Below are 72,089 nucleotides of genomic sequence, written 5' to 3' on the forward strand. Positions count from 1 at the left end.
CATACACCGTCCCACGCCGTGTGCACGGACCATTTTACACCGTGTGTTGGGGAATACTTGTGGTCTGTACTGTAGATTTTATTATCAACATTATTGTATTCACCCGTAAAATTACTAACTGAACCTAACATAAACTAACTACGCAAATAACATATCAGTTTACAGGTACAGTACCTGGCCATGAGTCAAGATTGTTTATTTTTTCACTAAATATTTCATTGAAAAAATGCCTTTTTGAATAAGCTTAGTGTAGTATCACTTAAATTGTAGCTATATATATATATATATATATATATATATATATATATATATATATATATATATAGATAGATATACTAACAAAAAATACATGTTGTTTGTAGTTTCTTCACATGATTTCAAAGTGATTTTTAATATCTATAGGTTTTAAGGTGAAATCACATGTCAAATGCTAAATTGAAATTTTACGGCACAAATTTGTTAAGAAATCATTATATTTCGATGTTAAAAAGTTTGCCTTTATGATTTCAATAGCTATTCTTAATTATCATGGTATCGCAATTTGCTAAGCATCATGGAAAAGAAAATTTGAACAATTTTGCATATATTTCATAATATTTTCTAACACTAGGCCTACCTCCAATTATTTCCTCATCATACAAAATTTCCTCCTCATTCAAGTCTCAAAAGCTTACACTCTAACAGCTTCCATTCAACAAACAACAATAGCATAAATTCATTACACATCTATATTAACAAAAGCAACATCACATTGTCGGTATTTTGTCGCTTACGAAACTTGGGCCGAAACGACTAGGTATCGAAGGCCGAAACGACAATAGGCCGAAAAAACTTGAGGCCGAACGAACCTAGGACCGAATTGTAAAAAGGCCGAAACAACTTGCATCGGTTATTTACCTGGCCAAGAGATCGGTTGTTGTGTATATTTTTATGATATACACAGGAAAGTTCTCAGGTTATTACAAATTATGCTTAGTGTCTTCATTTGTGCAAAAATAAAAAATAATTAAAATTTCTACCTACATGTATACCGCATTTCTATTTCCCGTAAACCTTCAAACTTGGTCATATTTATGTATTGCAAATGACAGGTTTAGCCCATTTCTAAACCTTTGCTTTTTAAAACTTCTAATTAAATTGTTATATATCGTATATAAATAATTTCCTAAATATAATATTACCCGGCGTTTCCGGACACTTCCTGGTGTCCTGGGAGTTCGCGGTGTCGTGGGTGTAGTAGGTAAAATATCCATGTTTCGAGAGAATGAATAAATCCAAGTAGATCTGTGTACATGTACAACCAAATGAAGAATGGTCAAGATATCCCTCAATATGGGCCGTCTGTAGGGCTTCTGTAGCTGTAGTGTTTGCGTAATGGTGGTATCCCAAACAGAAGCAGACACGAAGTCTACCCCCCCCCCCCCTCCTCTCTCTCTCTTTAGGGTTTATGTGGACGTAGTGTTTGTGTAACGATGGCATCCCAAACAGAAGCTGACACGAAGTCTACACCCCCTCTTCTCTCTCTCTTTAGGGTTTCTGTGGACGTAGTGTTTGTGTAACGATGGTATCCCAAACAAAAGCTGACACATAGCTAGTCTACCCCCCCCCCTTTCTCTCTCTCCTTTTATCTCAATCATTGACTAAATGAGTAATTATTGTCATACGTATGCAACACTATTGCTATGCCATATTATTTCATCTATATTATTGCTACAGTTTTACACATTTCTCTCTCTCTCTCTCTCTCTCTCTCTCTCTCTCTCTCTCTTTATAAATATAAAACCGTGATAAATTATAAATAGCTCAATAACTCTCTCTCTCTCTTTCTCTCTCTCTTTATCTTTATAAATATAAAACCATGATAAATTATAAATAGAAATATCTCAATAACTCTCTCTCTCTCACTCTCACTCTCTCTCTCTCTCTCTCTCTCTCTCTCTCTCTCTTTCTTCCTATAAATATAAAGCGGTGATAAATTATAAATAGAAATATCTCAGTAACTCTCTCTCTCTCTCTCTCTCTCTCTCTCTCTCTCTCTCTCTCTCTCTCTAAATATAAAGTCGTGATAAATTATAAATAGAAATATCTCAATAACTTCTTTATGCTTTTTTACTATTGTTTGATTTCTGATTGTGTAATTTATAATCCATGTAGTATCTCAGACAGAAGCATTTTTTTTTAAACTACTGTAACAGTTTTACGCATGGGCAATATAACCATTATACATGTTGATGTGCTGCGTCAATAAAAATTTGTTCATGTTTTTATAAATATAAAGCCACAATAAATCATTAATAGAAAATATTTCAATAACTTATGTTTGTTTGTTTGTTTGGGGTTTTTTTTTTTTTTATTATTATTATTATTGTTTGATTTCTGATTGTTTAATCTATAATACATGTATAAAGATGGAGAGAGAAAATACGATGATAAATTGCATTGTATAGGGGACGTTAGAAATTAAAATATTCTAGGTGCGAGTCAATGCTATCAAAACTCAGGTATACTGGGGCTTTCCTCAAGATCTGAAGACTGCCCGTCATCATTAGCCATGACTGTTATCAAAACATCTTTCCCAGGTAGCTGAAGACCACAGTCTCTGCAAACGTCAATCAACCTAAGCTCTATTGTTAAAAGTTTGATTGACCAGCGGCTTATCATTGATCGCGACACAGGTAAAATTTGGGGGCGTTAACTTAAAGTTGGGTCTTGAACATTGATTTCGACTCGCGATTATCTAAAATTGGCCTGAGAAGGCGATTTTCAGTTTACATAATGGCGCCAAATCTGGCGTTTTCCTCGCACGGTAAATATCAAAATCATAAAAAGCCAAGAAAACGTCAGAGATTTCGAACTACCATACACTGTGCCGTCTTTACAATGAAAAACAGCTACACTATATACATTAATCCGAGATTCCTCTGACTCTTAACCCCGCTTTTATTTTGTGACTTCTGCGGGGGAGAGTCAGAGCGGACTCCATATTGAAAAGTGGGAATTCAGCGACACCAGCTGGTGTCGCTGCTTTACCTACCTCTTACAACTTTATTTCGCGGACCCATCTTCCAAGACGCGAGGATTCAGTTATCGGAAGATTATGCTACAAATACATTATGATTAATGCGATGCTATCGCCGTTTAAACGATGGAATTTTGTGTTTACATGTGCTGACGTCATGCGCAAAGAAATCAAATGGTGAGGCGGCGACCTAATTCAAGTGATGCTCCATTTGTCGGTGTTAGGGCCGTTTAAACGGCGATAGCATCGTATTAATCATGATCTATTTATAGATTTATCTTCCGTTAACTGAATTCTCACGTCTTGGAAGATAGATCTGCGAAATAAAGTTGTAAGAGGTAGGTAAAGCAGCGACACCAGCTGGTGTCGCTGAATTCCCACTTTTCAATATGGAGTCCGCTCTGACTCCCCCCCGCACATGTCAAATATAAAAGCGGGGTTAAGAGTCAGAGGAATCTCGGATTATATGTACATGTACTCTTTCAACTACATGTACGTAAAGATTATTAGACAATTTTCGAAAGGAAAAAAAATCTACCCCGAGGTGATTTCGTTACATTCTAGAGCTCTGCAAAATATTACCTTCTTGTGGTCCAGGTGCTCAGGTTTTAGATAGGCCCTTCTCCTCAAGTTGCTTGAAGTTACAAATGACGACGTTATGACAGAGAAAATAACGAAGGAAAGGAAAAATACACTAAAGTTACCCATCGTGTGTATCTCTATCCAAGTGATGCTTGAAGCATAAATGAGCCATTTATATTGGCATCGTCATTTCGTGGGGGCTATTTATCTTTACGATGTACCCCATCTAATATCGTGATGTGTCCTTCTTTTATTCAAACCTATACGCCAGTAGCTTTTGATTTATCTCTTTATAAAAGTCACTGATATATATCTTTGAATTTATCTGGGAGCCAGTAGCGATTGAAACATGAATTCATTAAATATGAAATGGTGAAAGGGTCAAACCAAATGTTTTCCGTGCTTTTAAAATTCTCGAAACCTTATAAAAATGAAAACGTGTGGGTAATTCATAATTTCATATCATGTTCATCATCATTATTCTGATAACAGGTAAACCCAGCTGTACTTATACTGTGGACGTAATTCAGAATAAATATGCGAACGCAAAGAATTATAGTTCAAATACAGAAGTACATGTTACAATGTGTTTTTTTAATTGCATAAAAAATATTTTTTTTAAACCACACACACTCGATTAAAGCAATTTCCATCGGAAAACAATTCATCTGAAAACACCCATATAGGACTGAGACAACATTTTTCATGGAATTTAATTTAAACAATATTTTATAATGTATAATATATAAAAGGATTGGACAACAGGCGTTGCCTATATAACCCCCCTCCATACAAATACATGGTCAATGTCATACAGATATAGTTATTATATAATGTAATGAAGCAATATAATATTTTCATGGAATTTCAATTTTCCAACAGCATTTTTCTTTTGATAGTGGTAATTTCAGGACACGAGTGAGAATCACTAATCATACCAGTGATTCTTCGATCTGTAGACGTTCTTATGTAAAAATATACATATTTTGAAAGGCGTGTATGATACTGCTATTTGGATCAAAATTGAAGTCTTGCTGTATGCACTGTGGATATATTCATGTGTCTTTTGTACATACCGCATGAAAATACTGTATATTACGATCTGTATGATAAAATACTGTATATTACGATCTGTATGATAAAATACTGTATATTACGATCTGTATGATAAAATACTGTATATTACGATCTGTATGATAAAATACTGTATATTACGATCTGTATGATAAAATACTGTATATTACGATCTGTATGATAAAATACTGTATATTACGAACTGTATGATAAAATACTGAATATTACGATCTGTATGATAAAATACTGTATATTACGATCTGTATGATAAAATACTGTATATTACGATCTGTATGATAAAATACTGTATATTACGATCTGTATGATAAAATACTGTATATTACGATTTGTATGATAAAATACTGTATATTACGAACTGTATGATAAAATACTGAATATTACGATCTGTATGATAAAATACTGAATATTACGATCTGTATGATAAAATACTGAATATTACGATCTGTATGATAAAATACTGAATATTACGATCTGTATTATAAAATACTGTATATTACGATCTGTATGATAAAATACTGAATATCACGATCTGTATGATAAGAATATTTTTGAGAAACTGGAACATGATATGGTAAACTATAGTGAGTTAGGATCACTTGTTCTTATTGGAGATTGGAATAGTCGTGTTAGTACTCATTTAGATGACATAGAATTTGATAATATAGCAAATCAGTGACATAGAATCCTGGACAATGTGTTTAGCTATGACTCAGATAATTATCTGTCAACACGTCTGACAGAAGATTATCATACTAATCAATGTGTTTAGCTATGACTCAGATAATTATCTGTCAACACGTCTGGCAGAAGATTATCATACTAATCAGTTTGGTAGACGTATGATTGAAATGTGTAAATCTTTCGGACTGAGAATATGTAATGGTAGAAAATCCTGAGATGTTAATGGTAAACTGACTTTTTATAATCATCTGGGGAGTAGTGTAATAGACTATGCAGTAGTTGATCGTGAATTGTATGGATCTGTAGCTGATTCTACAGAACTTGATTTTAATGAATGGTCTGATCACGCCCCAACATATCTTTGTTTTAATAGATGTACGGACAAATCACTGGATGAGAATTATCAGGATTCCAGCGGTGCATGTAATACTGGGTTTTCAGAGAGATGGAAAGAAGAAAATGTTTCCGAAATGAGTCAATATACAAAATGTTTTACAAGAGTTAAGTCGTATTGTATGTTCTATAGAAGATGGTGTGAATATCTCTGAGTGCATTTCTAAATTTACACATTGTTTGAATGACGGTTTTTTTGAGCCATTTTGTAAACATTGTATATATGATAAACAAAGAAGTAAAAATGTCACCAGGGATGAGCTTTGGTTTGACGAAAGATGTAGAAATCTATATAGATGTAAATTACCACTTTTCTGACCCAGTGGTGTATATTACCACTTTTCTGACCCAGTGGTTCTTGAGAAGATTGTTCAAAGTTTCCTTATATATCTAAATGTAAACTTTGATCCCCTATTGTGGCCCCACTCTAACCCCGTGGACCATGATTTGAACACGTTAGAATCTGCTCTTTCTCACATTATCACCAGTGTGAGATCGACTTTACCCATGTGAGACAGCCAAGTGAGATTTTCTGTCTCACATTATCACCAGTGTGAGATCGACTTTGCCTAAGTGAAACAGCCATGTGAGATTTTTCTTTCTCACATTATCACCAGTGTGAGATAAACTTTACCCATGTGAGACAGCCATGTGAGATTTTTCTGTCTCACACTGCTGCGACGTCATTTGATTGTGACGTCATATATTTTCTATGATTTACGTTACACGGTGAAGATTTACGTTACACAGTGAAGCAAAAATATTTTGTATTGTTATCTTTAAATTTTAATGTATATAGCTTTCCGTTGGACAACCTTGGGTTTTTTAGTTTACACTTACAGTGTAAACCATTTTCGGGTATGCTCTTTCTGCCTATCTAATTAGTTTTTGCATAGAAGTTCAAATGAGGATTTTGATAATTTAGAATTTTCTCAAAGCTCCTAAATTTATGCACTAAACTGTAGGTAAAATGTGAGAAAAATAATCCTTCATTATTTACTCGTGTGGGATAGGGAAATTCCACCTCTGGAACAAGATTCGCTGTCTTGGACTCGGCAAAGCCTCGTCCTAGACTGCGAATCTTGTCCCCTCGGTGGAATTTCCCTATCCCACACTCGTACTAATGAAGGATTCTATTAGTCTCACACTGCTGCGACGTCATTTGATTGTGACGTCATATATTTTCTATGATTTACGTTACACGGTGAAGATTTACGTTACACGGTGAAATAAAAATATTTTTACGTTGTTATCGTTAAATCTTAATGTATATAGCTTTGTGTTGGACAACCTTGGGGTTTTTAGTTTACACTTACAGTGTAAACCATTTTCGGGTATGATCTTTCTGCCTATCTAATTAGTTTTTGCATCAAAGTTCAAATGAGGATTTTGATAATTTAGACTTTTTTTAAAGCTCCTAAATTTGTGCACTAAACTGTAGATAAAATGTGAGAAAAATAATCCTTCATTATTTACTAGTGTGGGATAGGGAAAGTCCATCTCGCGAACAAGATTCAAAGCCTCGTCCTAGACTCCAAATCTTGTCCCCTCGGTGGAATTCCCCTATCCCACACTGGTTCTTGAGAGATTTTTAAATTTATTCAATTTTGTATTATCGTGATTACTTCCCCTTTAAGGGGCCTGTCCCTTCATTTGAACAAACCTGAAATCCCTTTACCCAACGATGCGTTGTGCCAAGTTTGGTTGAAATTGGTCTGGCAGTTCCGGAGAGGAAGTTCAAAATGTAAAAAGTTTACTGACAGACAGGAAGACGGAGAGACGGACGCCGGACAAAAAGTGATCAGAAAAACTCACTTGAGCTTTCAGCTCAGGTGAAATAAAAAGGGAGAAGCTCTCTAGTTCTACGTGCTTGCATTAGTAGTATAAATATATTTATATTCTCGATAAAAATCATCTGCATCTAGGCTGGCTGATTTGTTGCTCAAATAGCGAGTTAGCTCGAAAATGTTGTCAAATCTCTCCAGAACTGCTAGGCCAATTTCAACTAAACTTGGCACAAAGCATCCTTGGGTAAAGGGATTTGAAGTTTGTTCTAATGAAGGGACAGGCCCCTTAAAGGGGGAGTAATCACGATAATACAAAATTGAATGAATTTAAAAATCTCTCAAGAACCAGTTGACCAGAAAATTTAAATGTAAATGATAGCTTTCTGCCATAGTGCATATTCAAGTTTACTAAAATTATGGTATCCAATTATTTCGCACATGAAATTGTTGTGTTAAAGATAATATCGAATTTTTACCGTTAATGTTTTGTGTAGTACAACATATAAACGGTGTTGCGATGTAAGTAAAAGTGCATTCGGCCCTTCCGGCTTTATGGAATTTGATCACTTGACCAACCCGTATTTATATCCCGATAAATATTTTAAAATGATACCTTATTACTTACATATGTATATTTACATTTTTAATCGATAACATTGCTGATTCCACTGTCCAGGGGTCCGTCTTTGCCAACTCTCTATTTTGTATTCCCTATAGGAGTTATGAAATTGATCACCGTTCCTTATGTTCACCTTTCATATGGACCAAGTGAAATTCAGGACAGCGTTAATATTATCTTAATATCTACTTGGTTTAATGGGGGTTTTTGCGAGGTCACTCTTGTTTTGAACTCTATAAATCCTGGTACCAATCTACCGAACTACCTTGATTAGATCTAGATAACTATTATCAAAGCTCTGACGACATCCTACGAGCCATAGCTGTAAGACAGCAATGGGAAAGTATCCATATAAGGTGTTGCTAAAACGCGGTACGGAAAACGGGGCATTAAGAATTAGAATGTTTTATGTACATGTAGCTAAGATACACCCCTAAAAAACAAAAACCCGGGAAAATATGCTTTATTTTAATTAAAATAAAAATCGTGGGAATTGTTTACAAGTTGTTAAACAATTTTATCTTAAAATTCTGCACCATGAATTGATTAAACGAAGTTAAATGTTTTTATAAGATTGTTAAAAGCGTGTTACAAGTCTCCTTAATTTTCGACAAAGGTGTTAGAGAGCAGCAACGGAAAGAATACACAGTCTAACGCAGGGTTTAAATACTCCCATCTTTCATGGCAATACGTTTTTCTCGCACATGTATTTACACATATGTGCATGTGTATACTTACAACAGGGAGTGTGGTATGTAACAAATAACGATAATTCATCATCTTATGAAATCCACAAGTAAAGCAGCTTCTGTTTGATCTATCATTTTTTAAAACTAACGGAGACTTAGTGATCTCAGGACTCCAATCGTAAATAGGCTATACTCTTTGGCTGTTTATTTCTAATCCAAATACCTGAATGTAAGAAATTCAGACTTATAGAGGCTCGCACCTCAGTTTGTAGTATTGTCAATTTCTTGCGAAGTGTACTCACAGGGGCTTCTTATCCATTTTGTTCTCAATCTATATATAAATATCTAACAAGGTATGACACGAAAATAGGATACCGGTTGTAAACAAAGCTCAAAATCACCTTAGTTCCAAGAAACAGATCGAATCTTCTTATACAAAGGGTGTTAAACATCTCGTAATACAGGTCCAACGTAGTCCGATCCTTTTATATTTAATTTAATGAGTTTTATAAACGAAAATAATTCAAGCTGTCTGCGTTGTCGTCGATCACGCACAGGAAAAGATAACTCCTGCAATGAAACTAACTTCCAGCTTTCGGAAACTCTCGGGAGTGTTTATATTTAGACGAAAAATCTAGAATTTTTTTTAACGCAAATAACGGTATTTAAAACGGGATTTGTTTTTCTTTGTAAGGTAATATTTTATTTCAGCCTGTATACAACACTCCAGTCTATAAAACTCATTAAATCCAACATAAAAGGATTGGACTACGTTACTTTCATAAGTCGATCAGTCAGTACATAAGATAGATGCATGATGATGTCTTCTAACAATACGAATATAAAACAGTTTAATACTAGTAAATTGGAAATAAATAATGATCTTTTTGCACTTGATTTATGGAAAAATTCATGTATAGAATTTGAGAGTTTTTAAAAAGAATATATTAGGAGAAATGTCAATTTCTAAAATTGCACATAAATCATAAACTCTTTCAACAGCCTAGTTTAAAGTCAGCATTGTGAAACTTCTATGGCTGTTATGATTATCTAGTTTGCCAATATAACCGGTCATTGGGTCAAATGCTGTCTGATGTGTTTCGTACCGATTGTTAAGCCGTTCTTTGTACTGTACATATGTACATGTACACTGATTTCGACTACAGTTTACTCCGATTTACTCAGTTTACCTGATCAAGACATAGGGCTCACGGCGGATGTGACCGGTAAACAGGGGATGCTTACTCCTCCTAGGCACCTGATCCCACCTCTGGTATGTCTAGGGATCCGTGTTTGCCCAACTATCTATTTTGTGTGACCGGACGACAGGGGATGCCTACTTCTGTTAAGCACCTGATCTCACCTCTGGTATATCCAGGAATCCGTATTTGCCCTGCTCCTATTTTTGTATTTTTGAAGCAGTTATGAGATTGGTCACTGTCCATTATTTCCAACTTTTCATCGAATAGACTGAAGATTTAAAAAAAGTTTTGTACGATTTCCTAGTATGTCTGACGTGTTTCATACTAACTGATAGGCCGTTCTTGGCACACTGATTATGACTACGGTTTACTCCGTTTACCTAGCAAGACATAGGGCTCAAAGCGTGTGACCGGTTGACAGTGGATGCTCGCTCCTCCTAGACACCTGATCACAGATCTGGTATGTCCGGAGGTCCGTGTTTGCCCAACTCTTTATATTTGTGCTCTTTATCAATATTTCATGGCAATATACATTTACTCATTATATTGCAGACTCTGCCATTTCTTCATGGCGTTTAAAACAGCAATCAGAAGAAATGCCCCATTCAGCTTTTATACACGCAAACCTTGCTGATAAAATTAAAACAAAAACAAAAAAACACCAGTCTTCATATTTCATTTTATTTTCCATCCGCTAAAAAACGAACGAGAGTCATCCTAACTAATCATGTTCGTTGTACAGACTTTCTTGCTGGACATGAATGCGACATCGGTTTTAGTTACTTGTGCAATTACGGTTCCAGATAGTTCTTTGTAGTCTCCTCCGCTATCGTTGTCGCATCTTCTAGAAATTAAACTCACGCCATTTTTCTTCAACTGAAGAAACAAGGAACCGTGAAGCCCACACGATACAGCATAGGAAAATGCATATAAGCCGTCTTCCGAAGGGGAGAAAATTCCACTGTAGTGGTTGTAGCCATTTCCGAGGTTGAGTTCGACAACGTCAAATACCAATGTGTTGTTATGAATGATAGGTAGGCGAGAAAGGCAACCGAGTTCAACGTCACAGAGGATACAGTGGGTGAAAGCAGTTATTATCTGGCTGTCGCAACTTTATTATCTGGCGGCCGCCAGTTAATTTATGTGGCGGTCGCCATATAAATTAACTGACGGCCGTCATATACTATTAAATTAAGTGGCGGTCACCAGTTAGATTAAGTGGCGACCACCACAAAATTAAATGGCGGCCGCCACTTAATTGACATGGCGGCCGCCAGTTATTCAACTCTTCTCTCAAAATGATAGGGGTGCAATCCCTGTAATCTTCCTCTCTTATACTTAGTAATATGTATAACAGATTCTCACACGCGCAAATCTTTATGTGTAATTGATATTATGATATATCAACGTATCAGGCACGTAGAACCAGGGGCTGACCCTCCACCTTTTTGACAACGTTCATTTTCTGTTATTTTCATATGCAAACTAAGTTATTTTCAATGTGAAATAAGATTAATTGGCGGATTGGCCCCCATCCCACTCTTTTGGTGGTAGTAATGAATGGTAAACATGTAATAATGAATGAACTGATAAATTGAAGGACGAACGCAGCCCCTTCCCTCCAATTTAGGAGTATGGAGTTTGGGTAAAAGAGAGATTTTAAAGTTCCTTTTCTGCTTGTCAACAAGAGAATTTCTCCTCCAACTATCCCTACACTTTGAAAAACGATGCTTCGTGTTTGCGTACTATTCTAAATCTTTCCAAAATAATCACTCAGCAATATGAATTATCAATTATTTACAACATGTATATCGCAAAATTTCTTAATATATATAAATGTGTACATATATTGCGCTATATATCTAAATTGTGTTTCGCGGCAAATAATTGAAATTCTTTTCTTCTTTTGCGATCGCATGATCGCAGTAACAATGAATAAACTAATATAGCCTACATGTAATAGTATGATTTCATTTTTGAATCCCATTAAGGTTAAATTTCTAATTTCATATACATGTAGTTTAACCATGTCTTAATATTCTAACCAGAAATACAACTAAAGTTGTTTCTATTTTACAATATATTTATGTTTATCTAACACACACACACACACACACACACACACACACGTAGAAATGCTCACTTTCCCAAGCCAAATAACCCCTCGAAAACATGAACGCGGTTTAAAACTATAATTAATTGTAACTTGTATTGCAGATTCACTTGAAACGTCAGCTACTTTTTCTAATTTTCGACCAACTTCACATTCTTGTTCTTTATACATTTAGAGTCTTGAGCCCTTTCAGCAGTGTTTGAAATTCATAAAGTAAGATGTATGAGTGACATGCAAATGATGGTGAAAAGTAGAAATAGATGAGAAACAACTATACCAATGTAGAAAAGCTGTGAACTGTTCAAGTTGGTTCACAACGTACTCTTATCCTCGCTTGACAGGGACTTGAAATTGCTTCTGAAAATGCAATCGTCAAAAGTTTTATTTAATTATAGTAGTGGTAACGGTATGTCATTGTATCCTATCCACTAACCTCATCTACGCATGAAAATAGGGGGTTTTATTATAAAAATTACAAAAAGTAGACAGAAAGCGGTCGTTCTGTACATGTCAGTCATTTGTGAAGGTGATGACTAGTGATACTGCTCTGTTTTATCCAAAAAGATTGGGATGATCGAACTTTGGCTTTACAGCAGACATTTTAGTTTACGTACAAACTGCACATAATATATACGGCATCGTATTGAAATGTTTCTGATGAATTTCGATTCAATATTTCATAGACTTTTTATTCCATTATGACTTTTGTACCCGCGATACAGACCCCCCCCCCCCGCCCCTTTCTTTTTATAAATTTTTGCTATGTATTATGAAACTACGGAGGCTCATAAAACCAGGGAGAAACAGAAAAATCAAATTTCTAAGTAAAATCTAAATAATCAAATAGAAACGAAATTCTTATTCAATAAAAAGCCCAAAACGGAAAGGACTTGTACTTTATCGTGCCAACGTCTACAAGGACACAGGACCTCGGTTTCAAAGGACTTATTGGAAAGACCAGTGACTTTCATAAGGTACTGGGTATGAGGAATATCTTCCATTTTATTAAATAAAAGTATAAACGCGTACTCAACAAGACAATGAACAGATTTCACCCATATTTTTAAGGATGAATGACAAATACTATTAAAGTCATTACATAACCGGCTGGTCCCATCAGGTTTCGGTACGAGAATGCAAATTGAGCTCTAGTTACTTTCATTTAGTTCGATAAAATCATTGTCCAGCATGTGTTGCTCTTCTGTTCTTAAAGGCATAGAGTCTAAGATATTGGTGAAATTTTGCATGTTCCAAAAAGGTGGCGAAATTTAAGATCATAACTAGAAAATCACAAAAAGTTCTTCAGAATGTTTACAAACACATTGGATACGATAGTAATTACAAAATAATTCCCTGTTCTTACTTGCCTAAACTGGTACCCTGTTGACTTCCCATCTCTTGTGTTTGTGTGTAGTCACCAATCAGCGGGGTACCAGTTTAATATATTGTCCTCCAGACAAATATTTTACAAAGGGCTAAAACGTCAAAACGACTTCAATTTCAAAGCGCTACAGCTATAGATAACTCATAATTAATACTACAAATTTGGGTTGTTTTTTTTTTTTTAGTTCTTCTTGCAAAATATTGTGATGTCATTTTTGAGATAAAAGATAGACCCTATGCCTTTAAGTACTGTAATTTTAATGGATTTGTCAAATGCTGTCTGACGCCTAACGTGTTTCATACCGATTGTTAGGTCGTTCTTGGCACACTGATTTTGACTACGGATAACTGTGATTAGTTGATCAAGATAAAAGCCTTACGACTGATGTGACCGGACGACAGGAGAAGTTTACTCTCAGGCACCTGATCCCACATGGCATATCCAGGGGTCCGTGTGTGCCCAATTCTCTATCTTGAATTGCTTATAGGAGTTATGCGATTGATCACTGTTCGTTATCGTCACCTTTTATTTAAATGATAGAAATGCTGTGTGATGGGCAAAGCGTCACAAACTATAACATCATGACAAGCAGCATTGGTCTTTGTCGAACATCGGAGATGATTGAAGGGCAATTAGCCATAATACGTTTAACTTGTTCTTTCTGGTGAATATTCAAATGTTTGAATTTGGTATCCAAACTAGCAAGAATTTCCCCGGTCTTTACACGGACACTGATTGAAGTCTTTTGCACACTTGTCCAGACTAAACTCATTTCCAGTACAATTTTGTAATGTCTTAACATTGGCTAAAGTGGAAATTGATTTTACAGAAATTCGGTCACATCTATCAAAATATTTTTTCAACATATCAATGTAACAAACTCATTCTTCTTTACGACGGCCATGTGTTTGAACTACATAGTTCACATCACTAAGCTTGGTTTCAATTTCATAAGGACCATAATACCTGGTCTACAAAGGATGCTCAGGAACAGGCAAACAATACAGGAACCGTATCACCTGGTTTAAAACTCTGTTCCTAGCATCTTTGTCACACCAAACTTTCATTTTGACTTGAGCACTCTTGAGATTTTCTTGTACCAATATACAAGCATCGTAAAGTTTCTCTTTGCAATTAGATATATAGTCTAAAAGGATAAAGAGCTCTAGTTTCAGTTAGTCACTTTTCCGTCAGCAATTTCAAAGGACCTCTAACTATGTGGCCAAATACTAATTCAACGGGACTGAATCCTAGGCTTCTCTTGCAGCAAATAAAACAAGGTGAACCTCTTTATCCCAGTCTTTATCATACTGATAACAATATGTCTTTAACGTAGTTTTAAGACTCGGGATAATCAGCAGTAGACTTATCCTGTCTAACAATTAACTCATGCATGATCTGTTGAAGCAACCCTGGCATAAATTTGAACATTGATCTGACTAAATACCCTTAGGCACTCCTACAAAACTGAAAAACTTGGTAAAGGCTTTGTCTTTGTCTTAATACTCCTTAGAGGTATGACTTCGTGGAATCGAGTGGACATACCCATGATAGTAAGCAAATGTTGGTTCCCTGACCTAGTTTTAGGCAAAGGTCCTACACAATCTACCAACACTCGATTAACAGGTTCTTCAAACGCTGGATTGGGTTGGAGAGGGGGAGAGGAAATTTTCCGGTTAGGTTTATCTACCATCTGGCAAACATGAAAAGATTTGCAAAATTCAGAAACATCCTTTCTCTACTTAGGCCAATAAAAATGACTTAAATTCCTGTTACAATTCTCATTTACTCCTACATGACTTACCATAGGTGCATCAATCGTGAACTAAACTCATGATGTCCCTACGATATATCACTGGGGCCACTGGTGAACGACCCACCATACTTCATCAGGTGGTCGCCATTTTCGCATAAGGATCCCATCGTTGGTATAGAGAAGTATTCTGTAACTTTGGCGGCCTCTTCTGGCGGAAGTGTCTTCTTGCTCAGTTGGACAATATCAGTCTTTAATTTGCGCTGACAGTAGCTTCTCTCTACTATGGGTGTTTGTGCCCTGGTCTAACTATCTAACTGCATTGAGATCATCATCGTTTTCAGTGGAGGATCACTGTTACATGAATGTTTGTTTTCATGTGAACTGTCATCAAGGTCAACAGGACAATGTCACTGAAGTCAATTTAATTAGATTGACCAGCCGTGTTAAAGGGTTGAAGATGGTCAGCTTCGACTTCTTTTTCTTCTGGTCATCGATCTAATAATAGCACAGACTGGATATAAGTCGTCGTCTTCATCCTCGGACGCCAAATTGGAAGTGATTTTACACACAAACTATATGATATGGTACAACTCTGCCACCAGCTAAATTGTTGTCTAGCAAAAATGAAACGCTTTAAATGGGAAGAGTAGGTCGAACATCTAAAATAACTGGTCTAATAATTAAATCTGATTTCAGATAACTTCTATTTAATGAATCATCAACGACGCCTAGTTCAACACTCTGTAATGAAAAGAACCCGTCAGTAAAATTCTACTCAGACAAAGGCAAAGCATTCTCTAACAATAAAGTTTTTGCAGTACCAATATCTATCAAAATCTGAACACGTTTAAATTCACTGGAGCTATTGAGTGAAACAAATTCAAGAGACCAAAAGGGTTTATTATTCTCCATAGAATTAACAGACTTGGATTTTGAACCCTAAACATCAAAATGAAACAAGAACACCGCTAAGAGGAGCATCCCATCGCGACAGGAAAAGTTTTGAACAAATGCATTATTTAGGCATAACTAAATAGGCATAACTTTCTCTCTCTCTCAGTTGCGTGAAGGTATAACAAAGCCTTTCCTATCGTCTCTAAGTAAACAAGTATGTTGTTGTGGTTTGTCAAGGTTATTTTTACTCTTAAGATCAAAGCATTCACTAATCAGTAACGTTTTCTCTTACAATAAGTACAAGTAGGAATATTTCTAACTACTAATCAACACCAAAATTGTCACACAGTGTTTGGATCGTCGTGTTTATTCTTTATGAACATGAATTCAAAAGAAAGCCTGGTACATGATTACGAACGCCCGGGTGCTTTCTTAGAAGGGATACGTCGCTCCATGACCGATCGTCTGCAACAAATGAGTACACAAAGATTTTTTTTTTTCAATAACTCATGTCTGTTCGAAGTGTCGTATCTTTTGGGTCATGTTATTTATGTTTACCCACTTTGGGAGCTTTACACGATTACATTTGTACACAATATCGTATGGTGAACAAGCGATTTTCAACATTTTTTGCAATAAAAGTATTATAACATACCTCTGGTGGATCAGCAGATGTTGCCCGTAAAGTAGACGTATCATGAACGGCGGTGCCCTAAGAAAAATTAGTAAAAAGTATCCATGTTTAGGTCAGGTATTTACAGTATACAGGTAGTTACAGTATACAGGTAGTTACAGTATGCATGTTTAGGTCAGGTAGCTACAGTATACAGGTAGCTACAGTATACAGGTAGTTACAGTATACAGGTAGTTACAGTATACAGGTAGGTACAGTATACAGGTAGTTACAGTATACAGGTAGTTACAATATACAGGTAGTTACAGTATACAGGTAGTTACAGGTAGTTACAGTATACAGGTAGGTACAGTATACAGGTAGTTACAGTATACAGGTAGGTACAGTATACAGGTAGTTACAGTATACAGGTAGGTACAGTATACAGGTAGTTACAGGTAGGTACAGTATACAGGTAGTTACAGTATACAGGTAGGTACAGTATACAGGTAGGTACAGTATATAGGTAGTTACAGTATACAGGCAGTTACAGTATACAGGTAGGTACAGTATATATGTGCTCTAGGAATCCGTGTTCCATGCTGTTTTGCGTCTTAATAGAGATTATTTTTACTAATGTAGAGGTGACCAACTTTATATGGAATGCTTTGAATTTTGATCGATGTATGGCGCCTGATGCCAGGCAGGGTTCTTTATCATGACAACAAATACGTGACATGTGCTATCCGTTTTGATGTGTTCTTATCCAAAAGACCGCAACTTTCTGCTGCGATGGAACTGTATCTACCTATGTTTACATCAAAGAGGGGATATTTCCGTGACGAAGTATAGGGGCCTCCGTGGCCGAGTGGTTTGAGCATCGCGCTCAAAATCACACGGCCTCTCACCTCTGTCGGCGCGGGTTCGAATCCTGCTCGCGCCGTTAAGTGAGAAAGTTTCCCAGTTTACTTTCGGAAGGTCGGTGTTCTCTTCCCAGGTACATTGTATCTGGGTTCTCTCTTCCACCAATAAAAACTGGGCGCCACCATATAACTGAAAAATTGTTGAGTGTGGCGAAAAACATCAAACAATCAATCCGTGACGAAGTTTGCTAGCTTTATCCTCTAGGCTATCTCGACCGGTCAAGTGCATATGGGGTTGCTTAAAGAAGCAATATCATGATTTAAAAATAGAAACAGAAATTCTGAATTCGAGGGGGTGACCTATGGATGTTCGAAAAGTAACTGCAATGGAGGACTCCTAAAGACAAAACAATTAGATGAAGTCAGAAACTCCTGTAAAATATATATACTCTGACATTAATATCTATTTTCAATAAAATATATAAGTATGAAGAAAAAGTGGACAACCTTTGTGTCTTTTAATCAAGTACGATATCTAACCTATGTAAACAGAAACCCGACACGAGCCTTGTTTACATAACAAAGAATTGTGAGCTCTGTATCTCTCTTGTAACTCTACAACTGACATTCACATTTTTGCTGACCACTAGAAATACGCTTGTTAACCATTGTAAACATTAGAAATGGGAAATTAAAATTTGAAAAGTTTCAGCTCAAAGCCCCTTTAAAGTGGTTTCACATTACATAGGAATGTGGACTATATCTGTTTATGTAGTTGAGATGGTATACTTTGATCCTGGAACGCTTCTTCGCCGTCTTTGCCTACTAATAACAAAAACATGCACATATGCTTCTAAAATCATACGATTCTAATTACCGAGACATATCCAGTTTGTGATTTTCACAATTTCGGCAGAGGCTTTCATGATCTAGACAACTATGCATGTACGCACATTTTTGCCAGATTCCCGAGTATGAGAGATATGTTCGAATATCTAATACATTTCACTATATGATACACATAGACCCGCTTAGAGACTGAGCCACTGATTTCACAATTTTGTTTTATTTTCCGATGCATCTAGTTTGTTTTTTCAGATTTCAGAGAAGCGCGACAAAATTCAAATACATGTATTTGACGATGCATTTTCACAAAAAAAATCATTCTCGCTTCGCCAATGGATCTAAACCATTTGCATAACTCAGAAACTCTGAATATTTACAATGTTTTGAGCGTCTTACAGCACTTGGGAACCCTAAATTGTCAAATTTTCTCAATGTTCTAAGCATCGCACAGCACCCAGGAACCCTGAATTTTTACATTGCTGGCACTGTCATACCCGCATGTAGTATGAATATGCACATGGGTGCAAATGATCAAATTATTTACAGCTTGAACAATTACTATAGGTTCAGCACGTGGTCTACGACCCTAACAGCTTGAGCACAGACTTTAAAAAATACTAGTTTTGTTCCCCTATGCTATAAAAAGAACATGCAATTTCTATGAAAAGTGGACACGCAGCTACTGAGAAGTGAAAAGTGTTCAAAGGTTCATGACAGATTTGCAAGAAAAAGTAGTAATACTGACTCACGTGACTTGAAAACCTAAACATATTGCAAATGTCTAGATTGATCGGACTGTACTTACCGTGGATACTTGCATGTACTCTTGCACGGTGGCAAATCGGCTGACACAATCAGAATCTGTTAAATTCCCGGACTTCACTCTGACTCTACCACGAGGACATATATTGCTGGGACATGGAGATATTTCATCAGTTTCGTATTCCAACTCGTGAATCATTTTAAAAAAGATAACTCTGCAAGCAAGATACAGTAATGAATATTAATCTCATTTACCAACACATGTGCAATTAGTGGATATACGGAGTACTTCAAAGAGAGACTTGAAATAACGACGCCATGCGGAAAATATCAGGTTTGCATTTTATTCTTATTTCTTGGAAGTTAGAAATGTTTACATACAATTCATTGTTAATTTAATGATAATATTGAAACCATCATGAAATGAGTCGTCACTTTCTTGAAGACGTGTTAGTGTTGTCGTACTAGTGAGTACAAACCCCCCCCCCCCCCCCCTGAGCAGCAGATGACTTATAAATACCAATTAGTATCACCATCATTGGACTACCATCTGTTTGACTGACCTCTCTTTAGATACAGCGATGGAATTCATAATTAGCTCCATCCTAATAGTATCACAATAGTTAGTAACACCTAATAGTATCACGATAGTTAGTGACACTATGTGTAAAGCAATGGAATTCATAATTAGCTCCATCCTAATAGTATCACAATAGCTAGTAACACCTAATAGTATCACAATAGTTAGTAACACTATGTGTAAAGCAATGAAATTCATAGTTAGCTCCATCCTAATAGTATCACAATAGTTAGTAACACCTAATAGTATCACAATAGTTAGTAACACCTAATAGTATCACAATAGTTAGTAACACCTAATAGTATCACAATAGTTAATAACACCTAATAGTATCACAATAGTTAGTAACACCTAATAGTATCACAATAGTTAATAACACCTAATAGTATCACAATAGTTAGTAACACCTAATAGTATCACAATAGTTAATAACACCTAATAGTATCACAATAGTTAATAACACCTAATAGTATCACAATAGTTAATAACACCTAATAGTATCACGATAGTTAGTAACACCTAATAGTATCACAATAGTTAGTAACACCTAATAGTATCACAATAGTTAGTAACACTATGTGTAAAGCAATGGAATTCATAATTAGCTCCATCCTAATAGTATCACAATAGCTAGTAACACCTAATAGTATCACAATAGCTAGTAACACCTAATAGTATCACAATAGTTAGTAACACCTAATAGTATCACAATAGTTAATAACACCTAATAGTATCACAATAGTTAATAACACCTAATAGTATCACGATAATTAGTAACACTATGTGTAAAGCAATGGAATTCATAATTAGCTCTATCCTAATAGTATCACAATAGTTAGTAACACCTATGTGTAAAGCAATGGAATTCATAATTAGCTCCATCTTAATAGTATCACAATAGTTAGTAACACCTAATAGTATCACAATAGTTAGTAACACTATGTGTAAAGCAATGGAATTCATAATTAGCTCTATCCTAATAGTATCACAATAGTTAGTAACACCTATGTGTAAAGCAATGGAATTCATAATTAGCTCCATCCTAATAGTATCACAATAGTTAATAACACCTAATAGTATCACGATAGTTAGTAACATCTATGTGTAAAGCAATGGAATTCATAATTAGCTCCATCCTAATAGTATCACAATAGTTAGTAACACCTAATAGTATCACAATAGTTAATAACACCTAATAGTATCACAATAGTTAGTAACACCTAATAGTATCACAATAGTTAGTAACACCTAATAGTATCACAATAGTTAATAACACCTAATAGTATCACAATAGTTAGTAACACCTAATAGTATCACAATAGTTAGTAACACTATGTGTAAAGCAATGGAATTCATAATTAGCTCCATCCTAATAGTATCACAATAGTTAGTAACACCTAATAGTATCACAATAGTTAATAACACCTAATAGTATCACAATAGTTAATAACACCTAATAGTATCACAATAGTTAGTAACACCTAATAGTATCACAATAGTTAATAACACCTAATAGTATCACAATAGTTAGTAACACCTAATAGTATCACAATAGTTAGTAACACCTATGTGTAAAGCAATGGAATTCATAATTAGCTCCATCCTAATAGTATCACAATAGTTAGTAACACCTAATAGTATCACAATAGTTAGTAACACCTATGTGTAAAGCAATGGAATTCATAATTAGCTCCATCCTAATAGTATCACAATAGTTAGTAACACCTAATAGTATCACAATAGTTAGTAACACCTATGTGTAAAGCAATGGAATTCATAATTAGCTCCATCCTAATAGTATCACAATAGTTAGTAACACCTAATAGTATCACAATAGTTAGTAACACCTAATAGTATCACAATAGTTAGTAACACCTAATAGTATCACAATAGTTAGTAACACCTAATAGTATCACAATAGTTAGTAACACCTAATAGTATCACAATAGTTAATAACACCTAATAGTATCACAATAGTTAGTAACACCTAATAGTATCACAATAGTTAATAACACCTAATAGTATCACAATAGTTAATAACACCTAATAGTATCACAATAGTTAATAACACCTAATAGTATCACAATAGTTAGTAACACTATGTGTAAAGCAATGGAATTCATAATTAGCTCCATCCTAATAGTATCACAATAGTTAATAACACCTAATAGTATCACAATAGTTAATAACACCTAATAGTATCACAATAGTTAATAACACCTAATAGTATCACAATAGTTAATAACACCTAATAGTATCACAATAGTTAGTAACACCTAATAGTATCACAATAGTTAATAACACCTAATAGTATCACGATAGTTAGTAACACCTATGTGTAAAGCAATGGAATTCATAATTAGCTCCATCCTAATAGTATCACAATAGTTAATAACACCTAATAGTATCACAATAGTTAATAACACCTAATAGTATCACAATAGTTAATAACACCTAATAGTATCACAATAGTTAATAACACCTAATAGTATCACAATAGTTAGTAACACTATGTGTAAAGCAATGGAATTCATAATTAGCTCCATCCTAATAGTATCACAATAGTTAGTAACACCTAATAGTATCACAATAGTTAGTACCACCTAATAGTATCACGATAGTTAGTAACACCTATGTGTAAAGCAGCATACTTACCCAGTCACTTTGTCATAATAATAGGTACCAACTGTGTAATCGTCCACCACTTCCTGTCGGGAGTTTACCGCACGCACTTTACGTTTGATCTGATCCTTCATTCGATACTCGAATTCAATATCAGCCTCTCTCGGAACGCAAAGTGCAATAAGAGCGTACTTACTCCTAAATTGATTAAAAAGACAGAGCATCATTGAGATGTGTACAACCAGATTGTTAAATCATTGAGATGTGTACAACCAGATTGTTAAATTTGTAAATTTTGTTTTCATTTCAATCTTTTCATTTTGATTTATTTTGATGAGAGAAACTCACTTGGTAATTGTTTCAGCGTCAAATGTAACCACAGAGGGTACAGCACCATGGATTTTAACGAGGTAATTATGGGATCCGCCCAGTATCGGGAGAAACTGTTTCTCTTCGTCCATGTGTACAGACGGTAGGTTAGGATACACCCCGTCCGTTCGGTACACATTCATATCTATGTTAAAGCGGTCTTCGTACGATACGAAGATCTAGGAAGAAAAGAAGCAAAATGACATTTCAAGGGGAAAAGACAAGAATCGGTGTGTTTGTGAAACACTGATTTCTCCGTATGTCAGCAAACTATGGTACCTAAAGGTCTTGTCACAAATAATACCAATGTGAAATATGAGAGCCCTATAAATACCTATTCAAATGTTTTGAAAAGTAGCTCAAACGCCCATGTCAAGGTCATGAGGTCATCTATTTTCGTACTAAAAGAAGGTCTCCTCATAAGGGATACAGATAGGTATTGTCAAAAGGGATACTTATTTGTAATATGAAATCCCTAAACATTTAAAAGTTATGGCCTAGCTTAAAGTTTATCAAAAATAAGTCAGACTTCAAGGTCATGGGGTCAAAATTGTGGGTATCAACACAGGTCTTGTCAAAAGAAATACACATGTGCAATACAAAAACTCACTCACCATCCATTCAAAAGGTGTAGCCATGGTTAAAGATTTGTTGACAAACAGATGCAAATACCGAAAACTATATGCTCTCGAATTTCCGATTACATGGGCATAAAAAGTACGAATTACTTAGTTGTGTTGTACATTAGAATTACGTTTCAGTCCACTCACAAAATTCCTACACGATGCATGTAATTCTGTTATTATTTGTGTTCCAAGACACTTCCTATCCTAAAAATCATTACTAATCATCTTTGTTACAGACGGGCAGTCAGAAGTTATGTCCATTGTCGGTTTAAAAGAACCACTGTCAAACAGTGTAAACGTTTCAGAGAAATGTACCTTTCCATACACATGTGGACAATATGCTGCATTCCAACCAGACCTGATTTTGCACTTTCCTGTAAGCAGGAAAGGTTTATTGGTAACAATTGTGACGTCATCATCCGTCATGGCTTTTTTGTTGTCTCGTAAGGCGAATATGGAATCCATATCCGGAGATCTTGAGGTACAGTTTTGAAACATAAATCGTTTGCCTGGTCCCTTAACGAAAATGAAAGACGTTAGAAATCATATACCAATGGGAGAGGTCTATTTGCTGGTATACAACATCGATGAGCCGTTCCAATTTCTAGATTTAAATTCGTTCAATGTATCCTTCTTAAATTATAATGTAAGATTTGGTTAGAAAAGCTCATCTTTAAATAAATGCACATATTTACAAAATATTCTGATAAGACCTCACCATTTCGACAATTTCAAAGATAATATCAAACAATAAACGTGAATTAAATGTTTTAATTTCTGGTCTCTAATATTGTATAGTTATCGTAAGGCAAATGGTTTGTCCGTATTTTAAAAATAACATTGGATACGCAAGATGTAACTTGTACATTATGTACATGTAGATCTTAACGTACATCATCAAAGTCGAACATGACATTATCCAAGGAGTTTCTTGGGTCGTTATGATTCATACATTGCTGATTGCCAATGGCTGTACTTATTCGTTCTGATGATGATTCAAAACTACCAAACCACGTGTTCTTAAGCACTATAGGTCCTTTAGAGAAACGGAACCCAATGGTATCCTTATTCCTAACAAAGAGGAAAAAATAAATGTATCATAATTGTAATTTACATTTTCAATAATTTCGTCTTTGATATCTTAATTAGTTCCTCGTGAATGCACTGCGGTTGTGAACAATGTGCGTATGAATACAGATCAATATAGTAAGCCCCTTTTAAAGGCAGGTGATTATAAGTAGAATGTAGATATTAAAAACACACTTTAATTTTGAAAACACGAGATGGTGTGAACTGTAACGTTTCACTTTGCATCTCATGAAGCGCTAATGCTTCTTAAATAAATGCACACTGAATCAATATATATCTTTCAAAATCATCATGAGTGACCATTCATGAATTATACTGTCAGCGTATTCCACAACCAAATAAGTCCCAATACAATTATTCCCGCAATGTGGTAATAAGCATTCGGGTTATATATAACATGCAACATGAATCGAATGAAAGGTATATCTATCGTCCTTTTATAGCCTTTAATGGCAAACTAAGAATCATTAGATTAGTTCAGATACAGTATATAATGATGAGAAAGCTACAACACATGCTTTAAGTAGATGAAATACGGTTAAATTTCCCAGAACACAACTATCGTAATCAAAACTGAGGTAAATAGCTCTCAACTTTACCTGAAAATGAGATTTTCACCAACGTTATCCGAAAGTCCGATTATAACACTGTCTTCAAAGATTTGCCATACTGCAACTTCTCTGTATTGTGAGAATGCAATGGAAATTTCATGAATTATTAGGTTCAGTCATGGTAACAATGTTTTAAGAATATTCAGAATACAGAATTTGTTCATTGCTTAACATATACTGCTTATATACACGAAATTACAATATTTCTCAATGGAAACCGTCAGGGAAACCAAAAACAATCATAAAGTTAGTTTTAACGACATCAGACGCAAAACAATCAAACAAACATATTCTATAGTATTGCATTTTAAAAACGGATCTACACGGTGTCAGACAAAACTTTCACTTATACCAACCTCAGTAAGAATGCCCCGAATGGACTGTCTGAAAGACTGGAAAGAAATTATAAACTAGCTTTAGTTTGATTTGAAAAAAAAAATTCCATTATTTTCAGTTACTAGTATACGACATGACTTCTTAATCTACTCACGATGCTCTTTTAACGATAACGGGTGACGACCGGATCCACAGGTTCTGTCGAGTACATTTACTGGCTGAAATAGGAACACATTTCCAAGATCTGATGTCAGTTTCATAAACAATTGTGATTAAAATACATTGCATGAAAAGTGGAGATAAAGAACAGTGATCCATCTCAAGACTGCATTAAGGAATACGAAATATAGAGTTGAGGAAACACCGCCCCTGGACATACCAGAGGTGAGATCAGGTGTCTAGGAAGCATAAGCACCACCTGCCGATGGGTCACACCCGCCATGAGCCTTATATCTGCATGCTTGTATTTACTTACTACTGTACTGCAGCATTCCTTTTAAAGGGATTATGAATTTTAACTTTTTATCAGGTGCTGCGTATATGTACGTATGTACCTGTGAGACCCTCAAATACCGCAGGGACACGTGGTGATGTAGGATCCAAAGGATTCATTCTTGGGTGGTAGCGGTTGTACCCTCCAACAGTAAAGTTTTCGTCCATTTCATTATCAATAAAGAAACACTGATAAGGAAATAATAACATATATCTTTATTTCTTAATATAAGAATATAGCACTATATGATAATTATCACGATCGAAATTCAAAATCTTATTTTGCTTGCTACATTTTATTTAATTCATGGCGTGACAATGATTTTACCGTCTCATAAGAATGACAGGAATTGTTCAGGAACATGGTTATCTTGGTGTTCCTCGCCTCTCCTGGTTGCATGAAGTTTTTATCTGCAGAGGGTCCAACTGGTGCAACAGGGTACACGTACCAAAACCCTATGCCCTGCAAATGTGATTCTGGTCTTTTTAATCTGCTATAAACTACACTAGAAGTAGCTCTTCATAGATTACAATCAGTAGGAAGTTAAAATATTTATTATGGTATGTTAGTTGTATAGTAATTAAAGCCCCGCTCGAGAAATTTTCATTCATATCGAAACGTCACCATTGCCGGTGACGGACTGCAAAATGTCGGCCTGTGCTCGGTGCTTGGGGCCTTTGAACAGGATGCTGCGGATCTTTATCATGACACACCTACTTTGACTTGGTGCCTCGGTTTTTGCGGTCTCATCTCATTTAGTCGCCTCAAACGACACGTAAAGGATATTGAGGACCTAGTCAATACGCCGGTTTCGAAATACGTTCGAGTTATTTCCCTTTGAAGAACTCCCGTGCTTAATAAGGCGCGAAACAACTTGTTTACATGCGGGAGTGGGGCAGATATTCATCACTGCATAAGTGAATGTGCTCAGTAAGTTTCTCATACGGTGTTTCATCACCCGAATTCAACTGATACACAAACTAAGTAAATGTTAAGTATTCAGGGAATAATCAAATACGTGGAATTCTTATTATATCCGTAATTTCGTTGGTCGTAGGTATCATATCCAGGATATTACTTTCAAATATTATATTGTTTTTATGTTTCTACTTTAGTCAAACATTTCTTTCGATAGTATTTTCCTACATTTACATATTTAAAGAGAAGCTGCTTTTAATACATTTTATCGTCTTCCTCACTGACTGTAGGTTCACTTTGTCCTACTTAGGCGCTCAAAGTTCTACTAAATGTACCTCCTACACAGGAGAGGTCTTATCTCGAAACTAGCGTATTAATTAACGTTCTTCTTTGTTCTTGAAATACTTTGCATACGAGATAAAACTTCATCTTCAGGAACTTACAAATGACTGTACTATATTGTCGGTTATATGTTAGTGAGCTTTCGATTGCGCCTTTACAGTTGATTTTTAAGAGTAATTTACTTCAGATTAGTCGATAAAAATATAATCAATTCCTAACATAAGAATATCGAGAAAGTTAAGTCTGCCGTTTAAGGACAGAATAACTGGTTGGACTATCTAAACGAAATGCAGATAGAGAGTTAAAACGGAGCAATTAAACATGGTAACCACCCCTACACATTCACAAGAAATAGACACGTCCTTTGATTAAAACCTAATGAAAATGTCTTCGAGTGGATAAAGTCACATTTTTTTTATTGTTGTTTCTCGTTAATTATCGCGATTTTCGATGACAGATTTAAATGAAAGTACGTCCCATGCTGATTTAACTTACAACTTTAAAAGTGGGCGGCTTTCGGTTTGTTGGGTTTTGTGAACCCTGTCATTAATTTGGAAAGGAAGAATTTTCGGTTTGCAGGTTTTCATACACTACTACATCGATTTGATAGGAAACTAACTCCTTAATCATGTATTCGTCACTTATCCATTGATATGGACTAAGTCGCCCAGTGTCAACTTAGGAGTTAATAATATGGACTTTTACAATTTTAAGTTTGTAGTTGTATTTACAAACTGTGGGTACGAACAAACTACAATCAAATCAATCCCTAAATGTAAGGGGAAATAAGCATGTTTGAATCGTGTACCTGACCGCCGGCAGCTACGTTGTTTACCATGGTTGTCAATGGGTTGGTGATCCAGTAAGTAGCAGGGCCTTTATCTCTGTAAAACATTAAAAAGACTTTAACTAATGAAGGGTTTAACCATGTTCTTTTTCAATCAAGTTTTGTTCATTAAAATCTTTATTCTAACATATGTATGCATTTCACCTGTTTTAACCAGATTTCTTTGATTTTAAATCGGTGTTTACAAACAACTGTCACTCGGCCATTTCTAATGCATGAATCAAGTGATTGTCACGTGTCCAGATAAGACTTTCAGAGGTAAGATCATCGTAAAGTTGTGCACTACAGTACAATGCCATCAGTTCATCGTAAAGCTGTGTACTACAGTACAATGCCATCAGTACAATGCCATCAGTACAATGCTATCAATACAATGCCATCAGTACAATGCTATCAGTACAGTACAATGCCATCAGTACAATGCTATCAGTACAATGCCATCAGTACAATGCCATCAGTACAATGCTATCAGTACAATGCTATCAGTACAATGCCATCAGTACAATGCTATCAGTACAATGCCATCAGTACAATGCTATCAGTACAATGCCATCAGTACAATGCTATCAGTACAATGCCATCAGTACAATGCTATCAGTACAATGCTATCAGTACAATGCTATCAGTACAGTACAATGCTATCAGTACAATGCTATCAGTACAATGCCATCAGTACAATGCCATCAGTACAATGCTATCAGTACAATGCCATCAGTACAATGCTATCAGTACAATGCCATCAGTACAATGCTATCAGTACAATGCTATCAGTACAATGCTATCAGTACAGTACAATGCTATCAGTACAATGCTATCAGTACAATGCCATCAGTACAATGCCATCAGTACAATGCTATCAGTACAGTACAATGCCATCAGTACAATGCTATCAGTACAATGCCATCAGTACAATGCTATCAGTACAATGCTATCAGTACAATGCTATCAGTACAATGCCATCAGTACAATGCTATCAGTACAGTACAATGCTATCAGTACAATGCCATCAGTACAATGCCATCAGTACAATGCCATCAGTTCAAGAGAAATAAAAATATCAAATACCTCTTAGTAATTCGCCGTATACGCTCTTTCGGAACTAAATTAAAAATTTAATTTATGTATTGGGATTTCCCTGATGCGTATGGAGCTATTTATACACGCCTAACAGAGCTAACGAGCGGCAAATGTCTGTATGCGTACCGGTGTTTTTACCTTATAAACTATCTTCTCACTGGGTTTTTTTCTTTTTTTTTTTTTTTACATGCAAATGTTTTCAATGATGTGATTAAGGAAAAGTAATAACTTTAAAAACTAGATCATCTACAAAAACTGATAAATGAGCTTTGGGCCATACAGCTTCAAGGAGTTAATCAATCTATTCGTTACTTGTCTGATGGGATGGCACCAGTAACCCCTATAATAGGGGCTCCCTCAAAATGTCTCTGTCCCAAACCAAGATTTCTGTAAAATGTAAGATTTCTCTCCCCTCCATCCTCCACAAAGAACCCATGTCCGACACAATCATAACAAACGTTGTCTGCGATCTAAAGAAACCAAAGTCACGTGTTAAACACTGTACTTATATTGCCTTCAAGAAACATTAAAGTATGAAACATTTGGGAAATATTTGAATTCTTGAAACTCACAACTGCCGATTGTGTTCCATGGATGGTTATACAGCGAAACTGAGTATGATGTATAGAGTTTCGCCTTATATAAGATGGAGTCGGGTACAAGGTGCGATTGGCTAGGTCAAAACACATATGGTAATGGAGAGGATATCGACCTGAAAGGTTTCATGTCGCATAATGCAAATTTAAAACATTCAATCTGTGTAACAAAAAACAATCAGACTGATCAAACCATACTTCATTTCAGTAAAGTTTTAATAATTTTTAAAAGTTATTTTATCTTTTTCTTCGACATTTCAGAGAGCATTAAGGATGATTTTTCAAATTTTCATTTCATATACATGCTAAATAAAATCAAATGTCTTTAAAATATATAATGCCTCACCTAACTTCAGTGGGTCCCCCAGGTTAGTTAACTCTGTCCCCTCCACAGCTACGCGCTTAAATCCCTTTAAAAACTTCAAGCATATTTTTAAATCTAAATTATGTAATTGAAGCAGGAAGAGTAATGACACATTCTAATCTAAAGAAATATAAATAGCTCTAGCAAGTTTATCGTTATTTCGGATTTCAAACATTTCGGTTGAGCATCACTGAAGATATATTATTTGTCGAAATGCGCATCTGGTGCATCATAATTGGTACCGTTTAAGTTTTACATATACAACTTGTTCATCATATTAATTAAAACGAGCGTAATTTTCATTCCCTTCCACTGCCTACTTGAACTTGTTTTGTACAGGAGGTTGTGAACAACTCACCTTCACATGTCCCCCATTGCTTTTTCCTTCGGAAACCTCAGAAGTTATATGAATGTACCGAGTCTTTAATCCTACTTCTGCTCGCATATCCACTCTTTTAAAGATTTCCCCGTAATGAGAAAATCTCAGATGGTCTATTCAACCGTACAAAAAACATGTATACCACAGTATGCAACGTACACCAAGAAAAAACTAGTAATTGATACAAATGGTCTGTTACATAAATATCATGACATGGATTGATGTTTGAAATGGTTTATGAAATCGCATATTTTGTAAATGTAGCCTCGAGCTTTACATCTTTAGAATGTTAGATATCACAATTCATATAATTTGATTTTAGAAGAAGTACCATTCACTGATGCATTGGTTGTGTTTATTATCTTCATTGTGATATGGAACAATGGTACTTCATATAGGCAATAGTCAATGTTGCTACTGAGATTGTATTGTATTTCATAAAATGTTTACAGAGGCAAGTGTTGCCAATCCTGACTTATCAACCACAGATGTACTTACGATCAAGCCTGATGGACTTAGGGGGACATGTTGGACAATCTATAATGGTGAAATCTTCCACTTGGTCCCATTTGTAATCAGTGGATGTAATGAATATTTTATCGCCTACAACATGCATTGAAGTCACTTTCACATTTAGAACATTTAGGTACATGTGTATCAATTATTCGTGCAAGGACATGTTATATATTTCAGAATGAGGCATGCTATTACACTGTAAATCATTTTGTGATGAAAACGAATTTCCAAACTACACTGATCTTACCCACACTCCAGTCATTCATGACGTCATCGAATACCGATATCACTGGTCGTGTGAGATATGTGTTAATGATGTTGAATTCTGTGTGACTTTGGTACTCTTTCACGTGGTGGTTGTAAGATATCACGACTATTTCTCGTTCAATATCCGGTATAGCATATGTAATGGAAGCTTCGTTATAATCTACGCCTCCAGAAGAATCTCCCCCCAATCTTTCCAGAACGGACGATTTGTTGCCTAAAAACATGTCCATATGTTGATATACAAGTGAATTTTGTGTAATAAAAACCAGTGAACAGTAACGTCAGCAGACAAATACATCTTATAAAATCTGTGTCATTGAAAAATTATTGAATGGGACCTTAAACAGCAAAGCAAACAAACAAAACACATGTCTATAAAAAGCAAGGGAAACACACGTCTGTATAAAGAAGTTTCAAAGGGGTCATTTCGTGTCTGATTCATTGTTCGCCCCGTTTGTTTGTACGTCAAAAATGTGAAATGTGGACAATTCAGTAACGGTTTCAGGGACAGATCATGGGAATTGAAACCTTGTACCTCTTTTTTTTAGAAAAGATAATCCCCCTTGACCAGTTTCTGAAATTTATCATAGGTGTCCTCGTAATTTTACTAAGTGGGGTCGATTATTTTCTATTACAGGAAATGATATTTATCAGTGGGAAGATTACCTTTAATGCCGATGGCTACGTATGCGTCATTATTTGTTGCCGATCTAAAGGTGGTGGCGCCCAAATCGTCCAGAGCATTATACAGCGCGCTCACATTCTTAGATCCTCGAAAGTTTTTTAGTGTAGCAATGGCAAATATATCTCCAGTGGGTATCCCTACATTCAGCAAATGCTTAACATGGTTCTTTGAATATTCAATTCATTTGTGGAACTACACATAGCAACATTTATTCGACATTGTTCATTTAACAGTGGATTTCCATTCGTTATTAATGACATACATGTATGAAGATTAAAATTGATGCGACTCACCATCTATAAATGTGATGAGTTCATTCACAGCCGCATCTACATCATCCTGAGAGGGATACCTGATTTTCCTATGAATCTTTCCTTTCACAAACACCGCTTTGTCGTTTATCACGTCATAATTCTCTGGTACAGAAGTATTAAAATGGTACAAGTAGACCCCTCTCATCTTTATCGGAGAGTTATCCTAAATGGAAAGTGTGAGTTTAGAATGGATACAACATTCATTTATTAAGTGTCAATCTATGCATTACCTTTCTCCTGTCTTTTTATCCCTTTGTCATTCCCAACGTTGTATAAAATATCTTCATTCGTATTATTTTGTTTTTACTTAAAACTAATTATTTTGCAGAATGATCGTTCGTAAAGATTTCACCAAAACTTCCAATCTCTCACATTATTCATGAAAGGTGAAGATATCGAACACTGATCAATTTCATAACTCCCTCAAGCGATACAAAATAAAGCGTTGGGCAAACATAGACCCCTGAATATGATAGAGATTGGATAAGGTGTGCAGGAAGAGTGAGCATCCCCTGTGTCGGTCACACCAGCCGTGAGCCCGATATCTTGATCTGGTAAACGGAGATATCCGTAGTCAAAATCAGTGTGTCAAGAACAGCCTAACAATCGATATGAGACACCTCAGACAAAATTTGACCCAATGATAGGTTGCATTAGCAAACTAAATTGTTTTAACGACGATATAATTTGCGAAATGTTGACTTTAAACAAGACTGTTGACACCACTGCACCATCAACTTGTTTGTCGGTAGTCTGCCACGATTTAAAAACTGATCATAAGCAGAACAAGTTCGTGTGCATCGAATCAGGTGAGATATATAAAGATCATATGCAGGTGATAATGGAATATTGCTACAGAAATATGGGGAGTTAACTATGTAACATACATCGTCGCTTTTTACCGGCATAAATAATTTAAATGTTAATTGATATATGTGACAAGGAATTGTTAACACAGAGTTCGAAACCCCATTTCAAAGGTTTGAAATATACCAAATATTGATAGAAAAACCGTTCCTCCTCAATGAATTTAGATTATAGAAATTCAAATTCATTACAATGTATGACATTAACAAATTTTTATGCGAAATAATTTAAGGTGAAATCGAGGAAGGTGGTTTATATATGATGCAAGGGACGTCTTTGCAGGTGAAATGTTTGACATACTTTGTGCTTGTAGATTTCTCCATGGGTGGAGTTATATTTGGGTGCTGTCTTAGTCAGTTTGGTCCATGACCTCTTGTCCTTGCCGTGAAGTTCTAGTGTTCCACCTGCCAGTACCCCTATAAACTTCTCACCCAGTTTGGGAATATCCCTCTCATCTGGTTCACCTGCAAACACCAAAGATGTTTGCATGCATCGACTTCTATTTCACTCGCAATCTATCATGTGATGCGAAGCATAGCAGTCATACTTGATTCGCTTCACATGATAGGTTGCTAGTCAAATTGAAGTCAATTCAGTCAAAATGCAATTGACATTTCATTTAAAAGCTATTAATACAACCATTATCATTTTTCTAAAAATGTTTCTCTTTTAAAAAAAATGAAAGAACTGTATATGTATCCTTTAAAAAGTCAATTATAAAACCATGGCAACATCCGCAGCTAATTTTGGGATATTTTTCTTCAGATAGTACATAATAACCACCATCAAATTCGCAATGTCTTCGTTGGGATTACCTGGTCTAATCCGCTTGATACATAAGCACATGCCCGAAATAAACATTGCATCTTTTGCAAGCGTCTCCCTTACTTCAGACGGCATCGTCACAGGCAATTTATCGATAGATTCATTAGAATACAGAGTAGAATTTTATACCATTTGGTTTCTTGCTTTTACATCGGCTAAATTGGGTTCCCCATATTTAGAGTTCTATACCTTTACTCTTTAACAGTAAAATCGAACCCAAGCGATACATTTGCCTGTAGGTGTCGTTGAATAAGCTAAACGAGTCAATCTATGTGTAGCCTGCCCAAACTCTGACAAGGTATCAGACGTTCTCTGTCGTCTTTCCTTTAACTGCGCACGATAAAGTTTCGTCTGATTTGGTGACGTAAAACGTCCCTCTAGAGTTTTATCAGCTGGTCATATTGTTGTCATTTCCCTAGAAACATTTCTAGGTATACCTTGAGCTTAATACAAGCCTTTCTTTAAAATGTCTTTCTCCGATTTATCATTAATAACGGTACGTGCATCAATGTCAGTTCTGCAGTCCTACCAGAAATGACTTCCATCGAATGTTGCAGTTTTTCATATTGCCGATCCGTCATAGAGTCGGCAGTTGACTAATTTCCGATTGTAGATCATGGAAGGCGAAGATGACAAACAGTGATCAGTCTCATAACTCCTATAAGCAATACAAAATAGGTAGTTGGGCAAACACGGACCCCTAGACACACCAGGGGTGGGATCAGGTGCCTAGGAAGAATAAGCATCCCTTGTCGACCGGACACACCCGCCGTGAGCCCTATATCCTGATCAGGTAAACGCGGAGTTATCCGTAATTAAAATGAGTGTGTCAAGAACGGCCTAACAATCGGTATGAAACACGTCAGACAGCATTTGACCCAATGATAGGTTGTATTGACGAACTAGATTGTTATAACAACCATAGAATTTGCGAAATGCTGACTTCAATCGAGACTGCTGAAACCCCTGCACCATCAACTTGTTTGTCAGTAGCTTGTCTGGATTCAAAAACTGACCATACGCAGAACAAGCTCTTGCGTATCGAATCAGTTGAGAGACATAAACACCATATGCAGGTGATAATGGAATATTGCTACATAAATATGGGAATTTGATGGTGGAGAAGCTGAAATCATCCCGTTTGTCATACAGCTGAGCTGCCAGTCTACCGTTAATGTTTACTTTCAATATGCAGTGGTGCGTTATTGCTAACATTTCTCATCATCCCATACACTGTACGTATGTTCTCAATATCCTATGGGTGCAAACATCAGTATTGCATTTGAAAATGTTTACGCTCTTCATGGTAACGTCGCACTAACCCTTAATGGATACTTACTTATTAAACTATAACCATGTAGTATATTCATATTGACACCTGTATTTTGCGTCATCACAGGGCGCACAGTAACATGCCCTGGATGTATGTCCATGTATTATCTGTTCATCTTTCCACTTCTTTCGCCCGACAGCAACACAGCTGATTTCTCATGATCACAATCCCTACATTCAGTAAATTCAAACATTGCAGCTCGATTGTCTATTGGTGTGAAATATCTTTATACAATGTACATCATTGTGCAATTCATCGCAACTCTTTTTCCAATCTGATTAAAATCAGATCCTAGAATACGCTTACAATCGCTACAATAGTGTAGCGATCTAAGTGAGCGGATCTCAGGATCTGGTTTTAATCAGATTGCTCTTTTCCAGAAATGGTATTTCCTCGTCTAACAGGTTTGAACCTACCCAAGCAGTATCTTCGTCTACTCTTGTCAACTACGAATTGTGATCTTTCAGTTGATATAACCTTAATCACGTGATCCTAGAGGATTGAAGGGGATCTATAAACAGGAAAGGGATCTAGAAACAGGAAAATGATCTAGAAACAGGAAAGGGATCTAGAAACAGGAAAGGGGTCTAGAAACAGGAAAGGGATCTAGAAACAGGAAAGGATCTGGAAACCGGAAAGAGCCCCAGCAACAGAATGAGATATCCGACTTTTGTTTCAATAAAACACTTGAAAATTCAGTACGATTGAAGATATACCTGAATTCCGCTAATGTTTATATTGCACATTATTTCTGTCATTATTAATGATTAAAAGTTTGTCTTTCTCATGAAATAAATATCGTTTGTTAAGGTACATGATGTTATGAAATAAAGTAAGTAGGAATAGAGAGAGAAAATTCTTTAAACAAAAATACAGACATTGACAACTTAAATGACACCCGATGTAAGTGATAAAAAAGATCACTTGAAATTTCCTTCTTTAATTTGTTTTGTAGTTTATTTTTATTTTATTTTATTTTTCACTTTGAGAAACTTTATTCCCCTATTTTTCAATATCTCTGTGCCCTGATTTTGTTTCTTTTTTTCATTAGGGGAAATTCAGTTATTGTTTACTAGATTGCTGGTTGTGCCTATCCCTCGGACCCCCATTTTAGTGTTGAATATTACATCTGTAATCCAGAAAAAATACTGGGTCTTCATTATCAAACGTCTTTTTAAACTAAAATTCTGCTTTCACATACGGGTATGTTCCATATTTTCTCACCTCTGTATATTTCATCAAAGAATCCATTTTTAAGTGATCGAAATAATGTTATTTGTTCAAAGATTTTCTGTATTTTTCTTTAAGAAAAACGTTAGGATTTTGACTATATTTGAATGAAATTAAAAACTCGTAACATGTTTGAAGTCCTGTGCTTTAAATGTACATGTATTTCAATAGTAGAAACAAATGATTTGAAGCTGTATCATGAATATGTTTGTGCAAAACAAATCATCGAGTCTTTCTTTAATTTTTCAGTTTGTTTAGCTATTTTCTAGGGGCCGAAATAGTTCAACTGGGAGATCTACTAAACATTCTATACGAATACATGAATACAGCTAATACTAAGTGTCGATGAAGAAAACCATCGCAATTTCGTATCCTCACGATTTGAATCAGAATGGATGGATAAACGGACGAACGGATGGACGGACGGATCGACGGATTGATGAATGGATGGATTGATCTTCCACTCCTAAAGTAAGCTCTCTGCAGACTATGTCACCACGGCAATGACCTATGACAATACTGCAAACTACAAAGAATTTGCAATACTTGCCTAATAACGTGATCTTTGCCTTTCTTTCGAACTGACATTCCTCACTTCCTATGTGCATTTCTCCCCCACTCTTGATCAGAATATGACGTAATCTCAAACTGTAGTCACCGTTACTGCTCCACACGAGGCGGCCACCGTCTTGTATCTCAATAGCAAACAACTCGGGAGGAATCGTGTCTAACAGGACGGAGAAATTAAGAAATATTTCCTCATTCTCCTGGGGCACCTGTTGGAGCAGGTAGATAAAGGAAAAGCGTGTATATAACATGCAGAAAACGAATGCTTCTGATAGATTTGTATGACGAATGAATATTTCTTCTCGAAGACTCCTTTTGGAGAAAATCTCATGATATTTTCAAAAGTTTGATTACAGATGGTATTCTTTACAAGGTTAACTTGATGAAAAAGTTATGCTTTATAAACTTTGCATTTTGACCCAATCATATCGTTTGGTATAGACTATTTCGAAATGGCTGAAAGTTATCCAAAACGGCGTAAAAAGCACAATCAATCAATTTTTCGAAATCATTTTCTCGCTGCCTCCAGTGTTTTTGGGAATTTCTTTTTCGAACTTTGATACATAGGTTATTACCATATAATTTTCATAAAATTCATAGGATTCTTAATACTCGCTCTCCCCTGCAATTGGTATATCTTTTTAAACTGCAGTCATACACGTAGAGAATTAATCCTTATTCGTATACTCACCTTTCCGCTAGGCCAGGAGGCTGCTTTTGACCACGGCTTTAATGTCCCATCCTCATCAGGACACGCCGACAGAACCACAGAAATGTACAATGAAATGGACAGGAAAGGAGGCCAGGTCATTGTCATCTTAAAGTGTGTCAAAATGAAAACTGGGCAAGAAGCTTATTTCAAATTCAATTACAAGTTGACTATTGATAATTGATATTTAATAAGAACAACAATGTATAAAAATAACTCAAATTCAAAATATTGCATTCAAAATATATGATATATTCAAAGTTCGATATCAAATATATGTGATAAAGAAATTTTCGATAATTTCTTTATATATATCGATCTAAATATTCATATTTGTAGAGCATTTAACTTTTCCTAACGGATTATTTTCTCGCTAGTTTCTTTATCTATTCTAATATTTTTATACATATCTCGTAATTATTTTTATTCAAATGAGAAATTTTCAATAAGATTCTGAATATTACGCAGATATAGTTACACTTAACCCATACATTACCAAAATATGCTGTTTTCTTGTTAAAATTGAAATTGTGATTCATCCTTTTATATAATACATGGAATATATTGATTTACATAGTGATGCTGCATTACTGCACCAATGGTGGGATCACTTAAATTTACGACCTTTTTAAACATTACCACGAAAATTGTATATCATATAGTCAATCAGATAGTATGGAAATATCCAGGACTATCTCCTACAATCTCTCCTTTTTCATGTCTTTTATGTAAAGTAAATCATAAATTGTTTGAGGTAACACATGTAGAAGAACAGCACTTATTACTAAGATTATAGAAGGAATATTAAAATTAGCGATGACACATGCTTGGTTTTTGTTGTTGTTTTATTTCATGCCATGATTCATGAATATTTCACCATTTCAGCAAATTATGCTGCATTTTATATCTATTTCGTTTTCATCTTTTCGATGCCATAAATATCACACGTGTCAGCTTGCAATCTCTTGAATGCAGTATTTTGTCTAACAGTTTAGCTTTATGCAATAATTATGTGTTTCTTTAAACTGCTTTTATTTGATATGAAAATATATCATTTACTAAGGCACATAGGATCGTTTTTCAAAGGACCCCTGGACGTACCAGAGGTGGGATTAGGAGGAGTAAGCATCCCGCCGTAAACCCCTGACCTTGCTCAAGAGTGATCCGTAGTCAAGGAAAGATCTGTTTGCCCTATTCTCCATTTTGTAATCTTTATGATTTGTAAGATTGATCACTGTTCGTAATCTTCACCTTGTTCATATGCAAAGGTGAAAGTGGGAATTTCGATAATTCAGGCACACAGGCACTAGTTTCAGTAAATAACTTACGACCTATGTATGCTAATAGTATACAGAGGTCGTAAGTTATTTACAGAAACAAGTGCCTGTGTTCAGGCATTACCTTGAAAAGGCAGACTATGTTAAGAAAATAGCATTTAAAACGAAAACCTGAAATAGATTAGGAAAATAACTGCCATTTGGAATTTCCAATTTTGTAACGAATCTTGAAGTTTCCTATAGGATATCAGCAAAATGAATTGGAAATTGAATCCACTGTAGAAAAAAAGACTAATTTTAAGATTCAACTGAAATGGTAATCAATTTTGAATATTTGTCAAAGGCCTTTTTGTTACATTGCGCCTTCGGTTATGTCGACACAATAAATCGCTAAGACTGTTGGCAGTGTCTGTCATGGATTTATATATAAATCAAATGACTGACTGAACAATGATATGAACAATTAGGGTAAGCAAGTGTTTAAACAATGAAAAGGATGTAACATTAGTCATAGAACTGGTTAGTCACACGATGAGAACTTTCCACAATGACAATGATATACAATGACAGTGATCTACACCAATTTTCTCAATAGTGTATGGCGTTGCAAGTTCAATGAAAATGACAAAAGCCCAATTATTTGCCCCGGCCCCTGGAAAACAACAGGAATCTAGAGCGGACTTCAAAGATCAAAATTCGGCCATATGTCGACGAGTACCTGCTTTGGAGCAAGGTGTCCGGAGACATCCACCACATGTGGCAAATTTTGGCCAATACCATGACAAACTTCCCATTAACTAATCAACTGGCATTAGTCAACTGTTCGCTGTGGGAACTGTTGTGCACCTTCCCTGAGAATAGTGTAAAGACCCCTTGAATGGCATTCAATAATATAATCTGACCAATATCGGTTAGATGAACCCCGTCTCGATACAAAACAGGGGAACAAGATTTAAGATCTGAGTATAAAATATATCCCCCTCCCCCTTTGAATTATGAATGCACTCATCGCAATATATATTCTCTTGCAGGACTTTTCTGCAGAAGTTAAAGAGAACATGTGACGATAATAAGTGCGACGCAAAATTTCAGACCAAATAAATCTGCAATTAAGTAACAATTGATATAGGTTGTAAATGGTTATTTTAACAAATATTTGCAACTGTCTTAGAGACATTGTACCAATGCTGTTGCAACCACAATGCAACATTATAACATACGGAGGGCCCAACAGATCAACCAATCCTTGAATTTTAGGTGTCATATGTTCGCATGTCATGCCCCTCTGGACAAACCATCTGATGGAAATGTTCCTGGATAGAAGGTTCAGGTGATGATTACCAAAATAGATGTTAGTGTGGCTAAATGCATGATATATCAAGGATGATCCAATTATCCAGACAGTTTTATGGGAACCTGCAAACTTAGCATATAGTTAATAACCAGTATAATGTGACTGTCGCAAGCATTTGGAAATTATGAAAAATCATGCCCGAATGCAAGGTGAAGATAACGAACAGTGATCAATCTCATAACTCCTATAAACAATACAAATAGATAGATGGGCAAACACGGACCCCTGGACACACCAGAGGTGGGATCGGGTGCCTAGGAGATTTAATTGCACTAGACTTCCACCCACCCTTGATTTTGATATCTTCCTCTGAAACCCCTATGAGGTGCATATGCCCCCCCCCCCATTCAAAATGAATGTGTCTTAAATGTAGATATGTCAACTTGAATAAACTGCAAGGTTTTGTGCAATATTGAAGTAAACTGATATGAAGTGAGAGGCTTGCCATTTACGTGAAGCAATAATGGGCCAGGTGATCTTGGTCTACTATGTAGATATTCCTGCAATGTTTGAAATAAGGTAGTGGTGTCACTACTAAGCCCGATATGAACAATCAAACCTTTAGCATACTGGTCTGTCTAGGATAATTTAATTTGATTTTGAAGGAACTAAAGATCCTGGATGGAAATTACAAGTGAAGAGTTGTGAGAAACTGTTAGCTCACTGATTCTAAGCAATGCAAACAATGCCAAAATGAAAGGCCAAAGTAAACAATGTGGCCTCATAATAAGTTTTGCAAACTGAAGGGAGTGATTTAAGAGGGCGAGAGAAAGAGGAGCCCGTATGTCCTTTGAAGGATTTAAATGATGCATGCCTTCTAGCATTTTCTTAACTATGAATACTTTAGTTGTGTCTTGTTTTCCTTGGACTTGAAGCTGATAACTGAGACCACTAATGTAACATTTTGTTGATGAATGTGATATGTTATTTGCAGATATAAAAAAAAAAAGCTAAATAATATACAATTTGTTCAACGGAAGGTGGTCATAGTGCAGGAAGCATGTACTGAATTCGAAATTTAGTAAAGAAGTCGAGTGCTCTGTGATAAGTTGCTGCTGTGTTTTTGGCAACTGCTGCTGTAAATAGTGACTCTACATGACCTTCAAGATTTCCCATAATGCCGGGGGTAACTGGGTAGGATACATGTCCGCCTGAGGAGCCAGTGATTTTGAACGATCCCACTGAAAGCGAGAAATAGCATTTGAATTCCTACATCCGGGAATATGGACTGCTTTTATTTGTATATTGTGTTTTAAGCAAAGCAGAACTAAAGGTCGCACTAGCTGCATAACCCTTTCTGATTTGCTAGTCTGGAAATTTAAGATATGCACTAACGCAAGATTGTCATTATTGAGTAACAGTTTCTTAGCAGTAAAACAATCTGACCATACCCATATTGCACACAAAATTGGTAGCAATCCTAAGAAGGTAATGTCCCTGAGTATCTGTGAGTCCCATATAATGGGCCACCTAATAACCAGCCATATGTTATTGAAAAATGTTTCACCTCCCGAAGAAGCACAACTATCTGTAAATACGTTTAAGGAGGTATTAGATGACCAAGTTAATGCCGGAAATGACATTTGGCTATTGTAGTTCTCAAGGAAGTCCAACCAAACCTGAACATCCAATTTCATACCCTGAGTAACTCGCACACGAAAGTTAGATTTGCGTACACCTATGGTAGAGTTATAAAATCTACGAGTAAATGCTCTACTACCTGGGATTGCCTTCGAGAAAAAAATTTAAAAGCCGCGCAAGAACTGCATTTCTTTAAGGTTAACGTTGTTTGACGCGGTCAAAAATAACAACATTTGCTAAAGCTCGATAGACTTTTCTTTTGGGATAATTTTTTTTTACTAATTGTGTCGATGCCTAAACCTAAAAATGTTAGTTTAGTGGTTGGACCCTCGGATTTTTTATCCTTTGTGGGAACACCGATTGCTTGGCATGTTTGTCTAAAGACTTGAGCGATGGTATAGCAATCTGAGACCTTTGCTTACCAGCAAACAAAAAGTCATCAAGGTAATGGATGATATTGCTATTGTTTGCCTCTTTTGCTACTATCCAATGAAGTAAAGAAGAAAACTTCTCAAATGTCGAACAAGCAATGGAGCATCCAAATGGCATGCATTTGTCAATGTAGAATTGGTCATCTATACACATGCCTAATAAGGAAAAATCTGTAGGATGTACAGGTAACAATCTAAAAGCGCGTGATAAATCCATCTTGCACAATAAAGCCCCCTTCCCTTAAGTATGGATCATTTGAATAACCTGGTCAAATGAGGCATATAAAACGGAACACAATTGTGGGTCAATAAACTGTCGTCTGCAGCATCTACAGATTCCAAAAGAAAGCACCCGTAGTGCGCATGCTCTGGTGATTAGGTAAAACTAGGTACCGAATATCGCGCATCCCCCGCGAGTTATCGTTCGTTGTACATGTAAAAGTAACAGTGAATTGCTGGTCTCCATAACGGGAGTTAACTCGTAAGGCGTTAACTCTAAATATTGATGTTTTTATGAAATGAAACATAGTGTACCCACTTTTGCTGAAATCTTGCAGAAAATAGAAAAAACAAATTAACAGAAAATTAAATCTCTTAGAATTTTGTTTACTATGACTCGTACTCTTAACAAGCACGGTTTGTATAAATAGGTTTTTCCTCACAATGGGTAATTTCAATTATCTACTTTTGGTTCAGATTTAGATTTATTTCTGATGTGAAGGTATCTATAAGCAGGTCATATCAAGTTTTAAATTAATCTTCTCTGTATCGTTCCAATTTTAATATATGTACTGCCAAAAAGCAAGTATTAGCATGGCCCCTGCGGAAGGATGACACGCGAATTCGTGAAGCGTTCCATATTTTTAAAAAAGAAAAAGAAAAAAAAAGTTTTAAATTAATTATATTATAATTGATGTGTATGATCAAGAATTCGTCCAATTATATTTTTGCAGTCGTATTGTACTACATCACTAAATAGGAATATTTATTAATATAAGGTTCAAAACTAAAGGTTTAGGCGTAGCTGGTTTATTTTTGTTTTTGTTTTTTGGTTGTTGTTTTTTTTCAAGAAGACTTGTCAACTGAAATCTACCATTGCCTCACTGTGTAAGTACAAACTATATTGTAATGACAGAAGGTTCGCCCTATCAGCTACTGTTTAAGTCCTCACTAATACCTACACAAACTATATTGTAATGACAGAAGGTTCGCCCTATCAGCTACTGTTTAAGTCCTCACTAATACCTACACATCTCCTGATATCATGTTGTAAGTATATCATATCCTGTATGTCAGATATCTGATGGTCCCTCCAAAACATATATCTTCTGTGCCATATTTTCATCTCTGTCTGAATTGAACTTCCAAATATTAAGAAATAATTGATGTACAAAGTTTTATTGTGGAAATTTGAATAATTGATTGACCATTGTTGTGTCAGGTTGATACTCAACCAATTAAAAGTCCATGATCTCTGGAGAAGAAAGGTAACAGATTATCACAGTACAATACGAAATGTTCTATAAATAGAAAGGACAATAACAAGCAATGAACTTCCTCTACTTCTGTGTTCTTGGACAGACAATACAACATTTCACTTCTCCTAATGGAGAATCTTTCACTAATGTAGAAACGTCAGTAACAGCTTTACGTGAAGTACCACAAATGTATACCTATGAATGGCGTTTAGGGGATGTGGTAATGAGGTTTCTTTATCGTGCCAACGCATAGGCGGCATCACTCTATCTATGTGGAGGTTATCGTCGAATCATGGCTAAAAGACAATAATTCCAGGAATTTTGCTTGTATTATGGGACTTTCCTTAAGAGGTGGGCTCCAGTATGGTGAGTAAAAACATCAAAGAAGGAATTAAATACATGTAGGTTGTTTGTTTTTGTTTTTTATTTTTGTTGTAGATGTAAGTCAGGTCAAAGAACATATAGGCAAAATGAATAGAGTGGTGCAACCTGCGCCTTGGCACACGACTTCCGTTTTTAAGGTAATACCCGAAAAACCCGAGACTGATCACTTCAGATGCCAAAATTTTTGAAAAACAGCCATTACCTATGTTAAATTCCTTACGTTTGATGCAGTCTCATAATCGAGAATTGAACTCCTGTTTCCCAGTTACTTAGACAGCATGTCATAACAGCGACAGACTCAGAAGCCACAAAGTGGCAAGGTGACCTGACACGTGATATGAGGGCAATAATATGTCGCTGATTAATTCATTAGAATGTTTAAAGAAAGCGGAATTACACATTTTCTTTTTCGCAGATGAAATAGAACGTTGTATGACAGGGTTCATCGGACCAATGCCCTTGATAGTCATGCCGTAGAGCCACACAGTCGGAGATGTTTTGGCTGTTCGGATTAGTCGGGTGGAAGTCATGGATTACGACTGGATGCTGAGTAGATGTGTAAATCCATTTCCCCTCTTTCACTATATCAGAAATTCCGATCCAAAAGTTACCACCTATATGTGTTAAATCCAATAAATACAAATGTTATTCAGATGACTACGTGTATGTTGTTAACAAAGCAGAGTAAGTGGAGAATTCATTTTTTCTAACTTATTGTTACTTGTTTGGTCATTTCTGTAAGAAAACTTCGATATCGCTTAAAGGCACTGAACCACGGTATCAACAAGGGGTTGGGGCAATTATGTTTGATGTAAAACATTAAAAATACATAACTCTTTTAATGTCTGGACTGTCTTAATTCGCAAGAAAAAAGAACGATATTACAGTATTAACTTTGCGGTTAGTTAACAAGACTCGGGCCTTGTTTTATGTTTACAAACAAACTCGTAAATTTTCAATTTTGTAATTCAAAGCATCCTAATTTTGCACAGAAACAATTTTAACTGTGTAATGGCACACTTGACTTCATTAAGAATAATTGAAATATATTTGAACCCACTGAATAGTATATTTTTTATTGCATGTTTTGTATAAATTTATATTTTTTTTTATACTATTATAGGTATAATTTCAGTTAATTTTGAAATGTATGAGTGGAGTATGAATGGTTGGTATGAGTGATTATATATCCATTGTACATCTTACCTATAAAAGTATATAATATGATGCACTTAATTTCTATTTGTACAATGGACAATGCTAATTTAAAAAAAAAAGGAATTAAAAAAAAAAAAGAATAATTGAAATGTGATGTATATCAAATTCTCAATTCATAAACGTAGATCAATAACCATGCAGTTTCAAAATTGTGCAAACAGTAACATACCTCAATCTTTATTTACACAACAAATAATAAACTCTCCATAACAAGCGTCTGTCATAATGTATATGAAACCTTAATTTTTTGTGAAACCTTTTCAACACATTAGACAGTAGATTTTGATCATTAAAAGTGCAAAAACAAAGGGGGAAATTCGTGCATCAGTCCCCTTCGTAGTAAGAGTCAGCTAGATATAACTTTAAAAATAGTATGGAATGGCCATCTACCAGGTTATGTAAACTCATAAGGAAAACACGTCTTCAAACGTACCTAGATTGTCTGTATGGTTCATTAGACAGTGTGATTCGCTTTTAGTCTTCGGCTCGGCAAGATGAGAACGGAAAGCGCCACAGATAATCTATAACAAACGATTATTGTATTTAATGAGAGTCAAATACATTTTATGTCAGTTTTAATCTTTATCTGGGGTTTTATGACAATCAATGTAATGTGTTATGTCAAATGAATGAGTTAAACTGAGGCTACCCCAATACATACCTGTGCCGTGCCCCACGAAGCCTGTGTATTAGTGAACAGGTAACATTTATCTTTGAATTGCAGCCACCCAATGCCACAACCTTGAATAAATAGATATTGTATTTCAAAAGAATCATTTACAATGTATATCACTTATAATTTCATCACTGTATACATTTATCTCGATTTTAAGAAATACCTAATCTTCCATTTTGTTGTGAGTAATTTTCATTGTTTCTGGAAAAGATCCGTATTATATTCGCAATTCAAGAGCAAACACATTTTTATAACTTAATAAAAAGTTATTAGAGTTACACAGATTCTAATCTTTGTGCATGAAGATGTTTCTATTTTTCATCCAGTTGAAATTTCCCGCAATTTCCAATCCCTTCTTCGCTAAAGGTTGAAGGCTGTGTGAAAAAGGTCCAAATTCTTTCTTTATTATTCCCTCCGTGTGCAGCACACTCACTGATGTTATTATGTGGCATAATCAGACGTTTGTTTGTTTTACGTTCGGTCGAGAATATTTCACTTATACTGAGACGTCACCAGCTGTACATATAGGTTCAATTCAAGTCAATTTATTGGATCTCATCACCATTGTGCAATGGTATACAGAGATATTAAGATAAGAAGTTATTATATATACATTTAGTAAATAATACATGTATGTAATATATTATTTATCAAGTTAGAAAAAACCGTGTTATTATTAATGTGAAGTATGGGCATTCTAGGTATCATAGGTGAAGTACCACAAATCTAGACCTGCATTGTATGCTTAGCCCTCAGGGCCGTAGCAGTGGGGGTTCTTTAACGTGCCAACACCTGTCACGACACTGGACCTCCGTTTTTAAAGATCATATCCGAAAGACCCGTGTGTCTCAATTCTAAATGCCGAGCGAAGGAGCAATCACCCCCTATGTTTACGTCTTAGATTTGACGCGGCCATGGCACGAGCGACTCGAACTCATGACCTCCCGGTTTCGAAGCGAACGCTCAACCAATGAGTTGTAGCGTGCCTGAAATCAGACGTTATAATCAAGTCTTTGAAAATATATACCTCACTCACCATCTGTTGTAGAGCAGACTAATACCAAACAAGTGGCCAAAATTTTAGTTTTCATTATGCTCATGGTCATTATCTGTCAAACGAACTCCTTATCGAAGATAAATGTATGGTGTCCGGATAGGGCCATTTGCAAAAGCGTGACTGCGCGTTAGTCACAACACGCCGTCACGCCAACAAACAATGCGTCTTCGCGCTCTCACGACAACAAGCAACGCGCCTTCGCGCTCTCACTCCGTGTTGCTTGTTGGCGTGAAGGCGCGATGGCGCGTTGCTTGTCTGCCCAAAGGCGCGTTGCTTGTTGGCGTGAGAGCGCGAAGGCGCGTTGCTTGTCTGCGCGAAAGTGCGTTGCTTGTTGGCGTGACGGCGTGTTGTGACTAACGCGCAGTCACGCTTTTGCAAATGGCCCTATCCGGACACCATATAAATGGGCTAGCAAGGGACTAGGGGTAAGCATAATCAGAATGTGATATTCAGCTCACCTGAATCAGGATTTAGATAAGCTTTGTGTTCCACCCCAGTACACAAATATACTATCATAAGATAATTTTACGATAGTAAATTCTTCTATACTTAATTTGCTATTTGACAACGTTGACACATCGTTGTGTTGTAGTGCGAATCTTGGTCCATTGATTTACTATAGATTAATTATAATACAGTGTTAATGTGATGTAGGTAGTGCAAACTTTACTGCATAAATGCACTGCATTGCAAACTTTGAACTATAGTCAGTTAGTAAATATTTTGATTCTGATTTATTGTGAAAAAAACTTTGATATTTTTATTTACAGATATAGATATTTTAATATTATGAGTTCATTCATTTACAATATAATTCATTCATAATATTTATATTCATATGTATAATAATTAAACAAAGTAGTCAATACAAATTTCGATTTGTTATAGTAAGACTATAACATTTGGCTTACTGTAATAAAACTTGCATACCATTATGAGGTATGATTTGATATAGTTTTGTTAACTCTCTCTCTCTCTCTCTCTCTCTCTCTCTCTCTCTCCTGACGTGTTCTTTATTAGATTTTATCAACAACCTATCTCCAGTTTACATAAAGGATATCCTTACAGTTTACAATCCCACACGATCACTAAGATCCGAATCTCTGCATTTTCTCCAGGTACCTCGGACACGTACGAAAACATATGGGGATCGATGTTTGGACAAGGCTGCATCGAGTCTCTGGAATTCTCTGCCTTTTAAACTCAGACAATGTACTTCATTGTCTAATTTTAAAGTGGACCTCAAAACGCATCTCTTTAGATTAGCTTTTAATTTGTGATTATTTTTATATACTTAGTGCTCTTACATACAGCTTCTGCAGTGCTGTTAACAAAAACAAAAAACCAACAACAAAAAACCAAAAAAAACCCTGCTGTTTGTTATTATGCCTATGTCCTTTTTATGTATTTAATTATTCCTAAGGGTTGTTTTAAATTGTTTCATATGTTATTAGGGTAATCATATCATATCGCTATATATTAATAATAATATTTATGCATTTTAATTCTGACACTATGAATATTTTATTCACATGTATGTGCACATCGATTTTATATTATCTTTTCTTTCACATTTGTAAAGCGCTTTAGAGAACTAATGTTGATAGGGCGCTATATAAATCTTTTAATTACAATTACAATTAGCATCGCGCTCAAAATTACACGGCCTCTCACCTCTGTCGAAGCGAGTTCGAATCCCGCTCGCGCCGGTAAGTGAGAAAGTTTCCCACTTTACTTTCGGAAGGTCGGTGGTCTCTTCCCAGGTACATTGTATCTGGGTTTTCTCTTCCACGAATAAAAAACTGGGCGCCACCAGATAACTGAAAAAAATTGTTTAGTGTGGCGGAAAAACATCAATCAATCAATAATGTCCTAATTCTGAAGCACTATTTTCGCTTCCATGAATAATTTCACTTCATGTCAGGAGTCGTGCATGTTGGGTTCTTTTAACTGGGATTAATCATTTCATTATCCAATATACCGGTATTTGAAAACACGATGCTTTTCAGATCAAACTTTGGATCCATAGCTTCCTTTATATCCTGCATATTAGCTATTAAGAAAATCAAAGTATTCACAGTACTTTAATTTCATTAACGCCCTTAACATGGACATGTTCATATGGCCCAGTATCATAGAGTGAGTGAATATAAAACACCTGATGCACAAGATAACTTACCTGATCCTCTTCAATTAGTGAACAAAAGAAACAGATTCCTGCTGGTTATATTGTCAGGCTAATTAAGTATTTAGAAAGAGTTTTATTATGTAGTAATTGTCCTCCACATGGCACTAATGTCACCCATCTGATTCAATACGTGATACCATATTCTGCGTATCATTAATTTCTAAACTGAAACTGACAACAAAAATATGTTATAGGGATTAGAGTCACCCTTCCTCAAATTCTATAGCTATTATAATATTCTTATTTACAAATACAGGCTGTCGTTAGGTTGAGTGATGTCGGACATGTTTCATAGATCTGTCCTTGACTACGGCTCACTCTTGTAAAGTGCGGTGGGATGCTTACTCCTCCTAATCCCACCTCTGGTACGTCCAGGGGTCCGTGTTTGCCCTATTCTCCATTATGTAATCTTTATAATTTGCCTAGCTCTCTGTTTTGTATTGCTTGTGGGAGTTATGATTGATTGATTGTATATTGTTTAACGTCCCTATCGAGAATTTTTCACTCATATGGAGACGTCACCATTGCCGCAAAATCTAGGTCTATGCTCTACGCCTACGGCCATCGAGAAGGGAGGGCTCTTTATCATGCCACACCTGCAGTGACACGGGACCTCGGTTTCTGCGGTCTCATTCGAAGGACCGCCCCATTTAGTCGCCTCTTACGACAAGCACGGGGTACTGAGGACTTATTCTAACTCGGATCCCCACGGGATGTGGGAGTTATGACATTGATCACTGTTCATTGTCTTCGCCTTTCATTGATCACTGTTCGTAATCTTCACACTTTTTATATGCCAAAATGAAAGTGAGATTTTCGATAGTTCAGACATTGCCTAGGAAAGGTAGACATGGTACATTAAGAAGGAAAAAAATATTAAAACAAAAACCTGAAATGTGTTTTAACAAATACATACTACAATTGTATAAAGGTGTTCCAATTTTCTACAGAATCTTTAAATTTCCTATCGGATATCAGCAAAATACACTGGAAATTGAAAAACTGAATCTACTGTAGGAAAAATAGAATTACCATAGGATTCAACTGAAATGGCAATCAATTTTGATTATTTGTCATGGGCCTTTTTGCTACATAAATTTGCGCGTTCACACATTGATTTTTTTTTAATAAAATAAAACATAATGTACCCAATTTTGCTGAAAGCTTGTAGGAAATAGAAGAAAAATTAGCAGGAAATTAAATCCCTTAAAGTTTTGTTTAAATGCCTAATACTCTTAACGAGTGCGATTTGTATAAATATTTTGGGTTTTTTGGAAGGGGGGGGTTGGGGGGTTCTCACTATTGGAAATTTCAATTAACTACTTTTGGTTCAGATTTTAATTCATTTTCTGTTATGAAAGTATGTATAAGCAGGCCATACCAAGTTTTAAACTTTTAAACTATGGCCTTCAATGCCACATTTAGATATATCGACGACGTATCATTTATTGACAATAATAATTTTCATTCATGTCTTTTCGATATATCCCAGTGAACTCGAAATAAAGGACACCACAGAGTCGTCCACTTCTGCTTCATATTTAGATATTTTATTGAAAGTAGACGTTAACGGCAAACTGACAACTCAACTCTATGACAAACGGGATGATTTCAGCTTCTCCATCGTCAACTTCCCATATTTATGTAGCAATATTCCATTATCACCTGCATATGCTGTTTATATCTCTCAACTGATTCGATATGCAAGAGCTTGTTCTGCGTATAGTCAGTTTTTAAATCGATTCGATCTACTGACAAACAAGTTGCTGGTACAGGGGTTTCAACAGTCTCGATTGAAGTCAGCATTTCGCAAATTCTATGGTCGTTATAACGGTCTAGTTCGTCAATACAACCTATCATTGGGTCAAATGCTGTCTGATGTGTTTCATACCGATTGTTAGGCGGTTCTCGGCACACTGATTTTGACTACGGATAACTCCGTTTACCTGAACAGGATATAGGGCACACGGCGGGTGTGGCCGGTCGACAGGGGATGCTTACTCCTCGAAGGCACCTGATCCCATCCCTGGTGTGTCCAAGGGTCCGTGTTTGCCCAACTATCTAATTTGTATTGCTTATAGGAGTTATGAGATTGATCACTGTTCGTTATCATCGCCTTTCATTAAACTATGATTTATGTGTATGATCAAGACTTCGTCGAATGACATACTTGCAGTCATATTGTACCACATCATAAAATAGGAATATCTATAAAAATTAAACACTTTATAGAATATAAGGTTCACAACTAAAGGATTACGCGTTATATGTGTTTCGTTCCAGTACGACTGGTCAGTTGTTTTGAAGAAATCTACCATTGCCTATCTGTGCACGTATTGTAATGACAGAGGACTCGCTCTATTAGCTGTTATTTAAGTCCTCGCTAATACCTACACACCTTTCTTGGTGTCATGCTTTAGCAAGTATCTTATATCCTGTGGTGTAACATGCAGTCATATGGTACCACATCACGTAATAAGGATATCTATTGACTTTATACACTCTAAAGAATATAAGGTCCAAAGCTAAAGATTTAGACGCTATGTGTTTCCCGTTCAAAGAAGACTGGTCAGCTGTTTTGAAGAAACCATTGCCTTACTGTGCAGATATTGTAATGACAGAAGACTCACCCTATTGGCTACTATTCAAGTCCTCGCTAATACCTACACACCTTTCTTTGTATCATGCAAGCATCTTGTGGTGTCTTATCTGATAACCCCTCCAAAATCTAACTTCTGTGCCATATTTTTTTTATATTTACCTGAATTGAGCTTCCAAACATTAAGAATGATTGATGAACAAAGTTTTATTATGAAGTTTTGAATATTTGATTGCACGGAGTAGTGTTACGTTCAAACTCAACCAAGCACAGGCCCATGATCTCTGTAAAAGAAAGATAACAGATTCTCACAATGCAATGCGAAATGTTCAATACAGCAAAAACGAGAAAGAATGATAGCAGTCTTATTGCCAATGATCTTTCTTTGCTTCTATATTCTTGGACAGACAATACAAGATTTTACTTCTCCCATTCGAGAATCTTTCACTAATCTAGAAAAGTCAGTAACAGCTTTAGGTGAAGTGCAAAAAGCTTATAACTATGTACAGCGTTCATGGGCTGTAGTAGCGATAGTTCTTTATCGTGTCAACCCCTACCGTGACTCGTGACTTCCGTTTTAAGGTCATACCCAAAAGATCCGAGACTCCTCACTTCAGATGCCGGAATTTTGAAAAACAAACAGCCACTACCTATGTTGAATGTCTTAGCTTTGACGCAGTCTCATACTCGAGAAAAGAACTCGTATCGCTCAGTTCCAAAATGAATACTTATACAGTAAGTTGTAACGCCGTCATATCCAGTGGCAATATGACATGACACGTGATATGAAGACGATATAATGTCGCTGATTAATTCAGAATGTTTAAAGAAAGAGGAATTACTCATTTTCGTTTTCGCAGATGAAATAGTACGTTGCATGGCAGGGTTCATCGGACCAATGTCCTTGGTAGTCATGCCATAAAGCCACACAGTTGGAACCCTTTTGGCCGTTCGGATTATTCGGGTTGAAGTCATGGATTACGACTGGATGCTGAGTTGAGGTGTAAATCCATCTACCCTCTTCCGCTATATCAGAAATTCCGATCCAAAAGTTACCACCTATGTGCGATTAAAACACTCAAATGAAAATAAATGATATTCAAATGACAATGTTGTTGTTTTTTTATTTTCTAGAGAAGGAATTCTCGCTTCTTGAAACGAAACATTTGCTAGCACTTAAAGGGACTGGGTCACGGGCTTTTTGTTTGTTCTTTGTTTGGGGGGGAGTTCCTGAAAAAAATATGGTTATGGTCAACATTAGAAATATATAACTCCTTTAACGTTAGCAATAAAAAAAAAGATTGATGTCTTAAGCTTAACTCTGTGGTACATGTATCTAAACAAGATTCGAGTCTTGGGTTGTTGTTCTTTTTTACAAACAAACTGGTGAAACTTTAATTTAGTAATTTAAAGTCATCCTGATTTCGCACAGATAAAACTTCCACTGTTAAATCATACATTTTACGTAAGAATACGTGAAATGTGATACATGATATAAACTTAGATCGAAAACCTAACATTATTAAAACTTAGTAAACAGTAGCATATCCCAGTCATTGTTTACATGAAAAATAACTAGCTTTCTATCATCATGTATAACATAATTTTGTGAAACCCTTTAAACACATAAGACAGTAGATTTTGATCATTAAAAGTAAAAATTCAGAGGGCAAAATCGTTAATCAGTTCCTTTTAAACCAAGAGTCAGTTAGATATTTCTTTAAAATATTATGGACCGGACATCTTCTTAGTTATGAGAACCATTAAGAAAAAAGTTTTCAAACGTACCTAAATTGTATGCATGGTTCATAAGATAGACTGATTCGCTTTTAGTCTTCGGTTCGGCGAGATGGGAACGGAAAGCACCACAGATACTCTTAACAAATCGATTATTGTGTTTAATGAGAGTCGAGTACATGTACATTAATTGTCAATTACAAACTTTTTCTGAATTTTTATGACAATGTAATTTTTTTTTACGTTAGATGAATTTTTTGCACTGAGGCTAAGTCGATACATACCTGAGCCTCGCCCCCACGAAGCCAGTGTATGGGTGAACAGGTAACATTTATTTTCAAATTGCAGCCATCCATTATCACAACCTTGAATTTCAAGGTAATAAATAAACATTATATTTTAAAAGGATAATTTACAATGCCTATCAGTTACAATTACAGAGTATTATCTTGATTTTAAGGAATACCGAATCTTCAAATTGTTGTAAGTAATTTTTCTTGTTTCTGGAAAAGATCCGTATCATATTCATTTTTAGATCGAGGCAGGCTACTGAGAAACAAGTTGATAATCAGAGGTTTCAACAGTTTCGTTTAAAGTCAGCATTTTGCAAATTCTCTGTTAGCTATAACGATCTAGTTAGTGAGTACAACCTATCATTGGGTAAAATCCTGTCTGATGTGTCGTAATTTACCTGAACAAGATATAGGGTTCCTGGCGCATGTCACTGGTTGACATGGGGTGATTACTCCTCCTAGCACCTGATTCCACCTCTGGTATGTCCAGGGATCCGTGTTTGTCCAAATCTCTATTTTTTATTATTAGAGTTGTGATATTGATCACTGTTCGTTATCTTTCCTTTTCATTCAAATTTCAAGAGAAACACAATGTCATAGATTAATAAAAAGTTATAAAGGTTCTGTATTGATTAGGAATATGAGAGAAAAATACTCTCCTATAAGTAGTCATGGAATATTAAGGAAATTTAATTCTATCATCGGGATTGCAAAACAACAACCCTCGGGTGAAATCATCTAATATTTCATGGCTACTCATGGGCACGAATTGTGACTCTTTGTTAGCTGACATGTTTTATATTATTATGAAGCAGAATTCATTCAACAACTTCTACATGAGACAAAAAAAGTTCTTTCTGTGTGACCTTCAATGCGACAATTTGATATATCGACAACGTTTTTTCATTAACAATAATAATTTTCATTCATAAAAGGTAAAGATAACGAACAGTGGTCAATCTCATAACTCCTAGAAGCAATACAGAATAGAGTTGGGCAAACACCGACCCCTGGATAAACCAGAGGTGTGGCCACGTGCCTAGGAGAAATAAACATTCCCTGTCGACCGGTCAAACCCACCGTGAGCCCTATATCTTGATCAGGTAAACAGAGTCATCCGTAGTCAAAATTAGTGTGCCAAGAACGGTCTAACAATCTGGTAGCGCCCAGTTTTTATTGGTGGAAGAGAGAACCCAAATACAATGTACCTGGGAAGAAACCACCGACCTTCCGAAAGTAAACTGGGAAACTTTCTCACTTACCTGCGCGAGCGGGATTCGAACCCGCGCCGACAGAGGTACAATCGGTATGAAACAATGTGACCCAATGATAGGTTGTATTGGCAAACTAGATTGTTATAACGACCATAGAATTTGTGAAGTGCTAACTTTAAACGAGACTGCTGAAACCCCTGCACCATCAACTTGTTTGCCAGTAGCATGCCTCGATTTAAAAACTGATCATACGCAGAACAAACTCTTGCGTATGTCGATTCCATATATCCCTGTAAACTCGAAATAAAAGATGCTGTAGAGTATTCCACTTTTGCTTCATACTTAGATACTGTATTGGAAATAGATATTAACGGCAAACTAACAACTCAACTTTATGATAAGTGGGATTATTTCAGCTTTTTTATTTTCAATTTCCCATATTTATGTAGTAATATTTCATTATCAAGTGCATATTGTCTTGCTGATAGAAGTTATGAGATTGATCACTGTTTTGTTATCTTCATTTTGCATGAGAGAGCCTCTTAATCTTTCATTTTGTTGTGAGTAACGTTCTTGTTTCTAGACAAGATCGGTATCATTCACGTTTCAAGAGCAAACACGTTGTTATAAGTTAATAAAAAGTTATTAGAGTTACACAGGTTCTAATCTTTGTGCATGAACATCCTTCTATTTTCCAGAAATATCCCGCAATTTTCTAACCCATTTTTATAAAGGTTGAAGGTTGTATGAAAAGAAGTCCACAATATTTCTTTATTAATCCCTCCGTATGCAGCACACCCACTGGTGCTATTATGTGGCACAATCAGACGTTTGTTTGTTTTACGTCCTATCAAGAATGTTTCACTCATATTGAGAAGTCACCACTACCTATGTTTACGTCTTGGATTTCACACGGCCATGGCACGAGCAGGACGCAAACTCACGACTCCCGGTTACGTAGCGATCGCTCTACCACTGATCTACCGTGACCGAAATCAAATGTGCTGATCGAGTCTTTGAAAATGTATATTTTACTCACCATCTGTTGTGGAGCACACTAATACCAAACAAATGGCCAAAATTCTAGTTTTCATTATGCTCATAGTCATAATCTGTCAAAGCAGTGCAAACGAATTCCTAGTTGAAGATTTGTGGCCTAGAAAAAGAATAGAGATAAACATAATCTGAATCAAGATTTCGATAAGCTTTTCGTATCAACATATTTGTAGTAACATTATTTTTAAAAAAAAATGTGACTTTGATGTTGGTGACTTGCCGGGTGGTAAAATAAAATTGGAAGAACTCGTATCAATTATAAATGTTTAAAGTTACGGGAAGCATCTGATCATGATTCACTAACAAGTGAACATACCATTCATGATGGTAAAATTCTTACTTTTGCCTTCTGAAAATGTCCAATACAGGCATAGCTTCCGGTACTTATTGAAAGCCATATGTGACAGTTATAGATCTACATGTATATCCCTTTCGCCCTGCTGTTTCAAAATATTTGAAAAAATAAACGATATCGTATCTCAGATTCAATTCTGGCAGCAAAAAATTTCCCAAGGTTGTCAAAAATACATAGGTTGTTTAACTGCATCATTAAATTTCCATACGATTGAACAGGCCGGGAACAATGTTTTTGTCAGTTGTTTAATAGCAATAAGGTTATTGATACTGTTTGGAAGGATAGCCTCATGTGTTAAAGTTATAGAAGCTTAGAATAAAAGGTGAAGCCTGGTCACTGATCAATAATTGTCATCAAGAAACATTTAGTTCTATCATTGTAGATCAAACTCAATCTAGATGGTTCTCTGTTGGTCAAGGTGTAAGACAAGGTGGTGTTTTTGTCTACATTTGTATATCTTTTTTATCTTATTGATGAAATAGAGCTACGTTATGAGCAGCAGTCCAGCATTGACATCAGATTATCACCAATTGCCCTCCAAATTTTTTTTAGACATTGCATACGTATATTTGAATAAGTGGTGATATTCCTTTAATGCGTCAAAATCGTATATAATGAAAATTCTGGGTAAGAGAAAAAAACGTGGGCTAACAACTGTTTGGCATCTGGCACGAGCTTTTATTCCATGTGAAGAACTTTCTAACCACCTAGGTATTGTGATTTACCAGAAATTCAAACTTTCTTAGAGAATAGGCAGAGCCTGTGAAAATGACAGAAAATCCTTTTTGCACTATCTGACTAAGAATTCCAATTCCTTAACCCAATGACTCTATCGCACTTATATAAAAGAATCGTTATGCCTACCGTACTTTATGTCCTGTTCATACCGCCAAAAACTTTGTACTTTTCAACATTTTGTGTGTAAAAATCTCTAAATTTACCAAAATTATAGAGTTCCGATATATTTGAATTACTTTTTGATATTGCCCATCAGCTTGTAAACAGATACTGTATGACAAAATTACTGTTTCTAGGAAGGCTCTGAGGAATGGATAGACATTCCACCAGTGAAAATATTCTTGACCAGATTGATTTCTTACTATCAAAACTTTTCAGAGGTCCGATGGGGTTTTATTCCAGACGTTCTTAAAACCTACAAACATTCATTCTTGTCAATTATATAAGTACATGGCTTGACAACGGATTCTTCCCAGATAAGCTATCCTGAAAAAGAACCAACGAAAAGTATCATTATATCCCCAACTAAGGATGAACAGTTCGGACTTCCATTTATCTATGTAGTAATATCCCATTATTTTTTCTTCTTCCCTTTATGTCGTGTATTCATATTTAGATACTAAATTTAGATGTTAATTCTTTGTGTATGAAAGGTGAAGATAACGAACAGTGATCAATCTCATAACTCCTGTAAGCAATACATTATAGATAGTTGGGCAAACACGGACTCCTGGACACTCCAGAGGTGGGATCAGGTGCTTTCGTCAATACAACCTATCATTGGGTCAAATGCTGTCTGACGCGTTTCATACCGATTGTTAGGCCGTTCATAGCACACTGATTTTAATGACGAATAACTCCGTTTACCTGATCAAGATATAGGGCTCTTAGCGGGTGTGACCGGTCAACAAGGGATGCTTACTCCTCCTAGGCACCTGATCCCACCTCTGGTGTGTCCAGCGGTCCGTGTTTGCCCAACTATCTATTTTGTATTGCTTGTAGGAGTTATGAGATTGATCACTGTTCGTTATCTTCACCTTTCATGTTATTGATTTGGGAACAGTTTGCGATTTCAAGTTTACTAAAAGTTCTTTAGAATTTTTTTGAATCCACATTTATTAACACCACTTCTCGCATATATAGTCGCACAGTAAGTTTGAAGTTTCTACTTCACAGCTGTTAATATTTTCGTGAGGAGCAAAGATGGGGGCTTGGTAGAGCACTTACTGGACTCAGCAATGTATCTTTGTTTGTAAGAGTTTTTGTGTAGTTTAGGAACAGTTTAGGTACGGTAGCTCATAGTCATTCGACCCATTGACTTGGATATTAAATGTGTCTAAAACTGAAGCATGGTTTTGAAGAATTTCATCTCTTGAAAGGGCAGTTGTATAAGCACGATTACCAAAAGTGGAATTAATGCCAAGTTCGTTTCAAATACAGTTGTAATAATGAGCCTTACAAACAAAGACAATGTTGTTACAAGCTTTGTCAGCTGGAACCAAAACATATTCCTCATATAACCTATCTAATTCTTTTATCAAAGTTATTACACACTAGCTGTCTATAGTATGAAAGCTTATCATGCAGTAAATCAATGCAGTTACGTTTGTACTGTTTATTTATTGTAAATCTATAGTAAATCAATGGTCATCAATATTTGCATTGCAGCACTATTGATGTGTCAAATGTACTATTGCAACTTAAAGTATAATTGAATTTACAATCGTGAAATACACTTTATGTTAGTATGTATGTGTTAGGGTGCGGTACACATTTTGTTCAGAAACGTTTATCTATATCCTGACTGAGGTAAGCTAAATATATCGTTCAGATTACTTTTGCTAGCCCTAGGAGTTCGTTTGCACCGATTTGACAGATTATGACCATAAACATAACGCAAACTAGAATTTTGGCCATTTCTTTAGCATTGGTCTGCTCCACAACAAATGGTGAGTGAGATATAAATTTTCAAAGACTTGGTCATAATAACGTTCAGTGATGGAGCAGTGAAAGATGCCGTGAGTTTGATCCCTGCTTGGGTCATGGCTGCATCAAGATAGGTAGTTATTGCATCTTCGCCAATCGCTCGGCATTTAGATTTAACAATGACGGGTCTTTCGGATATGACTGTGTCGCGCCAGGCGTTTGCATTTTAAAGAACCTTCACTAGTACGGTCCTAAGTGCTACGAATAGAGGGAGATTTGTAGTATTTCACCTATAACCGATGATGTCTCCAAATAAGTGCAAAATTATTGACGAGATTTAAAACAAACTAATAACATCAGTGAGCATGGTGCACACAGAGGAATTAATAATAATAATATATATATATATATATATATATATATATATAGTTTGAACCTTTTCACATGGCCTTCAACCTTCAGCAAAGAATGACATTTGGAAATTGCGGGATATTTCAAATGTCTGGAAATAAAAAGATCTCCATACACAAAACAGAGATTTGTGTGACTCTATCAACATTTTTTAACTTATGACAATGTGTTTGCTTTTAGTTGCACCGTCTGAAAATATAATACCGATCTTTTCCAGAAACAAAGAAATTGACTCACAACAAAATGGAAGAATAAAATTTGAATAAATAGATGAATCGATATACATTGTAAATTATTCCTTTTAAATATGATATGTATTTATTACATTTAAACTGAAGGTTGTGATATTGGATGGCTGCAATTTGAAGATAAATGTTACCTGTTCACTCATACACTGGCTTCATGGGGCGAGGCACAGGTGCGTATTGGGATAGTTTTAATCTAACTCATTCATTTGACATATCACATTTACATTAATTCTCATATAAATCCAGAAGAAGATTAGAATTGACATTAATTACTCTTGATTTTCATTATATACAATAATTGTTTCGTTTAGAGTATTTGCGGAGCCTTCCGTTCCCATCTTGCCAAAAACGACTAAAAACGAATCACACTATCTAATGAACCATGCATACTACTTAGGTAAGTTTAAAGAACTGAAGTATATTTAATGTGGGTTTAGTTGACTGAACCCAGTAGATAGCAAGTTCATAATTGTTTTCTCAATTACTTCTAAGCGGCTCTTAGTTTAAAAGAGACTGCTTGATGATTTCCCCCTAAATTGTGTCGTTCATTTTTAGTGATCAAAATTTACTGCCGAATGTGTTTAAAAAGTTTCTCAAAACAATTTAGGTTATACAGGATGACAAAAAGCTCATTATGGAGAGTTTATTATTTGTTGTGTAAACAAAGGTTAAGCCATATTATTGTTTGCAAAGTTTTAATATTGAAAGGTTATCGATCTACGTTTTCATCATATATCACATTCGTGTATTCTTAAGTAAAATGTGTCACTTAACAATTAAAGTTGTGACTCTGCAAAATTAGGAGTGTAATGTCCTTATTGAAGTAACAATAAACAGCACATGTTAGACACATTTACAAAACGCATCTACAGTGACGCAACGTATACATGAAGGAACTAATACGTATCTAAATACAAAACCGAAAGTAAAACGGTGATAAATTTCCGGATATTACATCACATTTCCTTTTTTCTTTCAAATAATGAAATACTAGAATTTAGGTGATTTACATGCAAGGTGAAGATAACGAACAGTGATCAATCTCATAACTCCTACAAGCAATACAAAATAGATAGTTGGGCAAACACGGACCCCTGGACACACCAGAGCTGGGATCAGGTGCCTAGGAGGAGTAAGCATCCCCTATTGACCGGTCACACCCGCCGTGATAATTACAGTGGTTTATATGATATTCACAACACATAGCAAATGACTAGAATATTCACGACTAAAAATAAGCATATTTTGCTAAACTAAATAAAGTCACATATAGCCAATCACTTCGCGCATGCACATACACATCCAATGAGTCCAAGAAAGCGATGACCTATTATGAAGAGTGGGGACGAAATATGACGGATTTTTGTGAACAGTCGGGATTTGGATTTCTGGCGTCTCCTTCCGACAGATATTTGGAATTTCGATTTCTTCAAGCTCCTCCTCTTGCTCGTCTGAATCCCTCAGAACATCCTGATCAACTTAGACTTTCTTGGAGTGCGACGAATTTTGTGTTATCATGCGACCTTCTTCCTCTACAGAGATTTCAGTTCCGTGTTTCTGCTTTACAACATAAGGTGTGGTGTTGAATGGAATTGAAAGTTTGTTTCCTTTGCAATCTTTACCAATACCATGTCACCTTCTTTCAACAAGGATTTTTTTTTTTTTTTTTTTTGCTCTTTGAGTCTGAGTACGATTTAATTTTCTCCTTGGCTTGTCTGTCGTTCTTGTTCATCGTTCTTCTCCAGTACTTGTTCATCGTTCTTCTGCAATACTTGAGTTAATTTTGTCCTCATTTTCGACCTAGGAGTCCTTCTGCTGCAGACTGACTGCTATGGGACGATAATTTCTAAAAACAAAAACGTGAGCATTTCCTGTTTCCAGTTTTTTTTTATGTTGGCTGTTTTGATTACTTTACCTAGTGTTCGCATGAACCGTTCAGCTTCGCCAATAGCCCTCGGCCATAATGGGGTTACCCTTGCTCGAATCCATAATATTGGGAGAATATACTGAACTCATCGCTTTATTTTGGAACGGTGGATCGTTGTCTGTATTCAGCTCTTCTGATATTGCAAATAGCGAGAAGAGTATATATATATCACTGGTATTACAGACTTTGCTGAAGTAGATCTGAGTCTCCACCACTGGATATCTGGAATGGTTATCAATCATGACTAATACATACTTTCCTGTAGATAACGGACCACAAAAATCAGCAGATATCCGTGATCATGATGTTTGTTGTATTTCAGTCATTTGAAGTGGTATAAGCTAAACAGGGTAAGCATTGCTTGTAGACATCTTAAGATTGTAGGCTAATTCCAGGAAACCAGACTTCGTCGCATAGCAGCTGCTTGGTTTTAACCATGCCCTGATGTCCTTCATGTGTTAGTTCTGCTACATCTTTTTGAAGTACAAGTGGTGTGATCTGTTTTCAAATAGTAGTATGCTGCCATACTCTGTTGGTATAATAATCAATTTATCAAGAATGCAAAAGGGTCACTTTCCATTCTCCTTTCAGCATTCTTCATATTACTTCTTGAATGATTGTGTCTTTGTTGGAAGTATCAGTAATATGTTTATATGATAGGACTCTCGGCTTTGATGTTGACAGAACAAAGTTTGAGTATTCCTCTGATATCTTGGAATGCCGGGATGTCATAGGGCTGTAATTGCAACCTTCATCTCCTGGCAGGTGGTTTGTTTCTGGGACTATTGAAGATTATCTCCAACGGTTTTTGGTCAGTACTAGTAGGTATGAATTAGGCACCAAATAAGGAGAGGTGAACATGTTCGATTCCCTATACTATCGCTAGTGCTTCCTTTTCTTGTTTCTACATTATAGAGAGCCTTGCATATGTAGGATAATTCCCTTGCCTCTTGAGTGAGTACTACCCCAATTCCCACTGGACTCGCGTCAACAAGTAGTTTTGTCTCCTTTGCAGGATCAGAATAAGCCATGACATCCGTGCTTAGTTTGTCTTTCAGTTCATTAAATGCCAATTGTTCTTTTCTTCCCCAATGTCAGGTAGTGTTATGGTGAGTGAGAGCACATAATGGAACCACAATCGTTGCAAAGTATGGTATAAAACGGGAAACGTAGTTGGATATTCCTAGACTACGAAGTTCACCTGCATTTTAAGGATGTGCAACTGATTTATCATTATACCTCAGCATGAAAATTCTATGCAACGCATAATCTAATTGGTCTAGACAGTCCGTGCCAGGGATGATAAAACTTCATATCTCCCTCTCAAACATTATATCTACCCATCATATTTCACCCCTTGGGCAGCCTCGTGCATTTTCCATAAATTTAACGTCAAGGTGAACGAAGTTTATTTTGACGTCACAATAAGTTCGAGTTATTATACTTTTAAGGAGAATGGAAATACCAAAATTGGTTATCATATCACTGTATTTCGTTGTCTAATACGTTGACGGCGCTGTGTAACCATTAGAGCGTTAGGGCGATCTCAGCTATATACAATGTATAGATGAGCGGATTTTAATTTCAAATGCATTTCCGTAGTCTTGCTTTGTTTCGGTATAATAAGCAATCCATTGCATGAATTTTGGGAGATATGAAGATTGCCCTCGGGAAATATGATTTTTCTTGCGTGAATAAATCTTCATATCTCCCTCACTATCATGCAATAAATGTATAATGTCATATATCTTCTTTGAGTATACTGACATCCCCTCTGCACTGAAGTGGTATCCAAAGAATTCGTCAGAGTTAAACTCACATTTTGACTTGTTCAGAGTAATGTTTGTCACGTAATCTCTGTAGTACTCTCTTTAATCTTTGATCATGCTATCCTTGTGTTTTTGCAAACACAGTTGTTTCGAGTGCCTTCTAGACCTTTCAAACAGTCTTTGATAATGGTTTGAAATTTTTCTGCAGCAAAGCTGATTCCGAATTTCAAACGTTTGAACCTCCGGAGACCGGCATGCGTTGTAAAGTTTGTAATGTTTCGTGACTCTGGTGATAGTTCGACTTGATGGTATTCAGAGTTGATATCCAACTTTAAGAATACACGAGATCCATTTAGGTCAAGTATGATACCACCAATATTGGGAGTGATATGCCGTTCTCTTGATTGCAGTGTTTACCTGCCTCATGTCATTACAGATTCTAATTCCCTCAGGTTTCTTTGGTTTACGAGCTATGACTATAGGGGAGACTCAGGGAGTCGGTCCATCAATTGTCTCTATAATTTCGAGTTGTTCTAGTCTATCTAACTTGACCTCAACCTTTTCCCTCGTATGGAATGATATCCTTCGGTGTGGCTATGCAACGGGTGCTTTGCTATCATCAATGTGTATCTGTACCTGGAGATCCTTTATTTTCCCAATGCTCTTAAATTTGTCTGAGAATTCACCAATGATCTGTGCAGTATTTGACGGTGTGACTAAACAAATAACAGGAATGACGTCTAAGATAACTGCTGTCTGGTACAATGTAGTTGAGAAGTGATCCATAAACTCCCATCTCTATTTATATCTCTGTAGTTGTAGTCGTAGTTGTTGTTTCGTGATTGATAGATGAAATTTCAATTCTTAAACTACCGACCAAATGTATTGGCTTTTTGGATCCATATGCATAAACTCTGGTGCCAGTATGATCAATGTTTTGGCATTCCTGAAGTTTGGAGAGACTTGTTTCATCTATTATGTTTACTGTAGTTCTGGTATCAACTATCATTTCAATGTCTATGCCGAGTATTCTTATTCTGGTTTTTGGTTGATTATTGTTTCCCTTGACTTTGTCGATACGAAATAAATATTCGACTTCTAAGCTTGACACATCAACTGATATTCTTTGGAGTTGTTTCACTGTCTTCGACTTCCACATGATTAAGTTTACCACACAATCTGCATTTTGGCCTCTCGCAGTACACTGTCCAGTATGTGGGTATGGTCCTCCACAATTATGACACGTTTTCTAACGTTTTGTCTCTGATGCCCCCCCCCCCCCCGCCATTTTAGTCCCTTTGTTGTTTGAACACTGCATTTGCTTTTTAAATGAGATGTGGGCTTTGTCACTCAGTTTACAAGTACTGTTCCTTCATTTTCCATTCCTGAAGCATGAGCATCACTGCTTTCAAACTATCTTGCAAACAGTTGCAATTGTTTTAGGTCAATTTCACTTTCACGGAGTGCTCTCCTCCAAAGTCTTGAAGAATTACATCATTGCATGATTTGAGAAGGTAAAGATAACGAACAGTGATCAATCTCATAACTCCTATAAGCAATACAAAATAGATAGTTAGGCAAACACGGACCCCTGGACACACCAGAGGGATCAGGTGTCTAGGAGGAGTAAGCATTCCCTATCGACCGGTCACACCCGCTGTGAGCCCTATATCTTGATCAGGTAAACGAAGTTATCCGTAGTCAAAATCAGAGTGCCAAGAAAGGTCTAACAATCGGTATGAAACGCGTCAGACAGCATTTGGCCCAATGATAGGTTGTAATGGCAAACTAGATCGTTATAACAACCATATACTAGTAATTTGCAAAATGCTGGCTTTAAACGAGACTGTTGAAGCCCCTGTACCATCAACTAGTTGGTCAGTAACTTGCCTCGATTTAAAAACTGACCATACGCAGAACAAGCTCTTGCGTATCGAATCAGTTGAGAGATATAAACACTATATTCAGATGATAATGGAGAATTGCTACATAAATATGGAAAGTTGACGATGTAGAAGCTGAATGGGACTAATTTCATTTTTAATGTTTGCGAATTTACAAGTTTTTTCCAGTTTTCTAAGGCGAGTGTGAAACGTGTCAATGAACTCACCTGTCTGTTGTTGTGCTTGTCGGAACTTGTAAATGTCATATTTCGTGTTGCTTTAGGGATGAAATACGTGTTTAAAGTATCTGCAGCTTGCTTATAAACATTTTCCTTTTATTCTGCAAGGGGCAATGTAGTGAAAACATTGTGCACCTCATCCCCTGCGTAATGCAAAAATAAAGTTTTTGCCGCTTTTTATCAGTGACATTCATTGCCACGATTACATTTTCCATTCGTTGTTTCCATTTTCTCCATATTGTTGTCGTACTTCCTTCAGCGTGAACAACAAACGGGGAAACTGAGAGAGTACCACCATTTTCAATATGTTTCATCTACATATGTACATACGTGGTGAGACATTTTCCAAACAAACTGGTTTGTTGTATTGACACTGGCCTTTGTTCAACCGGAATGGCGTTTTAAGCAATCCTCAGGTGCGCCGCTCAAGTCTCCGTCCTCGTGGCCAATGCAAGATCCTTATGATTGACATAGTAACACACAGCTTATCATAGACAAATTTATCTACTGCAATGCAACGTATAGGAATTGATACATATCTAACTACAAAATAGAAAGTTAACACATGATACATTTCCGGATATTACAAGGATGACTTTAGATTACAAAATTAAAATGTCACCAATTTGTTTGTAAACATAAACAATGCTCGAATCTTGTTTACATAACACAGAGTTAAGACTAAAATATTGTTCTTTTCCTTTCATATTAAGTTTGCATTTGCTTTTTAACGTACATAGGTGGTCATTTTGGATCGGAATTTCTGATATAGCAGAAGAGGACAGGTGGATTTACACCTCTATTCAGCATCCAGTCGTAATCCATGACTTCAGCCCGACTAATCCGAACGGCCAAAAGAGTTCCAACTGTGTGGCTTTATGGCATGACTATCAAGGGCATTGGTCCGATGAACCCTGTCATGCAACGTTCTATTTCATCTGCGAAAAAGAACATGCGTATGTCCTCCTTCTTTAAAAGTTGTAATGAATTAATCAGCGACATATTATTGCCTTCATATCACGTGTCAGGTCACCTTGCCACTATCTGGCCTCTGAGTATTTGGTGTTACATCTTACTATCTAAGTATTCGTTTCGCAACTGGGAGACATGAGTTCCATTCTTTAAGTTTGACAGAACTTCAAACCGAAGTCATTTAACCTAGGTAGTAGCTGTTTCTTTTGTTTCAAAATCCCGGTATTTGAAGGGATGGTCTCGGGTCTTTCGGGTATGACCTTAAAAACGGAAGTCGCGTGCCAAGGTAGGCGTAGGCACGATAAAGGACCCTCACTACTACGATAAGTGTCATACATATATAGGTATAAGTTTGTGGTACCAAAAGCTGTTACAAACGTTTCTACATTAGTGCAAGATTCTCCATTGGGAGAGGTAAATGTTGTAGTATCTGTCCAAGAATATAAAAGCAAAGAAAAGCCCTTGTCTATAAGACTGCTATTATCCTTTCTCTTTTTGTTGTTTTATAGAACATCTCGTATTGCATTGTGAGTATCTATTATCTTTCTTTTCCAGAGATCATGAACTTGTACTTGGCTGAGTGTCAACAGGACATAACTATGTTCAATTAATCATTCAAAGTTCCTTGATAAAACTTCGTACATCAATCATGTTTGGAAGCTCAATTCAGGCAAATTTGAAAATATAGCACAAAAGTTAGATTTCGGAGGAACAATCGGATAAGATACCACAAGATGCTTGCTACAGCATGGTATCAAGAAAGGTGTGTAGGTATTAGCGAGGACTTCAATAGTAGCCAATAGGGTGAGTCTTCCGTCATTACAATATCTACACAGTAAGGCAATGGCAGATTTCTTCAAAACAGCTGACCAGTCTTCTTTGAACGGGAAACACATAGCGTCTAATCCTTTAGTTTTCAACCTTATATTCTTTAGAGTGTATAAAGTCAATAGATATCCTTATTACGTGATGTGGTACCATATGACTGCAAGTTACACGGCGCATCAATTTGCCACAAACGGTATATCACTAGCGAGTTTAATCTTTGGGTTTCCTCATTAGCTGCAATTCCCATAGCCTTAGCTGTAGAACTGTGGGTACCTGTAAAGTGCGAAACGAAATCGAAACGAAACGAAACGAAATCTACCAAAACGAAACAGATTGTTTAAGTGAACCCTTCAAATTATAATAATATGATAATCAAAAATGACATACCAGACCCCGGTGAAAGTTACCACACATAAACAAATTCGCCTCCCCTTTGATGTAGGCTTTCGGGTTGACTGATACAAAGTTTTAAAAGTTGGAAAGGGGGTGGGTAAGCACAAAGTACATATCCGAAGTTGATTAAATTATAAACACCATGTGCAACTAGTTTCGGATCCAGAAATTCCAGAACGGAGGGTTACAGTCTCACAGGTCGGAGGTCTGGGGAAACACAGTTAAACGCATGCTTCAGTATTTTTTGCTCTAAAGACAAATCTATGTATACATGTGGATATTATGTATGTCTTTCCGTTCTCTTTATAATCTCTGCTTCTCTTGTTCATAAGCCATTTGATTTTACAAAATGTTGACCCTCTTCTGATATTATTGCATAAAATATTTCCGTTTTCCGTTCCATCTTCAATTTTCCCGTTTTGGCAACACCCCAGATATATAGAGTTATATTTAGACTTACTGCATATCAATAATAATTTTTAATAATAAATGTACATACATCTTACTGAATTGCATTCATATACATGTAATATTGTAGACCATTTCATTTTTTTTTTTTTTTTCATTATTGAAAGTACTCGCACTTCAGCAGTTAGAGATAAAATAAGAGGTTAAATGTCTTCCTTTCAACTTACTCAGACACCTGCTTCTTCAAACAATGTTTGATGCTAACCGATAGATCGCTCGGAAATGTATCAGTCAACCAGAAAGACCACATCAACGGGGGAAGAGAATTTCATTTACATGTGGTAACTTTCACAGGGGTCTGAGATACCATTTTTATCATGATTACATATTTCGGTTCTACAATCTCTTTCATTTCGGTAAATTTCGTTTAGTTTCGCATTTTACAGGTACCCGTAGAACTGTAGCTCTCTGGAAAAAAATATCGGGACAGATCTGTCCCAATATTTTATTCAGAGAACTACAGTTCTGCGGCTAGCCGGAGTAGCCGCGCCCCAACTTTTACAGATCTGTAAACATATGGGCAATAGTAAGTACAGTTAAATCATTTTGGCTAGGTTTGTAAATTATCAACAACTTTTTAATTTTGTATGGCGGTAATTGTACCCTATATCGATGATACTTTAAGGAAAAGAATAGAAAATATTTTATCAGAGCCTCTCCATTATGGAAACCTATCTACAATAGCTCGCTCTATACAAAAGACGATATCACGAGATTCAGATGTTTAGGAACATAAATCAACCTGAGTAGATGCCATACGTTTAATTTTTTATTTGAAGTCGCACATCAAATGTTTCATTCTCAGTGGATAGTATACGTTCTCATGATTATGACGCATTCCTTAGCTCTTCTATTTCAAAGATATTCTTTTACCCAACAATCAATATTGATTGAAACAGAAACACCCAACACACATCACAAATTTGAATAGCTTTATTCTAGTACAATTCCGTACAGTTAGATACAGAGCATTTATAAGCAATGTCAGTAAATACACCTTGTCTTTACACACGACGATTCGTGGCCACAGTCATTAATGATTAATCTGTGAAGTCTTCTCTTCTTTGAATTCACGCGCTGTCCAATGCAGGCGAATTAACGTCACGACACCTTTGCGCAACTTGCGCACATCTCAACGGGCCCAGTTACCGCCACACATTGGGTCCAGAATTAGTGGGCACAGAAATGGCCAGCACAATGCACGCACATTACAAGTTCTGTGTATAAATACGATTTGGAAATTAATCTGCAAAGAAAATAGCAAACAATACTTAAAATATAACATTCTAAATTTGTTTAGAATATTGGAATCAAAATTAAAGTAAAGGGCCCATATTATGAGAAGCACTGAATCACAAACTTACTTTTCATAACCAAGAAGAGAATTCTTATCATCCGGGTAACTCGATGACGTGAGAATGTGACACCCCATGCAGGAGCATCTTCTTGAAAAAGTCGTCAATCATCTTCCATTCCTTCTCTGCAGCAACTGAATCAGAAGCATCCGACTGTGGAAACTGTGGGAAGAAATACAAAGTTTTGTCTGTTTGTTCCAAGAAATACACTCTACCAACTGCTTTCTTTTTATCGTTTCTAATTAATCAATTAATTGTGAATTGATGAAGTTTATGGCAGAGTTAAGGCTTCAGTGTTAGACTGGGGGTCCGTTTAAGCGTGTTATTCAATGTCCCTAAGAGTTTGGTGAGTACTTACAAGAACGAGGACACAGGAGAAGTCCGAATTCAGAGAGTGGTTAGTGGGTTCTGTGTGGTCAAGTACCAACATTTCCAACTTCTTGGCGCAGTCCACCTGCAAGTAGTGCATTTGACTTTATTACAATTCCTTTAAAACTTTTTTTTTTCATTCTTTTACGATAATGACAATGTCGGGAGTATGTCGGAAACGTTTTGTATGACGGTCTCCGTTACCTTCATGACTCTTATTCCATTTTCCCAGCAGTGTGCTTTTATAAGAGTTTGTTCGATGTTGATTGTGACATCAGCGCCCTCTGGTGGCTGTGGTAGAATGCACAGCATCACTGCATCTGGATCCCTGTCAATATTACAAATACGTATATATTCTACTATCTAAAACACAATAAAAAACAAGGTTGTTCAACACTGAATTCCCCCACTTTTATTTCAAAAGTTAAATCTTTACAAAATCCATGTCTTCAGCGGGAGCGCACTTGATGAAAAAAAACCCACATTACCTTTCCAGAATGGCGGCACACTTATGGACTCCATTAAGAACCCTTTCTTGCTGGGCCGCGTTCCTCAGGATTTTTAGCACGCCTGGGCAGGCCTTTACACAGCTTCTACAAAATCAAGACACATTTGTATCAAATCATCTCATCGGTTCATTTTGATTCAAATCATTTACAAATTCCGTGAAAATATGCATACTGTATGTTTAATAGCATATAATATGTAACACCGTTTTGTCGCTCCGTCACATATTTTACTAATGCAGATTATTCAGTAATCAGTCAATCTTATTGGAAAATTAGCATGATCTTTGTTTGTTAGCTACCAATCAAAATGAGTTTATTAAAAAGGAAGTTAAATTAATATTTGTAAACACCTCTTACACTGAGTAAAATGGTGTTAAATCAGGTCAAGTTCAGAAACGGATTTTTCTAAACAACTCCATACCATCCTGTTTACAATCGACTTGGTCTCATTGCACGTACATGTAATATGTACTTTAATTAAAGAATTTAAGCATTCAAAATGGACCTTTTGCTTGGTGTTTAACCATCTGCTCTATATGTCATTCAGTAACCGTGATCTTACAATGTATACATATTAATCAGGGACCTAAATGTTATAGTTTACATTCCAAAGATGTTCAACAACTCGACTCCATAAAAGGAGATATCTACATATGTACTGGCAGATCACAAAGTTTGGCTATCATTTCTAAAATTAGTAACGTCATGACAAGATTAGCGATCGTGAACACGCAAATCGATCTCCGTAGGGAAGACTGGCAGCGGGCCCACGTCATACACACAATGAAATTTCTATTACCATTCAACATAAACACCGTTTAGTTTAGCAACGCTATATTTAGAATACGCATTCCTAGAAAACAAAAAGCGTAGTTCCGTGTTGTAAAACTCCAGTGCCCTTCGCTGTATAGTATCAAAATATTTCATGTCAAATCATTTTCCTGTATCTATTCGGCAGCTTATATTAGTTAATAACCCATTGTCATTGATGATGCAACACAAGTTACTGTTGCGATACACAACGGACTGGTCTTCAGAAATGTGGATATTGCAAAATTACATCATGCACATAGTTGTCATTACTAAGATCCTTTACAACAGAACAAAAACTTGCATATGCTACTGTGTCTTGATTGCACTGATGTCATTAAAGTAATATCAATTAAACAATTACGCAATTAATTCAATTAGATCTACTTACTCCTCGCTGCATTGCTCTATTAAATCTTTCTGATCTGTTAGTGTCATATCGTCTTCTGTTGCAAATTTCCACTGAATTAAAATTATATTCTCCAA

At 36.1% G+C, this 72,089-nt stretch overlaps 3 protein-coding genes and 1 pseudogene across 6 annotated transcripts in view; 1 reads left to right on the top strand and 3 right to left on the bottom strand.

The window, feature by feature from the left end:
* Window positions 1-16,595: 16,595 nt before the first annotated feature.
* LOC125669176 (cell migration-inducing and hyaluronan-binding protein-like) lies at window positions 16,596-37,968 on the bottom strand. Its single transcript, XM_048903622.2, has 24 exons — window positions 37,843-37,968; window positions 37,135-37,360; window positions 33,497-33,660; window positions 32,309-32,492; window positions 31,997-32,152; window positions 31,311-31,544; window positions 31,046-31,150; window positions 30,527-30,660; window positions 30,151-30,223; window positions 29,781-29,920; window positions 29,521-29,678; window positions 28,093-28,168; window positions 26,352-26,486; window positions 26,086-26,212; window positions 25,686-25,749; window positions 25,552-25,587; window positions 25,184-25,264; window positions 24,389-24,566; window positions 23,811-24,011; window positions 22,849-23,048; window positions 22,534-22,698; window positions 19,342-19,513; window positions 16,870-16,926; window positions 16,596-16,679 (listed from the first exon to the last, which is right to left on the bottom strand). The coding sequence occupies exons 1-24, from the start codon at window positions 37,966-37,968 to the stop codon at window positions 16,647-16,649; spliced, it is 3,225 nt and encodes a 1,074-aa protein (XP_048759579.1). The 3' UTR covers window positions 16,596-16,646.
* Window positions 37,969-43,266: 5,298 nt separating this feature from the next.
* LOC125672470 (U6 spliceosomal RNA) lies at window positions 43,267-43,368 on the top strand (annotated as a pseudogene).
* A 517-nt stretch (window positions 43,369-43,885) lies between these two features.
* On the bottom strand, window positions 43,886-47,423 carry LOC125669345 (perlucin-like). Of its 2 annotated transcripts, XM_048903825.2 has the most exons (5): window positions 47,296-47,423; window positions 46,245-46,324; window positions 46,017-46,104; window positions 44,763-44,979; window positions 43,886-43,977 (listed from the first exon to the last, which is right to left on the bottom strand). In XM_048903825.2, the coding sequence occupies exons 1-5, from the start codon at window positions 47,363-47,365 to the stop codon at window positions 43,953-43,955; spliced, it is 480 nt and encodes a 159-aa protein (XP_048759782.1). In that variant the 5' UTR covers window positions 47,366-47,423; the 3' UTR covers window positions 43,886-43,952. The 2 variants fall into 2 exon arrangements, with proteins under 2 accessions (XP_048759782.1, XP_048759783.1); XM_048903826.2 differs by having other exon boundaries at window positions 43,886-44,979.
* Window positions 47,424-69,477: 22,054 nt separating this feature from the next.
* LOC125670819 (growth arrest and DNA damage-inducible protein GADD45 beta-like) overlaps window positions 69,478-72,089 on the bottom strand; it is a 2,952-nt gene continuing 340 nt past the window's right edge. The window contains exons 1-6 of one of the 3 annotated variants that reach the window (XM_048906206.2): window positions 71,995-72,089; window positions 70,773-70,877; window positions 70,489-70,612; window positions 70,274-70,369; window positions 69,925-70,077; window positions 69,478-69,806 (exon numbers count right to left, since the gene is read on the bottom strand). The exon at window positions 71,995-72,089 is cut by the window's right edge and continues 340 nt beyond it. In XM_048906206.2, coding sequence (XP_048762163.1) covers window positions 69,952-70,077; window positions 70,274-70,369; window positions 70,489-70,612; window positions 70,773-70,877; window positions 71,995-72,041 — 498 coding nt within the window. In that variant the 5' untranslated portion in view covers window positions 72,042-72,089 and the 3' untranslated portion in view covers window positions 69,478-69,806; window positions 69,925-69,951. Of the gene's footprint in view, window positions 70,078-70,273; window positions 70,370-70,488; window positions 70,613-70,772; window positions 70,878-70,965 lie in introns of all 3 variants that reach the window. The other 2 variants (XM_048906207.2, XM_056163903.1) reach the window with 2 other exon arrangements.

Source organism: Ostrea edulis, chromosome 4, assembly GCF_947568905.1.
Source record: "Ostrea edulis chromosome 4, xbOstEdul1.1, whole genome shotgun sequence".
Classification (NCBI taxonomy): domain Eukaryota; kingdom Metazoa; phylum Mollusca; class Bivalvia; order Ostreida; family Ostreidae; genus Ostrea; species Ostrea edulis.

Excerpts from the sequence above, each read along its gene's own strand:
- LOC125669345 (XM_048903825.2), bottom strand. The coding sequence starts at position 47,365 with ATGACCATGAGCATAATGAAAACTAAAATTTTGGCCACTTGTTTGGTA. Across the intron at positions 46,105-46,244 it reads CTTCGTGGGGCACGGCACAG|ATTATCTGTGGCGCTTTCCG; the intron begins GTATGTATTGGG and ends CGTTTGTTATAG. Across the intron at positions 43,978-44,762 it reads ATCTGCGAAAAAGAAAATGT|AGATCATGGACTTTTAATTG; the intron begins GTAATTCCGCTT and ends TTTCTTCTCCAG.
- LOC125669176 (XM_048903622.2), bottom strand. The coding sequence starts at position 37,968 with ATGACAATGACCTGGCCTCCTTTCCTGTCCATTTCATTGTACATTTCT. Across the intron at positions 26,487-28,092 it reads ACGTAGCTGCCGGCGGTCAG|GGCATAGGGTTTTGGTACGT; the intron begins GTACACGATTCA and ends TCACATTTGCAG. Across the intron at positions 23,049-23,810 it reads GTCCACATGTGTATGGAAAG|ATCTTCGTATCGTACGAAGA; the intron begins GTACATTTCTCT and ends TTTTCTTCCTAG.